At 36.1% G+C, this 72089-nt stretch overlaps 5 protein-coding genes across 7 annotated transcripts in view; all 5 read right to left on the bottom strand.

The window, feature by feature from the left end:
* Nucleotides 1-2389: 2389 nt before the first annotated feature.
* Nucleotides 2390-16745, bottom strand: LOC132160700 (helicase with zinc finger domain 2-like). The gene is made up of 21 exons (XM_059570352.1): nucleotides 16539-16745; nucleotides 15346-15947; nucleotides 15078-15261; nucleotides 14697-14807; nucleotides 14034-14154; nucleotides 13517-13907; nucleotides 12783-13424; nucleotides 11212-12001; nucleotides 11015-11090; nucleotides 7447-10906; nucleotides 7278-7366; nucleotides 6993-7136; nucleotides 6756-6896; nucleotides 6156-6300; nucleotides 5938-6054; nucleotides 5658-5850; nucleotides 5288-5422; nucleotides 4880-5089; nucleotides 3836-3989; nucleotides 3369-3536; nucleotides 2390-2992 (listed from the first exon to the last, which is right to left on the bottom strand). Exons 2-21 carry the CDS (start codon nucleotides 15924-15926, stop codon nucleotides 2844-2846), a joined length of 8001 nt encoding a protein of 2666 aa, XP_059426335.1. The 5' UTR covers nucleotides 15927-15947; nucleotides 16539-16745; the 3' UTR covers nucleotides 2390-2843.
* Nucleotides 16746-22483: 5738 nt separating this feature from the next.
* On the bottom strand, nucleotides 22484-46114 carry LOC132091014 (helicase with zinc finger domain 2-like). The gene is given in 22 exon segments (XM_059497801.1): nucleotides 22484-22770; nucleotides 23111-23278; nucleotides 23579-23732; nucleotides 24467-24676; nucleotides 24926-25060; nucleotides 25205-25397; nucleotides 25518-25634; nucleotides 25707-25851; nucleotides 25988-26125; nucleotides 26223-26366; nucleotides 26512-26600; nucleotides 26748-30204; nucleotides 30323-30398; nucleotides 31419-32208; nucleotides 33172-33690; nucleotides 34918-35129; nucleotides 35131-35309; nucleotides 35447-35567; nucleotides 36301-36411; nucleotides 36662-36845; nucleotides 36928-37338; nucleotides 46016-46114. Coding segments are annotated over 21 exon segments (7497 nt in total). The 5' UTR covers nucleotides 37134-37338; nucleotides 46016-46114; the 3' UTR covers nucleotides 22484-22621.
* A 4429-nt stretch (nucleotides 46115-50543) lies between these two features.
* LOC132160702 (stathmin-3-like) lies at nucleotides 50544-54917 on the bottom strand. Its single transcript, XM_059570355.1, has 5 exons — nucleotides 54655-54917; nucleotides 53275-53370; nucleotides 52993-53171; nucleotides 51963-52154; nucleotides 50544-51120 (listed from the first exon to the last, which is right to left on the bottom strand). The coding sequence occupies exons 1-5, from the start codon at nucleotides 54671-54673 to the stop codon at nucleotides 51061-51063; spliced, it is 546 nt and encodes a 181-aa protein (XP_059426338.1). The 5' UTR covers nucleotides 54674-54917; the 3' UTR covers nucleotides 50544-51060.
* Nucleotides 54918-56488: 1571 nt separating this feature from the next.
* Nucleotides 56489-59833, bottom strand: LOC132160701 (ADP-ribosylation factor-related protein 1-like). 2 transcript variants are annotated; one of them, XM_059570354.1, is made up of 7 exons: nucleotides 59561-59833; nucleotides 59112-59199; nucleotides 58946-59028; nucleotides 58773-58854; nucleotides 57970-58040; nucleotides 57736-57836; nucleotides 56489-56890 (listed from the first exon to the last, which is right to left on the bottom strand). In XM_059570354.1, exons 1-7 carry the CDS (start codon nucleotides 59651-59653, stop codon nucleotides 56803-56805), a joined length of 606 nt encoding a protein of 201 aa, XP_059426337.1. In that variant the 5' UTR covers nucleotides 59654-59833; the 3' UTR covers nucleotides 56489-56802. The 2 variants fall into 2 exon arrangements, with proteins under 2 accessions (XP_059426337.1, XP_059426336.1); XM_059570353.1 differs by having other exon boundaries at nucleotides 57736-57902.
* Nucleotides 59834-71707: 11874 nt separating this feature from the next.
* The window catches only part of LOC132160704 (potassium voltage-gated channel subfamily KQT member 2-like), a 60627-nt gene continuing 60245 nt past the window's right edge, over nucleotides 71708-72089 (bottom strand). For both annotated transcript variants that reach the window (XM_059570357.1, XM_059570356.1), the window contains one exon: nucleotides 71708-72089. This exon is cut by the window's right edge and continues 852 nt beyond it. The gene's annotated coding sequence lies outside the window, so the exon portion shown is untranslated.

Here is a 72089-nt window from a genome sequence, read left to right on the forward strand (position 1 = left end):
CAACGGTGGCGACCGGAGAATCACACATGTATGTATGCACGCAAAAACACGCACGACACAGGACGTCTAGTCATAAATTGTCACTAAGCTACGCAGTCAGGTGAATTTATTTCATATTTATTGAATACACACAGAGTGACTCAGTGTTATAACGGGATGATGCGTTTGCTTTGTGTGAACGGATTTAGAAGCATATAATTATCACATTTACAAAATAGAGCTTCTGAGTAATAATAACATGTGACTGTTTGGCCTGCAACTCTCTCATGTCTTGTGATGACTTGCTGTACTCTATCTGAAACAAGCATTTTATTATATTATTGTAAAATCATTATGCAGGGATTTTTTGGAGCTCATTGTAATTGAGCTTACATGGACCTTTTGATACTATACATCTTTATTGTTACTGTTGACTTTGGTTTGCTTTGGGTTTAAAAAAGACCCACTGAAACCTTTGGATGAAAATAAAACTTGAGCATAATTTAAACTTAGTTTGATCTTAGAATTGGTCTAATATTGGATGAAGTTTGCATCGTTGATTCTGTTATTTATTTTGTAAAATACTGTGAAGCTGCTTTGAAAGAATCTGTATTAAAGCACTATAAATGTGACTTGACTTTACTATAGACCTCTGTGATCCTAGCAAAGTCACATAAAAAACTGGTGGGAAACAATCAATACATACATACATAAATAAATAAATACAATTTTTAATTTTGTTATTTTTTGCTTAAAACAAGAAAAACAATATCTGCCAAGTAAGAACCCCCATTAAAAAATAAAAAAAACAATTAATTTCAATAATTTTTATTAAAAAACTAAACAAGTCATTATGCTTCTCAAGTAATTGTATCTTGATAAAATTTTTTTTGATTTTTAATGGAAAATAAGACAAAGCACAAGATAAATACTATTCAAATCATTTTTGTGGTGTATCAATAATATCATGAACTATTCAAATTACTTTACTAAGAAAACATCTGCCAAAAACTAAACATAAATGATATAATAACTGTACTTATCAAGAAATGGACCATAAAAAGTGTGAACAGAACAAGCAAGAGACCATAATGTCCTGAATTTCATCATCATGCATTAGAGAGAGAGAGATCCGCCCCCCTTCCCTATATATCGCTCCTACTTTTCATCCCACATCTTTTCCCTCCATTCTCCACTTCATCTCTCTCCGTCTCATCTGGCGCTGATTGAACCCCATCAAAGGCTGCGGTGAGAGTAGACGGCCTGCTGCAGCTCCAGCCTCTCGCATCCTAATGAGAGACACACACACACACACACACACACACACACACACACACACACACACACAAGCATGCATGCAATTCCAGAAAAGACATGCATCACACTCATGCAGCACACAAGCACATACTCACAGCTTCTTGATGCATATCTTTTATAAAATCCACTACAAGAAAAATCTTTCTCATAATCACTTTTGTCTTGTTTTATAGTAAATTATCATTAAACAAGATGCATTTACATTTGAATCAATAATTCCAATATATTAAAACTTCTTGTTCTTTTAAATGTATTTTTCTCACAAATATGCAATGCACATGCAATACTGAGATGTTCTCTCAAAACAAATTTTCATATTTTATAAAATTGTGCTTCTCAAGTAGTCTTTTCTTCATCTATCCACTCTCATCAGTGGTTTCTCTCTCTCTTCTTGCCATGTCTCGTCACACTCCCGCAAAACCACAGCTCTCTTCAGAGTCTTTTCCAAACCAGCCTGGCGTCTGTCTCCCCTTACTAACACCCCTTTTTGTGTGTGTGTTCTTACATATCACAAAAATCAAAAACCAAAAAGCATTTAGACACTAATTTCATACACAAAAAAAGTTTTCAAGTCTTTACATGAGATACAAAGTATCAAAGCAAAAAGAAACTCAAACACAAGCAAAACATTCAATGGAAGTGTGTTGGGTTTGAAATGGTAGGCCTAGATGTAGTGTTGAAGATGAAGACAGTCAGTATTGTGTTAGTTTATGTGATTCTTTAAGCCTTTATTACTTCAAAACCACCTGATTCAAACACATTGAGTTGAACAGCGACATTAGTGAAGAGAAAAGCATTTGAGACACGCAGATACAGATCCAATCAATCAGATTTTTATTTGTGACTTCGGTTTTCCAAATACATTCTGCAGCTCCTGTATCGACTGTTGTGAAAAATATGTAATGAGCTGCACAGTAAACATAATTTATGAAATATATTACATTAACAGACACATCTGTATACATGCAAACAAACAAATACAGAACATTCAGGTTCTTGCATTACAATTATATACTCATAGACACAACAGAATACAACCGAATACAAATAATTCATCAACATCTAAAAATATGTCCTATACACAGTTACTAAATAGGATTTACATTGTATGCTATCACAGCACCTCTAGGTGGTCAAACATTTACATTGCAATGGTCACAGTCTAGTGGGGCTGTTGTGGTAAAACTGATTTGAAGATGGAGGATACAAAATTTAAATTTGTTTTAATAAATGAAATGCAAAAATGTTTTTCTTGAAACTTGCGAACTTGAAATTTCACAAAATGCTGAAATTAAAACCGATAAATACAATCTAATTTCCAAGACTAAAACAGACTCAAAAATGAAAGATATTTCATATTTAATTAAAAGTTAATGTAGACTAAATTGCCATTCAAGAGTAATTATTTTATGATTATATTAATGTATAAAACCAGTCTGATGATGCAATATTCCCTGGTGTCAATAAAAATAAATAAATATATATATATAAAAATATATAAGTGCACATTTAACACAGCTACAAAAATAAAACTGCATTGAAGCCCATCATCTTCTAGCAGTTTTCTTCATTCCCAGACTTCTGTTGGGGTTTTGAACCTGGATGTGCCGGGCCGGATTCACTACACATCCTTTCTCCTTATAATGATCCAGAAGTCTTCTCCACAACACACTGCACCGCAGCAAGTTCTCATTACCTGACAAAATAGCAGAATTACAGCACTGCAAACCAAGCATCACATATAAAACGGTTGATAATGATAAAATGCATAAAAAGGAGGTTTATTGTTATTTTAATATTAATAAACCTGTTAATTTACAGTTATTTTGTAAAAAACTGATTAACTGTTAAAAAATTGTTAATTAACATAAACTGTACACTACACACACAAAAAAGGTGAAGATAAATGATATCCATATCATTAAAAAATGTTTATACCCTTATAAAACTGAATAATATTCATGCTTAAGAGATCAAAATTATTTTGCATAATAAAAATATATATGTATATTATTATATTAAAAACTGTATATTATTTGTTATTAAAGAAAATGTCACAGATGATAACTAACCAATGATGCACAGGCCTTCTTGTGCTCTGGTAATGCCCACGTTCACTTGGTTTGGGTCCATGATGAATCCAAGTTGTTTCATAAACCAGGACTTGGTTGGTCGTTTTTGTATTTCAGATTCGGGACAAGAGCGCACAGTTGACATGATGACATATTTCCATTCACTTCCTGTGGCCAACAAATTAGAAAAGATCATAAATAATAAGTTGTATTGACGTCAACAGCCTACAGTCGAAACAATCAACTAAGTACGAATCCCTTGAATGTCTTTAGTTGTGTCTTATAAAAACATAAAACCATGGAATTCCTTTATAGGTTTATAGATTCATTTTTCTAATTTCTAAAAGAGAGCAAAATAATGGTTAGTTTTAATGTACTGCCATGGGTTCTGACAGGTTAATGCTTGGGTTAACTCTGCCTTTAGCAGACTCATTGATGTGAAAGGGCATTTGTGACAATGTTTTTACCTTGACTCCTCATGATGGTGTTGACTGTGATATCACGTATACCCTTAACAAACAGGAACTCATTAATACTTGCCACTTGAGCATTATATGGCGTTAGAATGGCAATGTCCTTTGTGTTTATCCCAGCCTCAGTCAAAAGAATGGCGATCCGCACCTGTTGAACGTTTATTATAATTATCACATATGATACTACTACTACTACTACTACTACTAATAATAATAATATACAAATACATTTTTGTGACGGCGCGGTCACGTGATACCTCTTTTTGTTTTTTATTTTTATTTATAATGCATTCAAACATTGATTTAATATACATTTCGTTGATTAAACGGTACTTCATATTATATAAATATCTCCAATAATTTCCATTCGTGACAAAAACGTATTAAAAATTTGAATGTTACGAGCGAGAGCGCGCGGCTGGGAGGAGTCTTCGGCGTTACGTCTCCTAGGAAACTTTTAACCGCCAACATTTGCCGCCCAGCGCCATTGACCAATGAGAAGCTGGGAGAAGAACGTTAATCTAATATTATGCGCATCAGATGGGGTTATTTGGTAAGTTTATTAATATCAATGTTTTGTGAAAATAACAGAATTTACTCTGTATTTGTTCCAAATATTTTTGTATTTGTTCCATTATTTGGCGTATATGTTAAAGATGAATAACCCGTGGTGTCAGGTTACAATGACTGTAGACCGTTTTGTAGTCATTGAGCGTTCTGAATCGCAAGATGGCGCCAATTAGCTTTTCTTGGTCGTTTTGTGATGAAAATTTAGAAACCGTGGAGTGAGAGACAATAGTAATAGCAGGAGCATGTGAAATATCCACATAAGTGATCATCAGGAGCGCTTCTATGGTCCATATTTGGGGCTTAGCAGAACTCTATGGATGTACATGGAAAACAGAGGCATCCTTCAATTAAATATCAGAATAATATGCTATGTGTGCAGGAGTTTTGTGTGCAACATAATAAGTTATACATTTTAATTTTCACTATAGCCCAAAATCCACTTTAATTAATCTACTAAAGTGCTCTTACCACTTCTTCTGCCTCTTCCACATTTGCCTTTGAGTTTTCATTCCCCCGTTCAGTCGATACCACCAGACCTTTCTCCTCTCCTTCAACATGACCAAAGACAATGCACGTTTGCCTTGATTTACTAAGGAACAGACTTGGTTTGGGTGATATTCCAGTTTTTAACTTTCCTTTATAGAACTCCTCAGATGGAAATGCACAAATGTCTTCTTGCTGTAAGAGACAAGATATTTAACTGATACATTTGAATTGTAATTAATGTGAATTTTAAAAATATAGTTAATATAGTTATAATAAATACTACTGCTGATTATACGTTTACATAAAAAACACAGCAGTGATCTAAAGAACAGTAACTGGCATAAATGTTTAGAAACAAATACAGTAAAGCTAGAATGTGATATTTATTACCATTCTGTACTGAGTGTCAAGCAAGAGTGCTTTCTCCGTGTAACGTTCAAAAAGAGATTTGCTCATTCCCAATCGCTCCACCACATCACAGTGGACTACAGGTTGCAGCTGCTTATGATCTCCCAGAAGAACAATCTACAACATCAAATTAGTAGGATAAGAAACTACAAGTAGATTCAGAATTAATGCAAGTTGTGGTTAATGCAATTATAATTTAAATAGAACACTTTTTGTTTTACCTATAATGATGTGAATGGTAAACTAAAGCCTCCAGTAACCTTAATTATGTGTTAAACAACCAATCCATGCTGCTACTGTGCAGGTTTAAGTATTTGTCTAAAACAAAAATTGTTTTGGAATCGTACAGTACCTGCTCAGGCTTATGAGCCACTAGTGGAATAAAGGCTTCAGGTTCAGTTGCCATGGCACATTCATCAATGATGATCTGTTTGAAGTCGAGGGCATCAGCTAAGGCAGGGTGTGAGGCTGCTGTGCAAGTGCACAAGATGACATCATGCCGCAGTAATTCATGTTTTCGAGCCTTTTTGAGGGTTTCACTGAAGCTTTAAAACAACAGTTTTTTTTTTGCAACTTTTGTGACCTTTAAATTAGTTTTCATTTCTATGAAGTTGTGTCCAAACAACACTTACAGTTTCTTTTCTTCATTAGTGAGTTCATCTCCTCTTGCAATTTTCATATCAAAAGCTAGTATTTGTGTGGAGAATGGGTTGCCATCTTTTCGAATCAGGTGGTGAAGTGCAATGGAGCTAATAAAATGACAGCAATACATGTCATGCATACACACTACATTCTTAGTTATAGCATCTAAACTCAAATAAGTGATAGATGGACAGTATTTGGCAAATACCTGAGCTCTGTGTTGGGTTTTTCACCTCTTTTAGAATTGCGTGACAGCTTCAGATTGCAGCCTGGGTAAGGAAATTCCAACATCTCCATCTGATTACTGTAGACTCTGAGAGGTCTAAGTTGATTTCGAAGTTTTAGGAGATTACCTGCAAGACATTTGTTAAAGTGTAGTAATGTTGGTGATGTGATGTTATTTAAATCTGAATTGTGTTACTGCTGCTTTACTAGTGGCACATACTAGCATAGCATGGCATGCTAGATATTAAGACATTCTTACTAATTCTGCAATATTTACTATGCTTACTAAATGTAAAATTCAAGTATAATATCTGGATAATCTACTACTTTTGCCCAAAAAAGATGTATGGACTATATAATATAGATAAAACACAAAATATTATTATGACAGGTGCCATTTATTGAATTAAACATGCAATTGTGATAAGGTTATGTGACAACAATGTAGCTGACTTCATAAACAGTTTTGTTGTGTAAAGCATTGTTTCACTTGTTTTCTAAAAACAAAACACAACTAAATATTAGGCAAGTATTGCATTCCATTCATAGAATAAAAGCAAAAAGAAATAAACAGCAAATTTACCTGCTACAACATCCACAGATTTATTTGAAGGCCCACAGTAAAGAACAGCTCTCTTCTTCTGTGAATTGTGGACAGGATGTTTTTGAATATCCTTGAGCAACCAGTACACAATATGGACACCAACAACAGTTTTTCCTGTGCCTGTGAAAATGCACAACAGTAATTTAAAACGAAAGGACTGAAAATCAAGAACAAATGGCCTTATGATACCAAAAAAAGTCTCAAAATATCTCTCACCTGGTGGGCCTTGGATAAGAGTGAACTTGTTGGCCAGTGCCTCTCTTATAGCTTTACACTGACTGTTGTTTAGATTGGAAAACCCAGAAGAGAGATAATTATCAATCTCAAACCTGGCTGGCATCTGCTTCAAAATTGTAGGTCCTTTGAGGAGAGTGTAGATTTAGTTAAACTACATTTGAAGAGATCATTTAAAAATCATGGCTAGGAAATCACTAGATCTGACAGTAGAGTGTGAAATACAGATGTACAAGATGTTATAAGGAGGCAGTCAATCTTTAATACCTCCTTCAGAGTTGATTCTTCCACCAATGGCTATAGTTCTTACAAGCTGGTTAGCTTTGGTGAGACTAATAATTGCATTTTCTTTGCGGCTGCAAAAGAAATGAAACAAAGTTAAAATTAATAAAGGACACAATTAGTATGCTATAATATCTATAATTTATAGTCTTACACATCTGGGAGAAGCTTTGGAATCAGCTCCAGAGTAAATTTTGTCTTCTCACCAAATATTTCTTCTGGAATTTTTGTCATGGGCATTTGGTTAATCTGAAAATCAATTCGCAAATTCTTCAGTTGTTTTGATTCTGTTTCTTCAACTTTTGTAATTATGCCATGAGCCATCCAAGTGAGCGAGAAAATATCCATGAGAGCTGTGCACTGAGACGGACTACTCTGACTTTGATGAATCTTAGTTCGAATGCAGAGAAAACTGTTCTTGAGGTCACATTCAATGGACCACTGAGATTTTTTGTCAAGTGGGAGGAGAAAAAAACCGTGAAGCTTCTTTTCATGAGAGTTTTTCCATTTCAGTGCTGCATCTTCAATAAGAATGCTCTCATTTTCAGCAACAGCATTGGAGGCCGACTCCATTTCACACATGGGTTTCCATATTCCCTGATAGTCCATGTATGTCTTGTATGAGTTCCGTGATGAGTGGAAAGCATATTTTGAAAAGCACTTGATTGGATCTTTCACATGCTCCAAACAAATCTCAAATTTTGGATGTACAACAAACAGCTGAATTGCTGGTGTCATTAGTCCTCTTGTCGTGGCTGTACCTAACTGTACCTCAACTGCCTCACCTGGCTTTATTCTTAGTGACAGTTCAGCGTAATGCTCAGTGTGCATGGGATCAGATTTTTCTGAACTCGTAGCATTTCTCGGTCTTTCATTGAATTGTCTTGCATGGATTCTTGAGCTAAAGTCAAGCTCCTCGATCAGGGGAAACAATCTTTCCCAATTGTCCTCTCTAAGAGCAGCTAATAGGCCTTTCCAGGTCTTTGTAGAGACATAGGCCATCTTTGAGTTTGGATTTTGCTGTTTCACTTCAGCAATGATGTGAGGATTGGAGAATGAATATATCCTTCGCACCCATTTCAAGATCATGCAGTTGTTGGTTTCATCAAACTGTGGTTGATCTGCCAACTGAAGATCCCTGTACATAATGTCTAAGTTTTCTGATATAGAGGTTCTGTTAAGTGGGAAGGATAATCTGAAGTTTGCCCCTGATGCATTGAGTTCCACTATGTATGCCACCTTCCTTTTGCTTTGGGTCGACAGTTCTATTGCAAAATGTAGAGCATTAGATTTCCTCTCATATGCTGACTGTTGGTCATTTTTCCTGGAAAATTCCATACAAGACAGGTCAATGTCACGAGCTGTGTACCTAACATTGATGTTGTCATTTACAGAATGAAGAAGGCGCTGGACAATGACATCTATATATCGGCGGATTGGAGATGAGGCCCATGTATAGCTGTCAAGATCTAAATCATAGTGGCCAATTCTTGATACATGTGTTGAGTTTGAGCGCAGAATACATGATTTGTGAAACAGTCTCCTAAATGCAACAGCAAAAGGGAGAAGTTGGGGATGAATCTCATCAGATGCAATAAAGTCAATTATTTTGTAGATATTTTTCTCTTCTGCTGCTGTCTTCAAGCATCTCAAAACAGATTTTAATATGGGGAAGGTTTCAGAATCAGAAATGCCAGCCTGAGGGTTTGGCATGGCTCTGGGGTGGATCAAACCTTGGTTATTCAGTTCATGAGACACATGTTCATACTCATGAACTTTACTTGAGAAGTGGACAGAAAGTGGAATCAAGGAGGTATTTTTGTCAAAAAGGTCAGCAAGCTTTTCACTGTTTGGCCTGTCCTGGCATCTAAGTGGAGTTATGCTCCTTGTTGTTTCATCAAACAGAAGACGTTCTGCAACCGTGTGGTTAAACATGATCATCATCTCTTCTACCATCAGGTGAGATTGTCTTCTTCCCAAAGTCATGTCTTCATCTGGCTGTTTGTAGCACCAGTCATCCTGTTTCCTCAATCTCCTGTGGACCTCAGCAAAGGTCCATGCTTTCACAAGGCAGATTTCAAGGTGGTCAAAAGTCTGATGATTTTCAATGATGTCCTCAGCTTCATCATAGGAAAATTTTTTCTTGGAGCAAATGACAGACTTCCAAAATGATCTTTCCTTTATGCAGTGTGTCTTAGTATCTACTTCAATTATCAAGGAGATTGCTCGTCTGTCATGGTTAGGGATTAAACTAAAGAAATTGGTACTCAGTTCTTTAGGGAACATATGTATTGGTTCTTTCCCACTTGGATAGAATGTAGAACACTGCTGTCTTGCATATTTGTCCAGTTCACTGTCTTTAGCCACAAAACTTGCAACATCAGAAATGTGAACTCCTATTTCATAGCACTCACCTAAATCCCGTACACTGATTGCATCATCAAGGTCTTGTGAATCAGCAGGATCAATGGTGAATGTTGGGAGCATGCGAAAATCTCTTCGTCCCTTATCAAATAAATTGAGACCTTGAATGTCTTTCATCTGACTGCTCAAAGATGATGAAAGTGTTCTCCTCAACTGATACTCAATGTCGAGTATATTCAGTCCGTTATTTAAAGTTGTGATTTCGGGAAGCACTTCCACAACTGTCCCCAAGGGGAAACTGCCAGTCTTTCTCCACATAAGGACTCTGACAACGAAGAGATATTTTCTACGTACTTCATCATTTATTTTGATGAAACGCTTTACTTTGCGGTTCTCTGGATTTCTTACAGCAACATGGTCTGGTTTGTCCTTTGAAAATGGTGTGAAAATTTTGGTGATGCATTTGTTGATAGGCATCATCACCTGATTGTCATATCTGTCAATGGTGCAGACAAATTCTTTGACAGTATCTGCACTTTCAAGGATGTTGATCACTCTTCCCATGGGAGGATTTGATCTCTCACTCAGAATCTCCACTGTTACCTTGTCTCCAGGGAATGCCTGTCCGATATTCTTTCTACCCTTGATATCAATTCTCTGAGTGGGCTTGTCAAGTGGTCTTGCATAGCCACGGTCATGAAACTCTTTGATCAGCTCACAGTGTTTGCGAATGTTAGAGTTAGTCAATGACTGCTCTTCATCCATTTCTGTAATTTGGTTGTTCATACTACTGACAACTTGTTCATTTTGAAAAACTGGAAACAAGCCTTCCTCTGTCAATGCAACATTGATGTCTTTGCTTTCATCAAGAAGTTCTTGAAGTATTGGGTCTTCTGTGTCTGGTATTTCAGATGTAGTTGATTCACTATCACTGCTCTCTTCATCCTCACTTCTGCAGAGCTCAGACATCTCAAGGAGATCTTGTTTTAAAGAATCCAAGTTAAAGTTATGGGCACTTCCCTTGTTGACACAGTCTTCTATGTATGATCTCCATAATCTCCAGCATGTACCCAATTGTTGGCAAGAAAGGGCAGCTGCATCTCCAACAACAAATATTTGAGACTGGGCTCTTGTCATAACTGTGTTCAGCACTCGTATGTCATTGAAAAACTCAAGACAGGTCCGATCAGTCTCCAATAAGCTGTCCTTGGTGTGCACAGTGGAAATCACTATTACTCTGAACTGTTTTCCTGAAATATATGGGAAAAAGCAGTATGCTCTGTAAATTACATGCATTAAAAGTGCGTATGAACATAATCATGGCATAGTATTACATTTGAGTAATGCATCATCTTTACCTTGCACATTTTCAGCATTTTCCACAGTGAAACGGGGCAGTCTAAGCTGACGCAGTCTTTGCCTAATTTCCAACACCTGAAACACAAAAGAGGCACAAACATCTGGTATAAACACACTTAGATGAATCTTGATAAAATAGCAGGACGCCGTTAATAAAACCATAATATAAAATGGTAACTAGCAATAGGTTTGATACCTGTCTGCCTTGAGAAAGGACACAGACTGATTCTGGATCTTTATCACCCCACTCTTTAGGCCAGCCCTTCATTATTCCTTGCACAATGTTAATAATGCTTAAAATCTGTTCTGCATTGAACCAGGACATGCTTGTTGGGTCGAAACGGCATTCTCCTCTTACATGATGAAACTGCAAGGCATGTTGTTGTGGATGAGGAGGCACACTTCCTCTAGCTTTGATCACATCACTCCTTCCTACATAAAAATGTGTTGATACAAAATCCACAATGTCCTTTGTGGAACGGAAGTTTTCATTGAAAATGATTCGGCTTTGTTTGGCGCCATCACTGTTTTCAGCTTGGTAGTGATAGAAGAGGCGATTGAGCAGAGTATTTTCTGAACATTTGTCTTGTTTCACAGAGAAGAGCTTGGGTCCCATCTGCATGTGATCTCCTGCTAAAACAACACATGTATTTTTACCTGCTAAGCCCAGGGCCATAAGAGCCTCACACTCCAACATCTGAGAAGCTTCATCAATCAGAATGTGGCTGAAGTAGTTTTCAGGGAGGTTCATGTCATGGAAGAAACGAGCCACAGCAGTTGTTGTTATGATGATTCTTGCAGAATCTAAAACAGCTTTATCAGGAAACTCAAACTGATTGCTATCTCTGGATAAATGGCAGTACTGTAGAGTGATGGTATCAGTAGCTCTTGGATTGCTTTCCTTTGCCTTGATTCTCAATGGTTTGGCTTCATGATGAAGAGTTGCATATTCATGAAAATGACCTTTTACATAAAGATCAGCAGAACTGTATCAAGAAAAAAGAGACATAACTATAGCTTACAATGACTGCAATAAACAAATATATTTGCAGACACTCTTGTTCCAAAATGATGGTGCCTTCAAGGTATGCATTTGATTTGTTTATGCATTCCTTGGGAATCAATTCCATGACCTGGCCATTGCTTGCACCTTGCTCTACTGTTTGAGCTTGAAAAATGCAATTTAAAAAAATGTTATATAAAAAGGTTGAAAAGACTCTGATGTTGGTGTGTCAGTGTTGCCACAATAATTTTAACTGTGCTAGGCCAGAAACAAACAAGCACTAAGCAGCATAGAAATTTATATTATTCTGAGCTCAAGGATGACCTACTCCTGTGGAGTAATACTCTGAAGTGCCACTGAATTCACTCTTTGTTAGGAGTTTGATTGACAAGCAATCTGACCAATCCTAATGCCAAATCCACCATTATGAGTGTTAATAAATGTATGTAGGTGGACATTCATGGTTATTTCATGCTATAACTAGTAGTAAGGTGTGATTGGTGCTTCCAACAGAGGCACTACAGTGATCTGTCACGACACATTAGAAAGGCACAAAAGGGTAGACTATAGTTTGAATTTCTTAAAAAAAAAAAAAGATATAATTTGAACGCTGAAAAAAACTGTCTTGTTTTTCAGTATGTTGTCAGTGTCATTTTACTGTTTAAGAACATGATGTGTGGTGTGAGAGTGCCAAGGCTAGTTGGACGTAGTAACAGTAACCAAAGGGGACAGGTTTTTTTTAAGGGTCAATTGTGATTCCTTACCTGTTTGTGTGTGTGCAAATCAGGATTTTGTTCTGTGGTTGCTGCACAAGAGCTTGGGTCATCTTTGCAAGGGTTCGAGTTTTCCCTGTTCCAAAAGGTCCATAAATCAACAAAGGTGGGATGCAGCATTTGTTGTCTGTTACGCCCAGAACAAAGTTCATTGCTGCTTGCTGCTTCTCATTTAACTCTCCTGAATCTGACTGGGAAGAAATACAGAATTTGCTGTTTTTCAGATCCGGCAAAACTTTGTCTAAGTTGGGGAGATCATCAACGGCCTTGTGCATCTCACAGAACCAGAGGCGATTTAGCTGGAACTGGACTTCCATCTCACACTGCTGTCCATTCTGCAGGTTCAAATCAGTGCAGCACTGTCTGGAAAGCTGCAAAAGTACTTGTGTCTCTGTGGCAGCGTCTTTTAGAAATTCAGCCTCATAAATAGGTCCAAGATATTTGTTGTTTTTCACGACACGAACAAGAGATCTGATAGCATGTCTTTTCACTAAGAAACCTTGAGGAGCATCAGGAGTGAGTGTGTGAGACAGAGGCACAGCAGCAAGAAGTGTCCCGGGATAAGCACATTTCAAACCAAACCTTTCATCTGACAGGCAATTTTGCAAATGCGCAGTCCCTCGTAGATTTAGTCTGGAAATATATTGGGATAGGAAGAGAACATTAGAATTGTTATCAATTGTAAAGTATTGGATTTACACCATGAAATATATTTATGTATATACCTGGTAAGCAGTTCACCTTCGACCTTTTCCTCCTGATATAAAAAATTGTGCATCCTGTGTTTGTAGTTGTCAGGGTTAATCACACTGTTCACCTCATCTATCATGATTAGCTTGTATCTGTTAAGCAGCTTTCTCTCTGCCTCTTCTCTTTCAACAAACGGAATGATTTCCATGCTTTCCTCATTCCAGGGCTCAAGATTCCTGTCAGACTCTTGTTTTTCTATGGGAACGTCAGGTGTTGGACATGTGACTGGTGATCCCTTGCACTCTTCCTCTCCAACTCTGACCTTGATTTTTTGTCGTAGTACAGGTCTCGTGTTGAAGTCAAACACTACCCACTGCTCATACAAGCCTGGATGGTCAGTTTTGAAGAACACTGTGACTTCATAATCTGCAGAAACAAATCATAATTTAGGTGAAAGTAATTTGTGATTGGGCGTTTAACCATTAATAGGTACTAGTAAAAGCTTGTCATAAGTTTTCTTTAAGGGTTTTGTAAGAAATAGTCAATCTTTACCTGTTTGGCTCTTTTTAAAACAAGAACCAGTGGAATATGTCCGTTCCTCATGGGGGTCTTTGCTGAGGCTGAATTTTGTTCCCAGAACCCTTCTGAGTAAAGCAATAACTTCTAAAGGTTCCTGGAGGGATTTAAGTGAGTTTGAACATGTAGATCAATGTCATTTGCAGAGGCTATCCGACAACACTGACACACACTTTCAGCATTTCAGGGTTTCCCATACATTGATTTATTGGAGGCTCGCCAAAATATACACACTGACCGCCACAAATATGCTTTGACTTCGTGCCACAAGCATGAGCTCTAGAAGCTCCACACTCTTCTGAGAATGGAGCAGAGTTGCCAGGTTTTTGCACCAAAACCCTGCCGTGAACCCATAGAAGCAACCAGTGGCAAAAGTGTTAAAGTAACCCAATTTCAACGGGAAAACATTGGACTTGGCAATGCTGGAATGGAGGCGGGAGCACCAGCTCATTTTCATTTAAAGGGGACATACACATAAACAGAGTGTTTGGTTCATACCCTTAAAAATTATTTGTGGGGTATTTTGAGAAAAAACTTTGCATACACACTCTAGGGACATCAGAGAACAATTTAAAATATTGTATCAATGCATTATGTGGCACCTTTAAGACAAACTTTGTATATGTGTTAAATACAAACCTTAGAAGTTATGGTAAAATTCCATGTACACTCTATTCCCTTTTTCCTCACATACAGACTGTCTATATCTTGGTCACAGCTGATAGAAACATCAGGAAGGGTGTCGCTGACCTGCAGGAATATTGATTCAATCAATGTTTATGACATTGTGAAAAGCAATTGTAAAAATCCACAATTATATTCAAGCTTTGGTTGTAAATATATAATAAAAATTGCATGAGTTAATAAAATGTATTTGTTAGCATATATAAATGTAGGTCCTAATTAACTACAAGTAGCAATGCAAAGTGTCAGAGGTACATCTGTCAACATTTGGGATACTGTCCAAGAGCGTTAATCACTAATGACATTATACTGTTTATTACTGAATAGCCCACTTACAATCATTTTCTTGTCATTGCTATGTCTGTATTCCTCCAAAAGCTTGTCCTGATAGGACAGGAGACCCTTCTCGGCTGCATCCCTGACCCTTTTTCGCGTAGCCTTGATTCGTTTTTCCCATTCACGAAGTTCCTCTTGACTGTGTGCCATTGTGCAATTATCACCATACTCGCATATCAGGGATCTATAGGAAAACATTTTATATGCTGCTTTATCTTACTTCGACTCAATCAAACATCTAATGCCACGTCACACTTAATATAAATACCTTTCACACAATTTCAGGTCTTTGTATGTTGACGGCGGATCACGGTACTTCCAAGACTGAGAGGTATCTTCAAAGATAAGTCTCCTGTGCTTCACAGTGAAACAGTGGTTCATCAGTTTCTCAGCTGTCGGGAAGTGGACTTGACATAATGTGCAGGCAAACTGTTCTGCTTTCCTTCCAGACTTTGACTGTGATGTCCTTTGATTATGTTTTGTCATATTCACAATCTGAGGAATTGTCAAGTTTTCTTTTTTCATGACGTTCCATAGTGCTGCTTCCTCTGAACATCTAGCAAAGGTACATCTACTTCCATGCCTCTTGCATCCAGTTTCTTTAGTGTAGTACCGACAAACAACATATTTGTTAGGTCTGGGACGGCCTGGCCGGGGGGCAACAGGCCTCCACACTGAATTTTTACGTTTCCGCTTGATCAGCAAGATGTCTTCGGAACAGTCATGGATGACCTGGTTAAGTGAGTATGAAATCTCATCGTGTTTTTTACAGCATTTATCACATCTGAAACACAGACTGAACCGCTGTTTTAACGTTTGAAGAAAATGATGATTTCCTGCAAGAGCCATGCTTTAGAAAACACGAAAGCCCTGTGAAAAGAAATCATTTCCAATTAGAATAAAATTTCATAATATCCATTTACAACTTATTTTTTTGTTATTGTAATTATGTCATTCTAATTTTGATCAGTTAACATTTACAACTTTCAGACTTAATGAACATTAGCTTTAAGAAACATCTTCACATACAGCAATTCACGTTTTTAATAAAACGGATGGTAATTAAAAGTGATTAGCCTGCCAACACAACGTTTACATTTAGATGAATATAAATGAAAAACAAATACTTTGCAAGTCGTGTTATGACACAATTAGCACAATCACACAATTATGTGTATTTGACATAAACTGCTATTTAACAATAACTTCATGACACCGTCTCTTAAGGAACAGTTCGCCCAAATGGGATTAAGTAAAACTTTAGTCACTCAGTCATCCTGGGTATGGCTTTCTTTCAGCTGTGTAACACAAAAAGTGGATGTTGATTAGAATTAAGACTTTTAGTGTATGGAAAAAAGAACCAATTAGAGTAAACGGTGACTGAAAATAGATAAGAATTAAAATGTTTAAATAATGCACAAATGAATCTGGCAACATGAATTAGCAATAGAATCATCTTACCTTTATATTTTACTTGCCGACCTAATGGTTTTCTCGTATGTCATGATCTTCCTGTAATACTGGATAGTTCGGCCACTCCCAGTGTCATGTCCTCGAGGTGTTTAAACAATATATAGAGAAGCTGCTGATGTTTAGTGGCTAGATAAGTCACTCCCTTCTTAATTAAAGATTAATTTTCCTTATCAGCACAGTGGCTTGTACTGAACAGTGCAAACACAGCTTTAGTTTTCAGTTTCAATACTGATGAAATGCACAGGAAGCGAAACAGACAGAGCTTAAGCCCTGCCTATTTATCTACAAACTGACTTTTAATGTAAGTTGCTTCCTATTAGACTTTTTACTCAGAGATACAAAACTTGGACATTACCACATTTTACTATTATACTTATGATTAATCCTTGCAACCACATTTTTTCATTCAAAAACTTCCCTTGCACAGTGCTTTAAGTAAGACTTTAGGTTTATTGCACATGATTTTATCTGTGGAAAAGACAGGAATGGTACACAAATGATTAAACAAATAAGGTGAATAAAACTGCTTTAATGGTACCTTGAGGACTGACATCACGTGTATTTGAAGTGTAAATATTTAATAATCTACCATCTGTCCACTCCCTTTCAGTGCTATGTTAATGTTAATTCAGATCCGCCTACCTAAAAGAACCTAGGAGATAAACACACACTGTTTTGGAGATTCCCAATTTTGAGATGGGGTCACCTAGTCACAATATTCCCAATTGTGTCTCACTGGGTGACTGTGATAATGAACCAGGTAAAATAGAGATTGATTTTGATGATTTACTTGTTGAAGGCCTCCAGAGAGACTGGAGCAAGAAGGTCAAACGACAAAAGAAGAAAGACAAGCGTCGAGAAAAACAGAAGAGGAGATCAACCGACGGACCAGCAGAAAATTGTTTCTAAGATAAGAAGAATAATTCGACTGATGCGAAGACAAGAAGTCATGAATAAAAAGATAATAAAAATGATGAAACCATTACCTGGATTGAGTTGGTTAATGTTAATTTGGAGTTGCAGTCTCTTGCAAATGATATCTAGGCCTTGAGATTGCAAACCTCTGTTGCAAAACCAGAAAAACCTTAAAAGGTAACAATGAGATATACATGTAAATGTATGATGTTAACATTTGCTCAACAGTTGAGACTGTCAAGTATGCTTGCTTTTTGCTAATATAATAATGCGTGTACAAGGAAATGCATTTTGCAATAAGAATTGCAGGATGGACTTTCTTACTAAAAAATTTTATTGTAATGTGTTTTATCTGATCAACACAGGGAGGAGGATGCTGTGCAGTTTAGCAATAGCTATTTACTTAGCCTACGCTTTAAGATTTTGTAACAGCTTAGAGAAAGATTAATTTGCTTTAATCGAAAGAAAATAAAGCAGCAATTACTGAATGTATGTGTGCTGAAGAGGGGTTGCCAAAAAAGGAAATGTCATACTTCCTGTATCCATAGCAACCTGACTGTGAGTGTGTGTATGCAGATGTGTTAATGTTTTTCACCAAAAAAGGCATCCGGAAGAAATTATGTATTGTTTTTGGGACTATATAATGTTATGGTCTGGACACATCCCCGACCGCATCTCGGGGTGAAGACTTACGCTTTTACTTTTTGTTATTATTTTGCTTATGAGTTATTGTTTAAAATAAAGCGAAACCATGTACAATGGCGATGTGTTTAAAACTTTTAAACAAGTCTCTGAGTAATTTATTATGAGTAAAGTTATTATTTTAGTTTGTTCCTGATCCTGTATTACGAAGCTCTGCAGAGGCAAGAACTCAACTGAGCTGATCTGGTTCTGTTGGGAGGAAGTGCAGAACTCTATTGCCACAGAGAAGACATCAAAGGTGAGAACAATGGGTTAAATTACCTTTGCTGGTTGGAAACAAAGATGTACTGAGAGAGTATCTGTATATTTCCTTAGTCAGATAAAATTTACACAACAACACACACACAAAAAACAAATGTTTTTGCTGCAATGTGTCCTTAGCTTGTCTCGCTTATCTAAACAAACAAAACAGCTTAAGTTTCATTTTTCTGTAATTTCTGTCAAACTTTGGCCAGTTTTTTTTGCAAGGCCGTTCACATTTCCAATTACATGCGACCTTTTGTGATCTCCTGTGTGAACGTGAAATGAACTAGAAGTGATCCGCATGCGCAGAAGAGTACTCAACGGCCAATGACGTCACTCGTTGTTTGCGGAAGTAGCTAAACATCGATGTCAACAACAGTGTAGTCCACAGCGGACCTCATTTAGCAATATTAAAGTTATTTAAGCAGCATCGTCCGACATGGTTGTTGTTTATCTTCTCATTCCCGCCTACTTCAACGCAGAATTATGACGTTTGTAGCGTATCAATGACGTACGGGTCGGATACATGTGACCTGGCCGTTCAGACGGAGGTCGCATTTCAAAAGATCGGATACGTATCGGATTTAGGACCACATACCCAAGTGGCCTGGGTCGCATTTGAAAAGATCGGATCTGTGTCGTTCAGACTGTCATGAAAAGATCAGATACAGGGTCGCATAGGGGCAAAAAAATCGGAATTGGGTCGTTTCAGCCTGCAGTGTGAACGTAGACACACAATGACATGAATGCAAATACACCAATTTACTGAGCTTTTATGATTGCTATAGTAGTAACTGAGAGTATAATCCATAGCAATACTAGTCCTAATGGTTTAGAAACTATATTCAGAAAATACTGGGTCAAGAATTTCTATATTCAACACCTAATTAGACACTTAGTCATAGACAATCAAAAAAACTTGCCAGAGACAGAAACTTCACAGATTCTATATTGCTTTAAACAACAGCAAATAATGTTAATCTAAAAAAGCCTGAAGTGTTGCGTTCTTAGTTGCAAAAATGATAGACACCTTATTACAAATGTATGCTTTATTCTTATTTTAAATGGTTTTCAGTAATCAGTTATCAGCATGTTGACATTTCTCTTTCAGGTCACTGAAAAACAAACCCAGAAATCTGAGTCAGTGGCCTGAAACTAAACTACCAACGTCAATGAATCATATCCTTTAAAGTTCAGTGTAAATGTTGATACAGCCATGGTTTTTGGTTTTGAGATTCAGCCCTGCAAGATAACAACCAAGACAAGACTAAATGACCAGTTCATGCCATTTCTGGTTACGAGGCATGTTTTGAGAGTTTCATGCTGGTTTTAGCTCAACCACTGGTCTAGCTCTAACAGCAATCATCTTAACTAGCTCATGTCAGTAACTTACCAGCAATGCCAATCTAAAACAAGTTCATCTTGGAATTTTTTTTTCAAGCAAGCAGATAAATTTCAGGGCCAAAAGTATGTGGACACCTCTTACTAATACATGCATTTGACTAGTCAAATAATTACAAATCTTAGTGTTACTCCATACAATTACATCCTCGAGAATTATTCAACAGTTTCAATCAAAGTTTCAGCATGACAAAGTCCTTGTGAACAAAGCTGATTCTGCCAAGTAGGCTATGTTCCTAGAACAAGATCAGCAAATCAGACTTTAGAAATAGGTAAAAGGGTTTGTTTAGGGTTTGGCTCAGGACTGGTGCTAGAACCAACATTCTTATCAACTACCCTCAGATTTTAGCCATAATGTTTGGTAAAGGTTGGATTTAGAGATAGGGAGAGGACTTCTTGTTTCGAGAATCAACCGATTGGGTTGAACATCACACACAAGTCCATTGAGAAATATGAAAGATCTTCACTGGTTTGCACAAATTCCAGACCTGAATACCTTTGGGTGTGCACATACTTTTGTCCATGTAGTGTATGTGGGATGCTGCTGACCCTGGACCACAAAACCAGTCTTAAGTGTCAATTTTTCAAAATAGAAATGTATAAATCATCTGAAGGCTGAAAAATAAGCTTTCCATTGATGTATGGTTTATGAAGAAATGACAATATAGATACATCTATCTGAAAGTCAGGAATCTGAGGATGCAAAAAAATCAAAATACTGAGAAAATGTCATCAAAGAGTGTCTTTAGCCAGAGGTCAGCGTGAAGTTCCCTACAAAGGAAACAGAGACAGCGTGGTAAATGTTCAACAAATTAAAACTGTTCTGTAGTAACTAGGAAGGAAAAAGAACTAGGTCTTCTATTTTACTGAAAATTAAGTATAGTTATAAGCCTGTTAAGGAAAACAACATGCGATAGAAACTGTGGTGAGATAAAAGCACACATTTCTTCATTATACAAACATGTCAAAATAAAAAGATATTCCCAGCCCATTTTATTTTTATTTATTTATATATAATTTTTACATATTGGTGCGTTTCAAACAAAAACTCAAACAGTACAGGCGCCAGCAAAGCCAAGGTCATTAGTTTGAGGTAATAATAAGATGCTTTTGGTAAAATCTTTTTAAAATAATGGTTACAAAAGTTTTCAAACAATGCCATAGAAAAGGGGTCGCCAACTGGTCGCGAATACTTTTGACATAATCACCCCTTTCACACAGTAATACCAGCAAATTGGCATAAAATTACCAAATGACTTTATCGGTAAATAAAAAAATGCACAGGCAATGACGTCTTTTTTCCTGCAAAAACACCATACACATTGTTTTCAAATTGCCAAGAAATGATAATTATTACAATAGGATTGGACCTGAGTAGACGTCTTACGTCAGAACGTTCTAAATTCGTACATGGCATGCTCATACCGGTAATCTTCTTTATGGGTTTACATACAGCATCATTCCAGCAATTTACTAGTAATCTTGCAACTTCTCATATTGGTAAATTACCAGAATTAATTAGTTTTTAAAAAGATCCTATACACACGATCTCTTTATAGCAATTTACCGTTAATTTTCCAGTAAAGTCTGTATGTGTGAAAGGGGCTATTGAAATCAATAAATGCCAAATGCTATTTGTCTCCCCTTATGAACACCCCTCTGTGTGTGTGTGTGTGTGTGTTCTTGCACATAAAAAAATAGACCTACAGTCGCCCCAAAAAGCATTTGGACACTAATCTCACACTTTTTAACTAAGCAAAAAGAAACTCAAACACAAGCAAAACATTCAATGGAAGTGTGTTGGGTTTGAAATGGTAGGCCTAGATGTAGTGTTGAAGATGAAGACAGTCAGTATTGTGTTAGTTTATGTGATTCTTTAAGCCTTTATTACTTCAAAACCACCTGATTCACACACATTGAGTTGAACAGCGACATTAGTGAAGAGAAAAGCATTTGAGACACGCAGATACAGATCCAATCAATCAGATTTTTATTTGTGACTTCGGTTTTCCAAATACATTCTGCAGCTCCTGTATCGACTGTTGTATACATTATCTAATGAGCTGCACAGTAAACATAATTTATGAAATATATTACATTAACAGACACATCTTTATACATGCAAACAAACAAATATGGAACATTCAGGTTCATGCATTACAACTATTTACTCATAGACAGAACAGAAAACGAATACAATTTAATACAAATAATTCAACAACATCTAAAATATGTAAAACTATAACAAAGCATATACAGTTAAAAATTGCAATTTGCCTTAGGTTTTGCGTTATATGGTATCAGAGCACCTCTAAGTGGTCAAACACTAACATTGCAATAGTTAAAGTCTAGTGGTGCTGTTTTGGTAAAACCGATTTAAAAATTGAGGTGAATAAAAATGTCCTTCGTTTCTATATTATGCGATTACACGGACAGAAATGTCACTTAACCTTTGTCTTTTTTTTTTTTTGCATCTATATATACAAAATTAAGATTTGATGTAACACAATGCAAAAATGTTTTTATTTTATTAATTTATGGTTGAGTAATGCAAACTTCACAAAAAGGCAGACATTAAAACAGATAAATACAATTTAATTTCCAAGACTAATACTGACTTAAAAATTAAATATATTTAATATTTTAATAAAAAGTTAATATATACTAAAGTGCAATGTTCCCTGGTGTGCATATTATTTTTAAACAATCACAAATTAATCTATAAATGAGTAAATGTAGATTATATAAGTGCACATTTAACACCGCTATAAAGCAAATGCAGTTACAAAAATAAAACTGCATGAAGCCCATCATCTTCTAGCATTTTTCTTCATTCCCAGACTTCTGTTGGGGTTTTGAACCTGGATGTGCCGGGCCGGATTCACTACACATCCTTTCTCCTTATAATGATCCAGAAGTCTTCTCCACAACACACTGCACCGCAGCAAGTTCTCATTACCTGACAAAATAGCAGAATTACAGCACTGCAAACCAAGCATCACATGTAAAACTGTTGATAATTATAAATTAATTAATGTAGACATATTAAAAGGAGGTTTAGTTTTATTTTAATAGCATTTGACATAGTACGACAAAAAAAGAAAAATGATATCATATAATTTTGAAATTATTATAGGACCAAGTAATACTTAAAATACTTGACAAAAATGTGATGAGTGCATTTTTCCGCATTATTCAAATAACTTTCCGGGTGTTATCTATCAAATCATTCACACATTATTGATTCACACAAGCCTAGACTGTTTTTCATCATATTCAGAATAGATGGCATTACTAACCAATGATGCACAGGCCTTCTTGTGCCCTGGTAATGCCCACGTTGACTTGGTGTGGGTCCATGATGAATCCAAATCGCTTCATAATCCAGGATTGGGTTAGTTGTGTCTCTATATCAGTTTTGGGACAAGAGCGCACAGTTGATATGATGACATATTTCCATTCACTTCCTGTGGCCAGAGAAACAAAAGGGAAAAGACCAGAAATAATTAATTCAGAAAAAAAAAAAATCTACATGCCATTGTCAAAACATGCAACTAAAAACTTTTTTTTTTCCAATTAGGGTATGTACTCTATATGCATTAAAAACAAAAAATAATAAAAAATACTTAATTTTTTTTTTTTTTTTTAGCAAAATAATGGTAATTGTAATGTTCTGTCATGGGTCAAGTTACATTGTTAAAAGTTTTAGTAACATAATATGTTTATTGTGTCGCTTGTAAAATGGCTTTTGTTAAAATTGTTATTACCTTGACTTTTCATGATGGTGTTGTACGTGATGTCACTCATACCCTTATTGCGCAGGTATTTCTAAATATTTGACACTTGAGCATTATATGGTGTAAGAATGGCAATGTCCTTTTTCTGTATCCCAACCTCAGTCAAAAGAATGGCGATCCGCACCTGTAGGAAGATTATCACAATTAGAAATAAATTGAAATATAATTTTATAATATATCCTTAGGGGGCATTTTGAATTCACAACAATAAAGCCTTTGTGGCAAAATTGGGTGGGGCTTCGACATTTAAATTATTTATTTATTTATGCACCTAAGACTTTTAACGCATCTTCATGTACTGTATTCATGTAAAAATTTTAGTAATTAATATAACTTTTTAAAATTAAAAAGGTACTTTTATTATACCTCCAGTAGTTTGAAATTTGAATGTTACGAAAAGGAGCGCGAATCTGGGAGGATTCATTCTAAACTTAACTGCCAATTTTGTCGAATCACGGCCAACGGCATCGACTGAGGAGAAACTGAAGAAGAGCGTAAATCTAACACTCTCTGCATCATTTGGAGTTATTAGGTAAGTAAACAACAAAATGTACACAGCATTTGTCCATTATTTAGAAACAGCTTGTTTTAAGTTTTGACAGATGTGTAAATATGGACGAAGAAATGCCAGGTTATTTTATATTTCCTTTGAGTCTTTATTTTAACCGTTTTGTTAGTCATAGTTGCCGTTTTGAGTCTCAAGATGGCGCCAATTAGCCATAGCTCGCGTTGTTGTGAAAGTAAAGATGGGAGTCAAATGACGTATGAAGTATTATGACTCATCATCAGGAGCGATCCTACAAGCTTAATATTGATAAAGTCTAATTGACAATTTAATCTACTACATTTTTCTCTTACCACTTCTTCTGCCTCCTCCAAATTTCCCTTTGAGTTTTCATTCCCCCGTTCAGTCCGGACCACCAGACTTTTCTCCTTTCCTTCAACATGACCAAAAACTATGCGTGTGTGCCTTGAATTAGCAAGGAAAAGACTTGGTTTGGGTGATGTTCCAGTTATTAACTTTCCTTCATAGAACTGCTTTGATGGAAAAGCACAAATGTCTTTTTGCTGAAAGAAAAAAGATATGCAATGGAGTGAAACTACTGCTGTTTAACTTTTTTAGATCATTGTTAAATATCACTAGATAAAAATACTATTAAATGAATAGAAACAATATATACGTTTAAAATAAAAATTTAACAGCAGTTTAAAGACCACTTCCAAAAACAAATAACAGCACCAGGCAGAAATGTTTTAATATAAATTTAGTATTAAAGTTATTTATTTTATTTAAATAGCTATTTATTAATTTATTACCATTCTGTACTGAGTGTCAAGCAAGAGTGCTTTCTCCGTGTAACGTTCAAAAAGAGATTTGCTCATTCCCAATCGCTCCACCACATCACAGTGGACTACAGGTTGCAGCTGCTTATGATCTCCCAGAAGAACAATCTACAACATCAAATTAGTAGGATATTAATAACCTAAAAGTGGATTTAAATATGTTGCATCTTTGCTCAGTGCAAACACAATGAAATGAAAGTGCTAATATTTAAATCAGGGTTTGCCTAAAAAGAACATTGCTTTGGAGCTCACCTGCTCAGGCTTATGAGCCACTAGTGGAATAAAGGCTTCGGGTTCAGTTGCCATGGCACATTCATCAATGATGATCTGTTTGAAGTCGAGGGCATCAGCTAAGGCAGGGTGTGAGGCTGCTGTGCAAGTGCACAAGATGACATCATGCCGCAGTAATTCATGTTTTCGAGCCTCTTGGAGGGTTTCTCTGTAGCTTTAAAATAAAAAATATATATAGTTTTTAGTTTAAACTTTTCAATAAAATTGTTTCCAAACTATTTGTACCAAACAATAACAATAAAAAAGAGATTTGTAGTTAATGAGCCATACATACAGTTTTTTTTCTTCATCCGTGAATTGATCTCCTCTTTTAATTTTCCTATCAAAAGCTAATATTTGTGTGGAATGTGGGTTGCCAACTTTTCGAATCAGGTGGTGAAGTGCAATGGAACTAATAATACAACAACACACATCTGTTAGTGGAAAGCAAATAAGTGATAGATGGATAGTATTTGGCAAATACCTGAGCTCTGTGTTGGGTTTTTCGCCTCGTTTAGAATTACGTGACAGCTTTAGATTGCAGCCTGGGTAAGGAAATTCCAACATTTCTGTCTGATCGCTGTAGACTCTGAGAGGTCTAAGTTCCTTTTGAAGTTTAAGGAGATGACCTGCAACACATTCATATAAAAAAATTAAGGTTGTGATCTTTGGTCAGGTAATCTTCTTTGAAAGTGAATTGCATAATTCTTGCTTCACCAGTGACTAAAATATAAAAACTGATAATTGACTGTACAGAAAATGTACCTGCGACAACATCGACAGACTTATTTGAGGGGCCACAGTACAGAACAGCTCTCTTCTTCTGTGAATTGGTGGTAGGAAGTTGGATGTTCTTGAGCAACCAATACACAATATGGACACCAACAACAGTTTTTCCAGTCCCTGTGAAAACGCTCAACAGTAATATAATAGGGAAAGCATGGAAATTACAATAGCCTAAGGCCAAAGAAACCAAAGACGGTCCAGAAATATCTCTCACCTGGTGGTCCTTGGATAAGAGTGAATGGGTTAGTCAATGCTTCTCTTATAGCTTTGCACTGACTGTTGTTTAGATGGGAAAACCCAGAAGGGAGATAACTATCAATCTCAAATCTGGCTGGAATCTGCTTCGAATTGTTGCATCCTTTGAGGAAATACAGTGTTAAACAAAATGAAACTACATTTGAATGGATAATTGTTTAAAAGATGGCTAGTAAATCATTAGTTTTGATAGTAGGGTTTGAAATATAGATATGCAAAACATTATAATAACTGTCAAACTGTTGCACCTCCTTCATAGTTGATTTTCCTGCCTATGGCGATATTTTTGACAAGGTTGTTGGCTTTGGTTAGAGTGTTAATTGCATCCTCTTTGCGTCTGAATGTTAAATAAATCATAACAATAAAGAAGAATATAAATATTGTTTGAAGATGTTATCATAATTTAAGCATATGTATAAAACAATACAGTGTACATAAATACAAAATTTTAATAAGCTGTAGTGTCTATAATTTATAGTCTTACACATCTGGCAGAAGCTTTGGAATCAGCTCCAGAGTAAATCTGGTCCTCTCACAAAATATGGCTTCCGGAATGTTTGTCATAGGCATGTGGTTAATCTGAAAATCAATTTGTAAATTCTTTGGTTCTTTGGATTCCATTACTTCAACTTCCGTAATTATGCCATGAGCCACCCACGTGACAGAAGGAATATCCATAAGAGTTGTGCACTGAGAGTTTTCCTGAAAGGGACTACTCTGGTTAATCCTAGTTTGAATGCAGAGGAAACTGTTCTTGAGGTCACATTCAATGGACCACTGAGATTTTTTGTCAAGTGGGAGGAGAAAAAAACCCTGATGCGTCTTTGGAGGAGAGGTTTTCCATTTCAAAGCTGCATCTTCAATAAGAATACTTTCATTTTCAGCAACAGCATTGGAGCCTGACTCCATTTCACATAAAGGTTTCCATATTTTCTGATAATCCATGTATGTGTTGTATGAGTTCCGCGATGAGTTGGAAGCATATTTTGAAAAACACTTGATTGGATCTTTCACATGCTCCAAACAAATCTCAAATTTTGGATGCACAACAAACAGCTGAATTGCTGGTGTCATTAGTCCTTGTGCAGTGGCTGAACATAGTTGTACCTCGACCACCTCACCTGGCTTTATTCTCATTGACAGTTCAGCATAATGCTCAGTGTGCATGGGATCAGATTTTCCTGAACTTGTAGCATTTCTCGGTCTTTCATTGAATTGTTTTATTGAGCTAACGTCAAGCTCCTCGATCAGGGGAAACAATCTGTCCCAATTTTCCTCTCTAAGAGCAGCTGCTAGGCCTTTCCAGGTCTTTGTAGAGACATAGGCCATGATTGAGTTTGGAGTTTGCTGTTTCACTTCAGCAACGATGTGAGGATTGGAGAATGAATATATCCTTCGCACCCATTTCAAGATCACGCAGTTGTTGGTTTCATCAAACTGCGGTTGATCTGCCAACTGAAGATCCCTGTACATAATGTCTAAGTTTTCTGATATAGAGGTTCTGTTAAGTGGGAAGGATAATCTAAAATTTGTCCCTGATGGACTGAGTTCCACAATGTATGCCACCTTCCTTTCACTTTGGGTTGACAGTTCTATTGCAAAATGTAGAGCATTTGTTTTCCTCTCATATGCTGACTGTTGGTCATTTTTTCTGGAAAATTCCATACAAGATAAGTCAATGTCACGAGCTGTGTACCTAACATTTGTCTTGTCAATCACAGAATGAAGAAGACGCTGCGCAATGACATCTATATATCGGCGGATTGGAGATGATGCCCATACATAGCTGTCAAGATCCAAATCATAGTGCCCAATTCTTGATACATGTGTTGAGTTTGAACGCAGAATACATGCTTTGTGAAACAGTCCCCTAATTGCGATTGCAAAAGGGAGAAGTTGGGGGTGAATCTCATCAGTTGCAATAAAGTCAATTACTTTGTAGATATTTTTCTGCTCAGCTGCTGTCTTCAGGCATCTTAAAACAGATTTTAATATGGGGAAGGTTTCACAATCAGAAATGCCAGCCTGAGGGTTTGGCATGGCTCTGCGGTGGATCAAACCTTGGTTATCCAGTTCATGAGACAGATGATCACACTCATGAACTTTACTTGAGAAGTGAACTGATAGTGGAATCAGGGAGGCATTTTTGTCAAAAAGGTAAGCAAGCTTTTTACTTTGTGGCCTGTCCTGGCATCTCAGTGGAGTTATGCTCCTTGTTGTTTCATCAAACAGAAGACGTTCAGCAACCGTGTGGTTAAACATGATCATCATCTCTTCTACCATTAGGTGAGATCGCCTTCTTCCAAGAGTCACATCCTCGTCTGGCATTTTGTAGCACCAGTCGTCCTGTTTTCTGTATCTCCTGTGAACCTCAGCAAAGTTCCATGCTTTCACAAGGCACATTTGAAGCGGGTCAGATTGCTGATGATTATTTTCAAAGATATCTTCAACTTCATCATAAGAAAATTTCCTCTTGGAGTGAATGACAGACTTGCAAATTAATCTTTTCTTTATGCTGTTTTTTTTGGTATCCACTTGTATTATTAAGGAGATGGCTCGTCTGTCTTGGTTAGGAATCAAACTGAAGAAATCAGCACTCAGTTCTTTGGGGAACATGTGTTTAGGCTCCTTTCCACATGGATAGAATGAAGTACACAGCAGTTTTGCATATTTGTCCAGTTCACTGTCTTTAGCCACAAAACTTGCAACATCAGAAATGTGAACTCCTATTTCATAGCACTCACCTAAATCCCGTACACTGATTGCATCATCAAGGTCTTGTGAATTGGCAGGATCAATGGTGAATGTTGGGAGCATGCGAAAATCTTTTCGCCCATCTTCAAATAAATTAATACTTTGAAAGTCACTCATCTGTCTTTCCAAAGATGAAGAAAGTGTTCTCGTCAACTGGAATTCTATGTCAAGAACCTTTAGTCCATCTTCTAAAGTTGTTACTTTTGGAAACTGTCCCACAACAATCCCCAAAGGGTATTTGAAAACATTTCTCCACTTAAGCACTTTGACAACGAAGAGATATTTTCTGTGTGCTTCATTGATTTTGATGAACCTATCTACGGTGAGGTTCTCAGGATTTCTTACAGCAATGTGGTTTGGTTTGTCTTTCCAAAATGGTGTGTAGATTTTGGAGATGCATTTGTTTATAGGTGTCATCACTTGACTATCGTGTCTTTCAAGGGTGCAGACAAATTCTTTGACAGTATCTGCACTTTCAAGGATGTTGATCACTCTTCCAATGGGAGGATTTGATCTCTCACTCAGAATCTCCACTGTTACCTTGTCTCCAGGGAATGCCTGTCCGATATTCTTTCTACCCTTGATATCAATTCTCTGAGTGGGCTCGTCAAGTGGTCTTGCATAGCCACGGTCATAAAACTCTTTGATCAGCTCACAGTGTTTGCGAATGTTAAAGTTAGTCAGCAATTGCTCTTCATCATCTTCTGTAATTTGGTTGTTCATACTACTGACACCCTGCTTATGTTGAAAAACTGGAAACAAGCCTTCCTCTGTCAATGCAACATTGATGTCTTTGCTCTCATCAAGAAGCTCTTGAAGTATTGGGTCTTCTATGTCTGGTATTTCAGATGTAGTTGATTCACTATCACTGCTCTCTTCATCCTCACTTCTGCAGAGCTCAGACATCTCAAGAAGATCTTGTTTCAGAGAATCCAAGGTAAAATCATGGGCACTTCCCTTGTTGATGCAATCCTCTATGTATGATCTCCATAATCTCCAGCATGTACCGAACTGATGGCAGCAAAGTGCAGCTGCATCTCCAACAACAAATATTTGAGACTGGGCTCTTGTCATAACTGTGTTCAGCACTCGTATGTCATTGAAAAACTCAAGACAGGTCCGATCAGTCTACAATAAGCTGTCCTTGGTGTGCACAGTGGAAATCACTATTACTGTGAACTGTTTTCCTGAAAAATATGGGAAAAGGCGGTATGCTCTGTAAATTACATGCATTAAAAGTGTGTATGAACATAATCATGGCATAGTATTACATTTGAGTAATGCAAATTGAGTAATCATCTTTACCTTGCACATTTTCAGCATTCTCCACAGTGAAACGGGGCAGTCTAAGCTGACGCAGTCTTTGCCTGATTTCCAACACCTGAAACACAAAAGAGGCACAAACATCTGGTATAAAAGCACTTACTGTATATGCATCTTACACAAAAGCAGGATGCTGTTAATAGGGCTGTGACGGTGGCTGATTTTTACCACCGCGGTAGTCATGGACTAACAACTGCCGGTGGCGCGGTGTTGAAAAAAAAAAAAAAAAAAAAAAATTATATATATTAGTGTCAAAATCGCGCCTGCAAAACACTAAAATAAATATCAAAGAAATAATGCAGTTAAACAAGAAAGTAGCCACTCTAACGGACGCGAGCGACGCAGCGTGACAAAATACTCATTATAATCAGTGATGCTACACTGGAAGCTGCACGACAAGACATGATAAATCCCCGTCCGGTCTGTGAGGTACTGACACAGAGTTCAAATGTCCTGTATAGACACTAGACAGACCTGTCGCAACGCGGTTGTGTTGCGTCCGGTTTATTTTTCCGCCACCAAGCAAGCTCAGTGACTCCACATCTGCATGTGCTCTCTTTGAAATAGGAATCGTTGCCATATTTCTTTTGTACCATCTTTTATTTATCGCTGTCTCGTTTGTATTTGGCCAGTTTGGAGAAAGCCTCACCAAACCTGACCAGCCAGCATTTGCGATCATGAGAACTTGTGCAAATGCTGATTGGTGACATGAATGCAGATGACTCCAGATCGGCGATGTGGTATTTGCTTTCCCAACAAGATCCATCGCCCAACACTAAATTAATTTGCTTAATGCATAAACAGTTTTTTCCTGCGCTCAAATCTGCCAATCTAAAGGAAACGCTGTGTTTGAGGTAATTTGTTTATAGACTTAGAATTTTGCAACTATTACAGTTATTACACTTATATACAAAACTTTGTATTATGCTTGTGACGTCACGTGCACTACCGCCGGTGGCAGTAGACAACCGCGGTAGCAACCGACCACCATGGTGACACGGTCATCACGGCAACCGTCACAGCCCTAGCTGTTAATAAAATCATAATATAAATTGCCAGCTAGCAATAGGTTTGATACCTGTCTGCCTTGAGAAAGGACACAGACTGATTCTGGATCTTTATCACCCCACTCTTTAGGCCAGCCCTTCATTATTCCTTGCACAGTGTTAATAATGCTTAAAATCTGTTCTGCATTGAACCAGGACATGCTTGTTGGGTCGAAACAGCATTCTCCTCTTACATGATGGAACTGCAAGGCATGTTGTTGTGGATGAGGAGGCACACTTCCTCTAGCTTTGATCACATCACTCCTTCCTACATAAAAATGTGTTGATACAAAATCCACAATGTCCTTTGTGGAACGGAAGTTTTCATTGAAAATAATTCGGCTTTGTTTGGCGCCATCACTGTTTTCAGCTTGGTAGTGATAGAAGAGGCGATTGAGCAGAGTATGTTCTGAGCATTTGTCTTGTTTCACAGAGAAGAGCTTGGGTCCCATCTGCATGTGATCTCCTGCTAAAACAACACGTGTATTTTTACCTGCTAAGCCCAGGGCCATAAGAACCTCACTCTCCAACATCTGAGAAGCTTCATCAATCAGAATGTGGCTGAAGTAGTTTTCAGGGAGGTTCATGTCATGGAAGAAACGAGCCACAGCAGTTGTTGTTATGATGATTCTTGCAGAATCTAAAACAGCTTTATCAGGAAACTCAAACTGATTGCTATCTCTGGATAAATGGCAGTACTGTAGAGTGATGGTATCAGTAGCTCTTGGATTGCTTTCCTTTGCCTTGATTCTCAATGGTTTGGCTTCATGATGAAGAGTTGCATATTCATGAAAATGACCTTTTACATAAAGATCAGCAGAACTGTATAAAAAAAGAGAAATAACTTTAGCTTACAATGACTGGATTAAATTATTACATTTTCAGACAGTTTCAAAATGACACTGGCTTCAAGGTATGCATTTTTATGAGTTTATGCATTCCACGGAAACCAATTCCAAGACTTTGCCCTTAATTGCACCATGCTTTACTGTTTAAACTAGAGAAACAGAATAAAAAACAATAATGCAATTTCCCTGATGAAATTACCAGTATGTATTTTAGATGTTGGTGTGCCAGTGTCGTCACAAGACTCTACTCTGTTAAGCCAGGACAAACAAGCATTAAGCATTAACCATGTGTCTGTTTCGGAGTGTAGAAGCTGAACGGTTTCACGCTCACTTCATGACAGACGAAGGCACTGGTGCAGTCACTTTTTTAAAATCCATTCCATAAAAATACTCCATTATTTTTGGTCATACAGATTAAAGTAATACATCTTCTGAAACTGTACGGATTCTGCATTTATTTGTGTGCACTCAGAATAACAATAAAACATTGCGCTTTTGTATAATAATTCAAACTAACAGGATGTTCTCCCGTTTGGTCTCTGTGAACTTGAGCGCACTACTTTGAATATCTGTGTATACTTGCATTACACACATGATAAATATATCAATAGAGAGTGAAATCTCTTCTTTTTTGAATGAACGAAATCTATCCAGTTAGTTAACGATTTTCTTGTGTTGATTAACATTAATGATTACTGTTACTGATTACTACACTGTTCTCTGTTCTTGCGCTTCAGATGTGTGCGCTGCACGCAAACAGTGCAATTCTTTTCCCTTCCTGTGCTTAAATAGTTTCAAAATCACATTAAAATGTGAACGCAGGAATCATTTAGCGGAACCAAAAAGCACGTATCTTATCGAATACCCGGTTATTGGAAATTTGGAAACGGTTCCCAATACCCAACCATAAAAGTGCCACTGCATTGTGATGTCTTACCTGTTTGTGTGTGTGCAAATCAGGATTTTGTTCTGTGGTTGCTGCACAAGAGCTTGGGTCATCTTTGCAAGGGTTAGAGTTTTCCCTGTTCCAAAAGGTCCATAAATCAACAAAGGTGGGATGCAGCATTTGTTGTCTGTTACGCCCAGAACAAAGTTCATTGCTGCTTGCTGTTTCTCATTTAACTCTCCTGAATCTGACTGGGAAGAAATACAGAACTTGCTGTTTTTCAGATCGGGCAAAACTTTGTCTAAGTTGGGGAGATCATCAATGGCCTTGTGCATCTCACAGAACCAGAGGCGATTTAGCTGGAACTGGACTTCCATCTCACACTGCTGTCCATTCTGCAGGTTCAAATCAGTGCAGCACTGTCTGGAAAGCTGCAAAAGTACTTGTGTTTCTGTGGCAGCGTCTTTTAGAAATTCAGCCTCATAAATAGGCCCAATATAATCATTGTTTTCCACGACACGAACAAGAGATCTGATAGCATGTCTTTTCACTAAGAAACCTTGAGGAGCTCTTGAGGATTGACCACAAGTTCTCAATGGGATTAAGATCTGGGGAGTTGTCAACAATGTCAACATTCTGGTCCCCGAGCCACTTAGTTATCACTTTTGCCTTATAGCACGGTGCTCCATCGTGCTGGAAAATGCATTGTTCTTCACCAAACTGTTGTTGGATTGTTGGAAGAAGTTGCTGTTGGAGGGTTTTGGTACCATTCTTTATTCATGGCTGTGTTTTTGGGCAGAATTGTGAGTGAGCCCACTCCCTTGGATGAGAAGCAACCCCACACATGAATGGTGTCAGGATGCTTTACTGTTGGCATGACACAGGACTGATGGTAGCGCTCACCTTTTCTTCTCCGGACAAGCCTTTTTCCAGATGCCCCAAACAATCGGAAAGGGGCTTCATCGGAGAATATGACTTTGCCCCAGTCCTCAGCAGTCCATTCACTATACTTTCTTCAGAAGATCAATCTGTCCCTGATGTTTTTTTTTGGAGAGAAGTGGCTTCTGTGCTGCCCTTCTTGACACCAGGCCATCTTCCAAAAGTCTTGGCCTCACTGTGCGTGCAGATGCGCTCACACCTGCCTGCTGCCATTCCTGAGCAAGCTCTGCACTGGTGGCACTCCGATCCCGCAGCTGAATCCTCTTTAGGAGACGATCCTGGCGCTTGCTGGACTTTCTTGGACGTCCTGAAGCCTTCTTTACAAGAATTGAACCTCTTTCCTTGAAGTTCTTGATGATCCTATACATTTTTGATTTAGGTGCAATCTTAGTAGCCACAATATCCTTGCCTGTGAAGCCATTTTTATGCAACGCAATGATGGCTGCACGCGTTTCTTTGCAGGTCAGCATGGTTAACAATGGAAGAACAATGATTTCAAGCATCACCCTCCTTTTAACATGTCAAGTCTGCCATTCTAACCCAATCAGCCTGACATAATGATCTCCAGCCTTGTACTCGTCAACATTCTCACCTGAGTTAACAAGACGATTACTGAAATGATCTCAGCAGGTCCTTTAATGACAGCAATGAAATGCAGTGGAATGTTTTTTTTGGGATTAAGTTAATTTTCATGGCAAAGAAGGACTATGCAATTCATCTGATCACTCTTTATAACATTCTGGAGTATATGCAAATTGCTATTATAAAAACTTAAGCAGCAACTTTTCCAATTTCCAATATTTATGTAATTCTCAAAACTTTTGGCCACGACTGTACTTACACATTATACATACATACCTTTTAAGCAGTTTACTTTCCTCTCTTTCCTCTCGATATAAAAAATTGTGCATGTTGTGTTTGTAATTGTCACAGTTAATCACACTGTTCATCTTATCTATCATGATTAGCTTGTATCTGTTTATCAGCTCTCTCTCTGCCTCTTCTCTTTCAAAGAAAGGAATGATTTCCATGCTTTCCTCATTCCAGGGCTCAAGATTCCGGTCAGACTCTTGTTTTTTTTTTGGGAACCTCAAGTGTTGGACATGTGACTGGTGTTCCCTTACACTCATCCTCTCCAACTCTGACCTTGATTTTTTGTCGTAGTACAGGTCTCGTGTTGAAGTCAAACACTACCCACTGCTCATACTTGCCTGGTTGGTCAGATTTGAAGGACACTGGGATTTCATACTCTGCAGAAACAAATGACAATAATTCAGGCGGAAATAATTTGTAAACAAGGGACTTCAATTAATTAACAAATTAATCAATTAGTAATAGTAAAAACATGCCATACAGTTTCTTGCTGGGTTTTGTAAGAAATATTCACCTGTTTGGTTCTTTTTAAACCAATCGCTACTGGAATATGTCCGTTCCTCATTGGGGTCTTTGCCGAGGCTGAATTTTACCCCCAGTTCCCGTTTCAATAAAGCAATAATCTCTAGAGGTTCCTGGAGGGATTTAAGTCAGTTTGGAATTACATTAAGATCAGTGTCATTGCAGAGGCTATCCTACACTACTTTCTCACACTTACAGCAGTCTAAACATGTTTAGAAAAACAACATGGGTACTTGGCAGATGACAGACCTCAAAAACTGGATCTCACCATAGACACAACATATCCATTTGGGAATAAAAACTTTATATTAGGTGGCTTTAACTACTACTTACATCTAAAAATAAGTACAATGTACTTATTGTGTACATATTATATTGCAAAACACTTTTGCTGCTATTGAGGTGGGCTACATGTAAGGTTAGGGACAGGTTTGGTGGTATGGGTAGGTTTAAGAGTGGGTTAAGGTGTAAGGGATTGGTCAACAGTGTAATTACAGATGCAATTACATGTAGGTATTTTTACAAAGTGCTTGCAAGTACATAGTTGTTAAGGCCACCTAAAAAAGTGGGACCGACAATTTTAATGAGAGCTTGTTAAATTCTGCAAAGATGCTTTGAGTATCTTACTTGTGGACATAAGGATAAGGAGTTCCTTAAGGTTTGTTATCAAAATTATGAGCTGAACCCCATAATTCTTACATTAAGAGCAAATGTAGTGCTATCATTAGTAAGTGGTATTACTCTATTGTAGCAAACCTGGTCAAATGTTACAATGACTATCTTTTTTTATACCCATTAATTTGAAATGTAAAGACAAATGTTATACATGTTATGTAATGTACAGACCTTGGATTTAATGGTAAAATTCCATGTACACTGTATTCCCTTTTTCCTTACATACAGACTGTCTATATTTGGGTCACAGCTGATAGAAACATCAGGAAGGGTGTCGCTGACCTGCAGGAATATTGATTCAATCACTGTTTATGATATTGTAAAAAGCTATTTCAAAAAGTTGTGTTGTAAATATATAATAAAAAAATTGCATGGATCAATAAAAAGTATTTCTTAGCACACATAACACAAGGTTCAAATTAAATGCATGTACATTAACAATGGAAAAGGGTCAAAGAGAGGTCAGAGATACACCTGTCAACATGTCATATAATGACATCATACATTGTTCATTACTAAATGCCCCACTTACAATAATTGTCTTTTCATTGCAGTGTCTGTATTCCTCCAAAATGTTGTCCTGATAGGACAGTAGACCCATCTCGGCAGCATCTCTGGCTCTTTTTCTTGAAGTCTTGATTCTCTTTTGCCATTCACAAAGTTCTTCTTGACTGTGTGCCTCTGGGCAGTCAACACCATACTCGCATATCAGGGATCTAAGAGAATGTTTTATAGGAAGCTTAAACTTACTTGGATAAAAGCAAACATCTAATGGCACGTCACACTTCATATAAATACCTTTCACAAAGTTTCAGGTCCTTGTATGTTGGTGGTGGATTTCTGTACTTCCAAGACTGAGAGGTACCTGTATCTTCAAAGATCAGTCTCCTGTGATTCACAGTGAAACAGTGGTTCTTCAGTTCCTCATCTGTTGGGAAGTAGATGTGGCAGAATGTGCAGTCGAACTGTCCTCCTTGTAGTGTCCTTTGGTTTTGTTTTATCATTTTCACAGGCTTGGCCGGGAGGCAACAACCCTCCACAATGAATTGTCACCTTTCCTCTTGATCAGTAAGATGTCTTCTGAGCAGTTATGGATGATCTCCTTATAGCAACATGAAATCTCATTGTGTTTTTACAGTGCTTTTTTACAACTGATACACAGCGTGTGTGAATCTAGTAATGCTTTAAGATTTTATGCGAGAGCCTTGACTGTAAAAAGAAAACGTTTGCAATTAGAATGAGATTTTACAACTTATTGTTTTTGTTCCCTTGATATTTTGCTATGGGTATTTATCATGTGGTTTTTCAAAATATGAATAAAACAAGGTTTGTGTGATAACTATAAATGTATAATACTTTGTTGTTTTACTCTGAAAACATGAATTTTTAAGCAGTTACGTTTATTTTTTTAAACACATTTGTACATAGGAACCAGGGGTTTCTAGCCAATTTTACACACTAGGCAAAATCCTTATTGTCACTCCCCCATGTTATATATATATACATATACAGACCCGGAAGAGAAGACAATGCTGAATAGATGTAATTTTTGTTATTTTGGACCAAAATGTATTTTCGATGCTTTAACAAATTCTAACTGACCCTATGATGTCACATGGACTACTTTTAAGATGTTTTTCTTACCTTTCTGGACATGGACAGTATACCGTACATACATTTTCAATGGAGGGATAGAAAGCTCTCGGACTAAATCTAAAATATCTTGAACCGTGTTCTGAAGATAAACGGAGGTCATTTTTGGGTGAACTAACCCTTTAATGTTATGTTTGTCGTTGTCTCATATTAGATACGCTGTTTTTTGTAAATGCTACTGCTTCTGTTAACTTTCAATATATGGTTTTATTATGATTAAAGCTTTAATACAGCACAGCAACCGTACGCATATCCATGTATAATGCTTCTCACTGCTTTGTGAAAATAAGTGTATAAATAGAACAGTTTGTTGGAGCTGATCTGACGATTTGAATGATAGAGAGAGAGAGAGAGAGAGAGAGAGAGAGATGCAGAGCAGTATTGCTCGCCTAGGCTTCCGGCTTTGCTACCGTTCGGACGTTCTAGCTTACTGCTCTGCGCTTTGCTTCTTATTTCTGTACTTTTCTCTGATTTTTCTAAGATTTTTCTAAGATTTCTACATCAGCAGATCAGCACAGTGCTTTTAAAAAAACAGATTTTTTTGGCACAAACGCTAAAACTAAAAACTCTTTGGGACTGGAATAATACTACAAAAAGGAAACTTTGCCTCCCACTGCCAGCAGCTTACATTCCAGAGAGGGGAAAACAACTGCCTACATTCAAACAGAAGAGAGAGAAAATGCCTCCTGTTGGATCTACTTGTTGCATGAACTGCTGCAAACTTCTACAAAGGATTGTGATTCTTGAAACAAAGTTACTTGCTGGACTTCCAAAACAGACGGAACACTTAGCAGATCGTCGTCATGGACCTTCTCAGCATACAGCCGGTGAGTCCCATGAATCTTCTGAATCTCAACAGTTTATACCAAGTGTAGAGGAACAAGCCGAAACTGATCGCCACACTAATCGATGGCACAAACAGGGAGCGAGACCCAAAGGAAAACGAAATATCAGATTGTCACGAGTTTCTCGCATTGCTGCCGTAGCTTCCTCTACCCCAGATTCGACTATGACAAGGCTTGTGAATACTGGCATTCAACCACCCCCTATACATCTTGAGAACAGATTTGAAGCATTAATGAATGTGGGTGAGGAATCCCCAAATGTATTTAAACATGGATCTGATCAGCCAGCAGCTAACATCGCTACTAACAGGCGCTCAAGGACGAGCTGAAAGCAGACATCGGCTTTCAGCTCAGAGCGCAGCCGAGCCAAGGACTCTGATAGTGGGTGACTCTGTTATCAGAAACATCCGTAGCAGGACTACAACAACATGCTGCCTTCCTCAAGCAACGGTCTCTGATGTGAACAAGGAACTTCAGAACATTCTGATGAAGCACAAGACTGCAAATCGAATCATCATCCATGTGGGGAAGAATGATATTCGGAAAGAGCAGTCAGAACTCCTTAAGAAGGACTTCAGTGAACTCTTTGAAACACTTCGAAGACTCAAAGTTCAGTCGTTCATCAGTTAACCACTCCCAGCAAGGGGAACAAATATGTTTTCAGGGTTGCTTGGGCTGAACACATGGCTACAAAGATCTTGTAATATAAAAGGAGTGAATTTCATCGACAACTTCAATCTTTTCTGGGGCCATAGACAATTGTTTAAACCGGATGGCCTCCACCCAAACAAACTTGGTGCTAGAGTGTTTAAGGACAATATCTACTTTTCCCTCCGTCATCCTTCAGCAGAGTGTGTCAATCCATTCAGCACACACACACCGGGTCCGAGTCATCATGTGGTTGATATATCCCACCAGGACACTGATATCACCACACAGCCAAAACAAGCACTGCTCATGGACACTATCCCGACTGAGCCCTGCCCACAGAGCTCCTCACAGACTGACTGTGATGTATCAAAACAGCTACAAGATTCAGCAACCAGGGATTACTTTCTGGAAAACAGCCAGGGAAGCCAGGACAACATATCACAGCCACCGGAAACACCAGAGACACAGCCCATCTCACCAGACACATTATCACTTTCTCCAGCATCTCCACTTCTGTGCTTCTCACAGAAAATGGAGGAATTGGTGTATGCTGGGACTAAACTCTCTCACTCATTTGCTGCAAGCCCGCAGATATCACAAAAAAAACGGCAGGCCCAAAACCACCAAAGCCTGTGGTCCCTGCTCCTGCGAAAGCTCTTCGACCACTGCCACAACGCCAGGGCCCAAACCCTCTATCTGCTGAAGGTGAACCAAAAACAACTGATAGCAGCTCTCAGTGATATGTGTTGGGTCCCCGCTATAATAACAGCAACATTCACAAATGCCTACTGAACAAGCGGGAACCCAGTGTGCCTGTAGCTTTCTCTATTTCAGTTTTATCACGTGATAGAAAGTCTAAGGCCATCTCAAGCCGAAGGGCAAACTCATCTAATCTGCGGCCTATTATGCATCAAACTAAGATTGATATAAAGACACAAAGCACAGCCATCAAGTTAGCATCTTTAAACATTTGCTCACTAAAAAATAAATCATTTCTAATAAATGACTTTATAACCACAAACAATCTGGATTTTATGTTTCTAAACGAAACATGGCTTGAAGACAGCTGCAATGCAACAGTCCTTAATGAAGCAGCCCCTCCTAACTTCACTTACATGAGTGTCTGCAGGACTGTTAGGAGAGGTGGGGGTGTAGCTGCAATTTTTAAAGATGTCTATCAATGCAAGCAAGTGTCATTTGGTCAGTACTTGTCTTTTGAATATCTAGGGATTGTGCTGAAAGGTGCTCCATGCATTCTGTTTATTATTATTTACAGGCCTCCAAAATACTCTCCAGCCTTTGTTGAAGAGGTCACAGAAATGTTATCAATGATTTCCTCAGAGTTTGACTGTTTTGCTATTGCAGGGGATTTTAATATTCACATAGATAATTCAGAAAACAAAACTACAAAAGAAATGATAACGGTTCTAAACACTTTTGACTTGACTCAGCTTGTGCATGGACCCACACACAAAGGTGGACACACTCTAGACTTAATCATCAGTAGGGGTCTAAACATTTCATCCATTGTTATTAAGGACATAGCACTATCTGATCATTTCTGTATTTTCTTTGAAATTTTGTTGTCTGCTACAACTGAATCTAGATCGGTCTCTGTCAGAAGGAGATGTATTAACGAGAACACAAGTGTACTATTTATGGAAGCTATATCTTTAACACCAAGCATTTCTGCAGACTCTGTTGATACTCTCCTTGATTCATTCAACTCAAAAGTTAAGAATGTTATTGATGATATTGCTCCAATAATAATCAGAAAGAAAACAAACAGACAGAAATCAGTTTGGAGAAGATCAACAGCAGTTCAGACTATGAAAAGACAATGCAGAAAAGCAGAGCGGATGTGGCGGAAGACAAAACTTGAAATTCACTATAGCATCTACAAAGACAGCCTTCATGCTTTTAATGTGAATTTCTTCTCAAACCTTATAAACAGGAACTTAAATAACACTCGTACTCTTTTTGCCACTGTTGAGAGACTGACAAACCCCCCAAGTCAGATTCCCAGTGAAATGCTCTCAGACAGCAAATGCAATGAGTTTGCATCCTTCTTTTCTGATAAGATCATCAATATCAGGAAGGCGATTAGCACATCCTCAAGGAATGCAGAGGTCAGACAGATTAGGCCACAATATAAAAAAGATACTATGTCGATTTTTGAAGCAATTGATAGCAAAATTCTGGAAGACATAGTGCAGCACCTAAAATCGTCAACCTGCTATCTTGACACACTTCCCACATCTTTTTTCAAAAATGTGTTTAACTGCTTAGAAGCAGATCTTTTAGAAGTGGTGAACGCTTCACTTCTTTCTGGGACATTTCCAAACTCCTTAAAAAATGCAGTTGTTAAGCCCCTCCTGAAAAAGAGCAATCTTGATAACACCATTTTGAGCAATTTTAGACCAATATCTAATCTTCCTTTTATAGGTAAAATTATAGAAAGGGTAGTTTTTAATCAGCTGAACAAATACTTACACTCAAATGGATACCTGGACAATTTTCAATCTGGTTTTCTACCGCATCACAGCACAAAGACAGCACTCATTAAGATAATAAATGATATTCGCTTAAATTGTGACTCTGGCAAAATATCGGTGCTGGTATTGCTAGATCTCAGTGCTGCGTTTGACACTGTCGATCATAACATACTACTAGAGAGACTGGAAAACTGGGTCGGGCTTTCTGGGATGGTACTCAAATGGTTCAGGTCATACTTAGAAGGGAGAGGTTATTATGTGAGTCTAGGAGAGCATAAGTCTAAGTGGACGTCCATGACATGCGGAGTCCCACAAGGGTCAATTCTTGCACCGCTCTTGTTTAGCCTGTATATGCTTCCCCTAAGTCAAATAATGAGAAAGAATCAAATTGCCTATCACAGCTATGCTGATGATACCCAGATTTACCTAGCCTTATCTCCAAATGACTACAGCCCAATTGACTCCCTCTGCCAATGCATTGGTGAAATTAATAGTTGGATGTGCCAGAACTTTCTTCAGTTAAACAAGGAAAAAACTGAAGTCATTGCATTTGGAAACAAAGATGAAGTGTTCAAGGTGAATGCATACCTTAACTCTAGGGGTCAAACAACTAAAAATCAAGTCAGGAATCTTGGTGTGATTCTGGAGACAGACCTTAGTTTCAATAGTCATGTCAAAGCAGTAACTAAATCAGCATACTATCATTTAAAAAACATTGCAAGAATTAGATCTTTTGTTTCCAGCCAAGACTTGGAGAAACTTGTTCATGCCTTCATCACCAGCAGGGTGGACTATTGTAATGGGCTCCTCACCGGCCTTCCCAAAAAGACCATTAGACAGCTGCAGCTCATCCAGAACGCTGCTGCCAGGATTATGACTAGAACCAGAAAATATGAGCATATCACACCAGTCCTCAGGTCCTTACACTGGCTTCCAGTTACATTTAGGATTGATTTTAAAGTACTTTTACTCGTATATAAGTCACTAAATGACCTAGGACCGAAATATATTGCAGATATGCTCACTGAATATAAACCTAACAGAGCACTCAGATCATTAGGATCGAGTCAGTTAGAAATACCAAGGGTTCACACAAAACAAGGGGAGTCCTCCTTTTAGTTACTATGCCGCCCGCAGTTGGAATCAGCTTCCAGAAGAGATCAGATGTGCTAAAACACTGGTCACATTTAAATCTAGACTTAAAACTCATCTGTTTAGCTGTGCATTTATTGAATGAGCACTGTGCAATGTCCGAACTGATTGCAATATATATTTTCACTGTTTTTTTTAATTTTATGTAAAATCATTTTCTTACTGTTTTAAATTAATTTTAAATAAGTACAGTTTAATAATTTTAAAAGTTTTAAAATTGCTTGTTTTATTCTTGTTATTATTTTTCTTCATTACTATTTTACTTTCTTTTATGTAAAGCACTTTGAATTACCATTGTGTACGAAATGTGCTATATAAATAAACTTGCCTTGCCTATTGAGAACCGCTTCTTTAGAACATTGGTTTTGAAACTTAGGAATTCATTAGAATCGTTAGAAGACAGAATCGCAATTCATACATGAACAGATTTTTACGTGCACCACTAGTTTTCAATTCCTCTTCTCTAAAGCAGCAGAAAATGGCCTCGCCTCTTTGTTGCGTGTTGCCAGGGGGCGGGGTTTATCTGGGTTTGTGATGTAATGGACCCAGGAAGAAGCTTGCTTTAGTCCCTTACCAGCTGTTTTTGTAGGCATTAAACTGCCAGAATTTTAAAAAGATGATATTTCCATTTACATAGAATTTTCAGTGCTGTAACTTTTGCAGATATTGTTTATTCTCAAACAGCAACACTAACTAACGTTAAAAAAGTGAAATCGCAATCAACCATCCCTTTAATTGTATTACATTTGGATTTGGATAGAAATTTCCCCTGCGGTTATTATGGGTGGCTCAATAGCGCGATATGCGGTATTACCGCTGTTTTTTTTTTTTTTACATACCTTATTTATCCTGATTTTGCTGCACACAAAGCTCTATCGTTGAGTTATGTAGCATATATTGTTGCTTTTTTAACTGACAGAGAGACACGTTTTAAAACATTTTTGTTTATTGTTAAATGCCAAACAGCAACAAGAACATGCATTTTCCAAAAAATTTTTTTTTGAAGAAATCAAAGAGTTCTAACATGTCTTACACATATTTGCGCGCGACTTTGGACAGCAGCGGAAATCTAGACTGATTATCGTGTCACCACTGGCCCACCAGGACAGTGGATTCGCGTTGGAGTCGATGCATTCCTCAAGCAGATACAGCGTGTGTTAGCTCGTTATCTGCTCACGCTCTCTTGGGTATGGGCACTGACGCGGAGGTTGTCCTTTCACGGCTGTATTTTACAGATTTCGCAAAGGCATCAGCTACTCCTAACTGTCGACCGGTACTGGTCTCAGCTGTTCTTTTTGATGTTGCTCCGTGACCTGATGCTTGAGGGGGCAGCTGCGCTGGATGACAGGGGACACTCTAAAACGCTTACCGTCAAAAACGCTTAACATGGCTAAATGTACTAAGACAGTGATATTAACAGACCAAACTCACTAAAAATCATGCTAATAAAGTATACCATCTATAATAAATCAGATGAGCCCTGAATATGAATGAAACTCTAATAACACGTTAAGCCTTTTCCTCCCATAGAAAACCGTTATAAGAAAACGATTAATGTGGCTTAATGTACTAAGACTGTGATTTTTAAAAACCAAACTCACTAAACATTATACTAATAAAGTATACGATGTACAAAAAAAAAAAAAAGATGATCCCTGAATATGAATGCAAGTCGTTTAATAACACGTTAAGCCTTATGATGGTTTTCTATGGGAGGAAAAGGCTTAACGTTTTATTAAACGCGTTGAATTTATTTTCAGGGATCATCTGATTTTTTGTAGATAGTATACTTTATAAATATGATGTTTAGTGAGTTTGGTCTGTTAATATCACTGTATTAGTACATTAAACCACGTTAAGCGTTTTTCACGTTAAGCGTTTTAGAATGTCCCGATGACCTCAAATTAGATGTATTGCCGCGTCACAGGAACCTTTTTGAAGCAAATTTTGCATATCAGCTCATCTATATTCGCTGTCTCGCCCTTTTCATTGGGTTGAAAGCCAAAATGTTCCCAAACTGGCGACGTGACATTGGGTTGGGATGAGATCGAGCGCCTCCCATCATTTCAGCCGGCCTATTCAAAACAAACGAAGCACCATAAAGCTACAACGGCTCGCGAGAAAATTACAGTCCTAACCATATTGTATCATTAATTTATTTAACATTAAATGCACAGTGACAAATTGAAAAAACAAGAAGGCCACAGGCTCATAAAAAAAACAACAACAACTGAACACTGCGGTTGCCGCGGTTTCTGCGGTTGCTATCTTTCCTCTGCGGTTTGCATGTCAATAGCGCGGTATTACAATATTGCGGTTATCGCGACAGCCCTACTTTTTATATTTATCTGTTTTTTTGTTCAATTGTTTTGTTGTTGTTGCTTGAAACATTGATTTAAAGTGTCAGTTATTGCATTATTATTTCAGTCAACCCTATTACCTCAAACTATATAAAAGCTTGATCAGTGGCATAATGCAGCTACTTAATCCTTTGTTACTCATAAACACGTGAACTCATGATATCTATCAGATATTTCTTTGAGTTTGCCCCTCTTCAATCCCTCCTCTCTTCTTACTCGCTCCCTTCCACAGATGTTTCCTATTATTGTTTGAGTGTGAGTGATCTCATCTTCTCTCTTACTCCTGCCCTCCCTTTCATTCCCCTTGTTTTTCTCCCTCCTCCCAACACTTCCCGACGTTTATATGGAATACATGACACACTGATCATGTAATACACATGTAATACTGACACACTGACACACAAGTGCAGTTATGACACAATAAGTACAATGCACGTAACTATTTTAGTTAGGAATTAGTTATAATTAATTATAATTTAGTTAGAGATGATTTACTTTCATGCTCAGTATGACTACTTTCATCGTGTAACAAAATGCAATGCTTTCAGAATGAGAAACCTTTTACTAAATGGAAAGCTGTAAACTAAGCAGTGACTGAATTCCACGGATGATTACAAAATGTAATGATTTTTTATTTTTTTTATGAAGATTCATTAACTTCTTTCTGTTAAATAAACTGTTCACAAAAGAATCAAGTAACATGAATTAGTAATGCACAGCGTTATCGTACCTTCATATTTTCCTTCCCATCCTAACGGTTTTCTGATGTGTCATGATCTTCCTGTAACACTGGATGATTCAGCCGCTCTCAGTGTCATGTGCATCAAGAGTGTGCTTGTACAGCTTTCAGTTTCAATACTGATGAAAATCACAGAAGGCAAACGTAAGGGGTTTAAGCCCATCCTTTTACTAAATCAGAAAAAACAACAACCCTTAAAGGGTTAGTTCACCCAAAAATTAAAATTAGTCTGCGTTTTACTCTCCTCAGAAGCATCCTAGGGTGAACTAGCCCTTTAATTTTCCAATTAGACTTTGTATATCTACACCAATTTAAGCATACATCAGTTATGTATTTGCTACATGTTTTCACTATCACAAGAAAACACTATGTTTGCATACAACATGCATTTTCTTTTAAACCAATACTGAACAAATTAGTAATGTTTGCCACATTGCACAAGCTTAACTTTTTATCCTGAAATAATTAAGAATGGAACTTATACTGAACATTCTTTATCCTGTATTATAATGTTTCTTTTAACAAGATATTTACAATCTTATAAGGAAAATAAAACGGATGCACTCTTATTAAATGAGACATTGTTATGAGGAGATTACCCGTTTAATTTTTAACGTGGAATCGCTGATCAATGATAACATTTAAATGAAAAAAATATTGTTTCCAATGTTGGGGTCCTTTAAAAGGATACTCAGTAACACTGGCATAAGATGTGATGGATGTGCCAACATATAATGTAATGTTGATTGGCAACGTTTTAGAATTTTGAGAAATAAATGTACCTTAGCTATTCGGGCCTCTAAATCAAATTATTATCTTAATGCAACTACTGATAACTTTAACAATTCTTCTAAATTCTGGAAAACAATTAAATTATTGCAGAACAAAAAAGTTTCAGACTTTCCCCAGAAATTGATCATTTGAAATGTAACCATCACAGATAAAAGTGACATTTTAAATGCCTTTAATGCACACTTTTAGAAGGCAGATCATCTATTTGATCAACAGTTTCCATCAATTTCAAGTGATGCTTCAACACATTTTTTGCCACCTAGTACATTTTCTATCTCTGATTTGTCATTTGATTTTGAAGCCCTACAAGTTCAAGATGTTATGAAATTATTAAATTCTATAGACCCTAAAAAGGCACCTGGACCTGATGGTCTGGATCCCTTTTTGTTAAAGGTGGCTGCACCGGTTATAGCTGAGCCTATTACTCATATTTTTAATATGTCATTAAGTTTTAATCAGATCCCAGCTATCTGGAAACAAGCTTACATTACTCCCCTATTCAAGTCTGGTGATCAATTTAACATGAATAAGTTTAGACCCATCTCTAATCTTCCTGTTCTTTCTAAAATATTGGAATCTTTAGTTGCTACCAAACTTAAATCATATTTGCGCTCACATAATATTTTAAATAAAATGCAATCCGGGTTCCGGTCGGGGCACAGTACAATATCTGCCACTTTAAAAGTCATGGATGACATCAAAGAGGCCATGGACAGTAAACTTAGCTGTGTTTCTCTGTTCATAGACCTCACAAAGGCGTTTGATACTGTGGACCATCCATTATTGGTTAATACCCTGCTGAGAGCTGGCATTGGATGTAACGCGGTCAAATGGTTCCATAGCTATTTGACCAATCGTTCACAAATGGTCAAATATGGCAATGATTTGTCAAACCCAGTCCTTGTAACTAAGGGTGTTCCACAGGGTTCTGTTTTGGGTCCCTTGCTTTTCCTAGTTTATATTAATAATGTTTGTGATAATCTTAATTTTTGTAAATATCACCTTTATGCAGATGATACAATTCTGTAATCCTGTGCCCCCACAGCTAAATTAGCTTTTTCAAATCTACAGGCAGATTTCAATACCCTGCAACATGCCCTACTAGATTTGAAGCTGTTGTTAAATCCGCATAAAACTAAAGTTATGGTTTTTCAAACTGGGCGAACAAAGCTATCATGGAATTTGCATCCAGTCTGTAGATAATTACAAATATCTGGGATTTTGGATGGATAAAAATCTAAACTTTAAATATCATGTTGATTTTCTTGCAAAGAAATTAAAATTCACATTGGGTTTTCTGTATAGACTAAAGTCCTGTTTTTCCTTGGCTTCAAGAAAACGTTTAGTTGTTAGCCTTTTTCTGTCACAGATTGATTATTGGGATACTATTTACAGATTTGCCTCTCTGTCAACCTTGTCCAAACTTGACCCCCTTTATCACTCTGCTCTCAGATTCATCACAAATTCTAGTTTTAGGACACATCATTGTTTACTTTACAGTTTGGTAGGATGGTCATCTCTGCATTTGCGCAGGCTTGAACATTGGTATATTTTAATTAACAAAGTTATTTTAGGGAAACTTCCAAAGTATTTATATAGGAAATTTTTATCATTTCAAAGCTCCTACAATCTCAGGTCATATAACTGGTTACAGTTTAAAGTGCCGGCTATTAGAACAGAGGTTAGAAAGCTAAGCCTGTTCTATTATGGCCCCTGGTCCTGGAATGAAGTGCAGAATAAACTTAAACTACAATCCCTCATCTCTTTAGGTGATTTTAAACATAGAATAAAAAAATTGGTCATTGCTAAGTGCAGATGTTTTGATAATCCCACTTCCACTTAAATTTATTATTAATATGATTTTATTAATGTTGTTTCTGTGAACAGTATTATATAGGGTATTAGGTAATACCAAATTGTTTATGCTGCTGTATTCTTTGTTGTATTTATTGATGATGTTGGTTTTGTCTGTGGTTTGTTATCTGTTTAATCCTGCTATCTGACCCTGTCTTGACTAGGTCTCACTTGTAAAAGAGGTTTTAACCTCAATGTGACTTTCCTAGTTAAATAAAAGTTAATAACATATACTTGCCATTAATCCTAACAACCAAATTTGAAATTAATTTCAATTCAACAAATGCACAATACCATTATATTGACACTAACTTGGATTTTATATTGGTTGGTAAATAAAACTATAACACTAGAAGATACATTTAGATCAATGCTGGGCATTAAGAAAACAAAAAGGTTTATTACACATGAAACCCAAACATGCCTGAGGTGACCACAGACTGGAATGGTACACAAACTATTAAACAAATCAGGTGAATGAAACTACTTTAATTGTACCTTGAGGACAGACATCACGAGTATATGAAGTGTAAATATTTATTCTACCACCTGACCACTCCCTTTCCGTGCAATTTTATGCAAAGTTTGGACAAACAAAACAGGTTTACATCATGGCTAAATGTGCCATTGTCCTGCCTCTGACTTTAGGAACCAGAATAGTCGTAATTGTGAGTACTTTTAAATATTTTGTAAATCTACAAGAACCCTTGTGATACACACACATAATAGCAGCAATATGTGAGCAAACAAAACAGCTTCAGTTTCATTTATCTCACATGGCCAGAGTTAGTCAAAAACACGATGACATGAACACAAAAACACTTATTTAATGCCGCTTCATTGACTTATTAAGCAGTACTTGATTGTATGAGTCTTATCTGCAGTAAACAGTCATAGTGGTTAAGAAACTATACTCCGAAACTACTGCGTCAGTCATTTCCATATTCAATACCTAATCAGAAACTTAGTCATGGACAACGAAAAAACTAGCAAGAGACAGAAACTTCACAGATCCTCACGAGACACTAAATTGCTATAAATATTGATAAACAACTTAGAAAATCTGATGTGCTGCCAACATAAATTATCTCTTGCATGCGTTCTTAGTTTCCCTCTATTGCAAAAATGACAGAGACCCTTTCTTACGAACTTGTAATGCTTTAATCTTATTTTAAATGGTTTTCAGTAATACGTTAGCAGCATATAGCTTAGACATTTGTCTTTCAGGTCACTGAAAAACAAACCCACAAATTTGAGTCAGTGGCCCTTGAAATGAATCTAAACACTCAACGTGAATGAATCTTATCCTATAAAGTGCAGTGTGAATGTGGATACAGCCATGGTTTTTGTTAGATTTGCCAAGTTTGTGAGATTCAGACCTGCTAAATAAAAGCCTAGACCAGACTAAATGACCAGATTGTACCATTGCTGGTTACAAATAAGGTATGTTTTGACAGTTTCATGCTGGTTTTAGCTTAACCACTCAGCTAGCTGGTCTATTGGCAACAATAACCCTTTTAATCAGCTTGTGTTGAGTAACATACCCCTAATACCAATCTATAAACAAGTCTTTAAACTGGTCCAAGTTGTTGTTTTTTTCAGCAGGCAGATACATTTCATGATCAAAAGTATGTGAACCCCTTTTTACAATAAATGCGTTTGGCTAGTCAGATAACTCCAAATCTTAATGCTACTCCATACAATGACAGTCTAGAGATTGTTCAACAGCTTTGGACGATGCTTTTCAGTTTCAGAAATTCTAAGTCCTTGTGCACAAAGCAGGTGACTGTGATTCAGCCCAGTAGGGCATGTTCCTTATTAGATCAACATCAGCTAATCAGATTTTAGAAATAGGTAAAAGAACGTTTAGGGTTTGGCTCAGGACTGGAGCCTAAGCAACATTCCAACTTCTCTCAGGTTTTAGCCATACTTTTTGATAAAAATTGGTTTTAGGGATAGGGAAAAGACTTCTTGTTCTAGGATCAACAGAAGATGTTGATCCAGGAACACCACGCAAGTCAAAGTCCATCAAGAAATGTGAACAATTTTGACTGGCCTTCACAAAGTCCAGACCTGAATACCTTTGGGATGAACTGGAATAATGACTCCCAGAAGAACTAGACATTTTATGAAGAACAAACTGCCTGTTAATGCCCATGCATTGGAAATTAAACAATCAGCAAGCATGTGTGGGTGTGGTGTTTGGGTGCTCACATACTTTTGTCCACACAGTGTATGTGGGATGCTGTTATATGCTCATACATTTATTGGAAAGGGAGGCTGATAAGGTAAGTATGATATGACCTCTTAAAACTGTGGCCAGAGAATGAGATATTATCCAAATGCAGCCGTGATTGGACGTCTCACAGCTCTGGCGTTAAAGAGTGTCCTTAGCCAGAGAGCTCAGTGTAAAGTTCCTTATTCTTACGAACTTCTGCAGCATGAAGCTCCTAACAAAGAAAAGAGACACAGCAATAAATTTACAATAAAATACAGTGTTGTAAGCCAGAAAAACAGCATGCAATAGGAACGGTGGAAAGTTAAAAGCTTGTACTTCATTATGCAAACATGTAAAAATAAAACTGCATTCCCAGCCCATTTTATACTTTCTTGATTTTTTGGGACTTGGGAACATAAAAAGTCTGTTTAAAACAAAAGCCATTCCCATAGCTCAAACAGTAAGAGGCATCATGATGCTATGATAATTTGTTTGATTCCTAGGTAATGCATGAACTGATAAGATATATACTTTATATGCAAATGTCAAACATAAACACCTTTGGTCTATGACATACTGTACTATTATTTTAGACACCAGTTATTACTTAGCATACTATTTAGGACAGTGTGCAGTTTGGAGAGTCAAAGAATGTTTATATTTTATATTATTTGTTTATGAAGTAAATGCATCTTGATTTAAGAATCTTTTAGACATTTGCATGGGAAAACAAAGACAAGAAACTGAGGAGGATGTCACTTTTTTTTAGTGTGTTCCTTTTGTTTTTGAAAAAATGATTTAAAAAGTCAAACAGTAAGAGGCACCATGGTGCTATGGTAATTGGTTTGATTCCTAGGTAATGCATGAACTGATAAGATATATACTTTATATGGAATGTCAGTTGCCTGGGATTAAAGCATCAGCGAAACGCAAACAATGTAAAATGGATTTAGATCTGAATGAGAACTTCAAAAATTTTGAGGAGGCACCTTAAATGGAATGTTGGAGGCTGAGAGTCATATTCTTTATAAAATAGCATACACTGATTCATTAATAACAACCAGACAGACTCACCTTCTCTCTCAGACGCTGTTTGAGAGCATTAAGACGGGCCATGCGGTTTTCTTGAATCAGCTCCATTTTGTGGTGGAGTTTCTCCTCGGTCATCTTGCTGTAGTTGTTGTTGACCTCCTGGGCCTTGGTGAGCACCTCCTTTTCACGCTCCCGTTTATCCGCCAACTGCTTCAGCACCTGCTTCTCCTGAGACTACAGAAAGAGATGCAGAAAGGTGTGACGGTGAACTTCTCTGACAATTAAACAGTGCAGAGAAGCCAGAAACTGAGAAGTCATAAAAACAGCAATGGACATATAAAATGAGGACAGTGTTCCTATCAAACGGAGTACCACAATGGTACTAACTGATTACCATATTCATATCCAATGGTATCCACATGCTTCATGATAAAATCTTTTAAAAATAAAGGTTCCATAGAGACACAATTTTGGGTTCCTCAAACAACCTTTCAGTGAATTTCCTAAAAAAAAAAAAAAAAAACTTTTCTCTTAGTTTGAAGGACACTATCTAATACTCCAAAGAACCTTCTTCCACTCCCAAGAACCTTTAATGCATTGAAATGGTTCTACACTCTTAAAAATAATGGTTCCAAAAGAACCTTTTCATAAAGATGCCATCTTTGCTTCCCCAAAGAACCATTTTAATGACAGTTATTGAAAGAACCATATTTATCAGTGAGCACAACATTTGAACAATCTAAATAACCTTTTCCCCCATTATAAATAATGTTTTGTGCAATGGAAACCATTGATGCCAAAAAATAACCTTTATTTTTAGAGTGTTAAGATTCTCAATTACTCATGTGCTTTTCATGAATGCGTCTCAAAAGATAAATGCATCCGCAAACAATTAAATATTATTCAAGTATGCTGGATGTGTTGCTCAAGAAACATCCTGTTGACGAATTCTACTAGAAATAGAAGCAAGCGTCCAAGAAACATGGTAAATCTGGATGCTTATGTGCTGTGCTCCACAGAAAGAACTTAACATATGAAATAAAGCAGTATTTAAATGGCGTCATCATCGTACCTTCCGTCTCTCCTTGGCAGCCTCCAGCCTCTTCTGTAGTTCCCCCAGGGAAGGCTCCTTCTTCTGGGGAGGCAGTGCCAGAGTCTGGGGTCTCTCTGGAGACAGCTCAGTTGGACTCTTCAAGATGACCTCAAATGCTTGGCCAGAAGCTCGCTTATCCAGTGACTTCACCTCCATATCTGTGGAGGAATGATGATGAGGACAAAGACTTTGAGATGCATAAACTTTAACCTAAATATTCTGGCAATAGGGCCTTCAATCATTGGCTGTTGAAGCTCCTACCTTCAAACTGACCGAAGGTGTTGGGATGTGGCTGGGAATACAAACAGGAGCACAGGAGAGACAACACTGACATCTCTCTCAGCTTCTCAGAGTAGGCTGCCAGAAACAGAGAGAAATATTGTTTGAATACAGTAAAAATGGCAATAAATCAGTGATGCATATGCATGCGGTTGCAGATTGGTTGCAAGTTTTGCTAATGCAACTTATTTTCAAAAAATCTGCAGAAACCCTGTAACAGTTCAGTAGATGTTTCAAAATGTCTACTGAAAACAACTACAAAATACATTAATTATTGGAAATTTGCTGTTACTGGTATATAGGAAGGGAGTTTGTATTACAGCAATATCTTACAGAATCAGATGTAGAGGCGTTTCCCTGAACTGACCAGTATTGCTTCATGAAATAGTTTATAAGGAATGCATGAATGCAAGCATGTTACTGGGCTGCATTTGGCATCAAACCCCACCCAAAATCTGGTTGATGCATTATTTATCCAGTTAACACAGCACAAGACATGTCAGCCAAATAATGCACTGTGTGACCTTGTGTGAATCTGAGTGAAGTGTCATGATGATCACGTAGTAAAGCAACATCATACCACTCCTTAATAAGATGCATGATTATATTGAGGAATCACAAATCACCAACACAAAGCAAATGCATGCATGCAAAAGGGACAGATTTAAATGTTAGTGTTCATGAAAGGAGCTAATGGTGTTTTTGTGCAGCGGAGCACATTTATTTATGACCCATGAGCTCCAAAAAAACGGTGACAATGATAACTCAAATATTGCTTTGTCTGCTGAACATTAAAGCAAAGCACACGATATAATGTGCACAACTTACAGTTGTTATTTTTTTAGAAGATTTACAACTATTTCAGATGCAAACTAATTTCACCAATGATGCAGAGCAGTTCTGCTCATTGGCTGCTCAAGGTTCTTTACAAGGTCTTGTCAATATGAGATGATCAGACTATAGTGGATGACTGATTCCTGACTGTATGTGTTTGAATGGGATCCAGACAGTCACATCTACAATATTGCATCATATTTTGCAGCACTGCTACCCTCCAAATGAAACGTGTTTTTTTTATAGCCCAACATCTGCAGTGTTGAGCATCAGCACACTCCAATGCACAATAACAGTCCTGTTCAGACAGAAACTCCCTGTATTGAAAGGATCTATTCAATAATGACAATAATATCCCTTAGATAGCATAGAGCATGCATGCTTGACAAAGGACATGTTCACCAGTACCAATGTCACGCTAAAAGACGTGATTCTGCAGCAGGTCATTCAACCTCATGCAATAACTCGTACTAAAATCTCCCTAGTGTCTCAGCTTAATTTCTAAAGACAGATTATTCTGGGTCTTACCTGAAACTGTGTTGTCCATGGTGCTGGTGGAGGAGGACGGATGGATGGATGGATGCTGAGCGAGCGGAGAGATGAACGGAGTGAAGCACTGAAGGAGTGACGCAGTCAGTGGTCTGTATTATCAGGGGAGGAATGATGGAAGGGAGGCGGAGGAGAGATGAAGAAAAATGGCATCCCTGACAAAACCAGCAATTTTGTCGAATCAAAGAATCAAAAAATACAATAAAGTGATACAGTGCTGTCGTCTTGGAAACTAGAGCTATTTTTATTGCTCACACAACCAGTTTATAAGTCATTTGGGCTGAGAAAAAGTTCTTGCAGCTTGCATTTGTTTGCTTGCTTTGATAGTTTGTTTTGTAATATATTCGAATCTAGTGCTTGTACATTTTGGGCTGCTGTATCTGGTAAATATTTCTAGATATTGTTGTGTATTTAAAAAAGTATTGTACATTTTTGGGCCAGTCTGATAAGAAACATTGATAAGACCAAAGATGTATTGGGTTCAGTTGTATGACTTTTGATCGCTTTTTTAATCAGCTATTGATCAGAAACGGACACTTAAATACATCAGACTGCTGGGAGGAATGTAAGGGATCAAGATTAATTTAAGATGAAATATAGAAAATCGTCACATGCAACAAATAATGATCAAATCTTGAGATCTTTTTTTGTTATTGGTGTGCAGTAACTAGGGTGTTCAGAGTGCATTTTTGCATGTTTCTATGCAGTTGCTTACTAGTCCAAATTAGGCACTCGTCAGTGTAACAAAAAATTACATAAAAGACAAAACACTTCAAAGTCTGGGACATATATCTGACAAAAAAAAATGTCATCAAAAAGATATTTTTCATCTGGCAAAGATATACTTCAAAAAATAAATAATAAATTCAAAGTGGGACGCTTTCATCTTGCAAAAATAAATCAAGAAAATAGAAAAATAAAATAAAAAAACGTAAGTAGTGGGTTTCATCTGACAAAGATAAATCAACAAACTTAAAAATAAGAAAAAATAATATGTTAAAAAGAGAAGAAAAGTAATTGTAAAAATATTTTCATCAGGCAAATAAATTATAAAAAATTTCCAAAAAAAAATAATAATAATGCATTGGGGTGAAAAGCAATAACAAATTAGTTCAAGATAAATATTCTAAAATTAAATTTTAAATGTATCTTGATTTTTTCAGTAAAAATATGTAACATTCAAAACGACAAAAAGTAATCCCTAAAGTGCCAGAGCCATTATTCCGGTTCCTTTCCAGATTCACTGATGTACTATTACGTAAGTCTTACATTATTCATGCTTCTGCTGAAGGCTTGCGTGTGAAGAAAGGCTCGATTGAGTCTGCTGTCCTAAAACAACACCACAGGGGAGCAGCTGCTTTAAGCTTGTTTAGATCCTCTCTCAAACACTCGTATATCACGCGCTGAACGCTAAGACAGTGTTAGAGATCTGGACAAATAAAAATGCCCAATAGTAATAGTGACTTCAGCCTTAAACACCACAGAACAGTTGATTAAACACACAACATTGTGTCTCTAAACTAGGAATGTTTGGTCCTAAAGATGTGCATTCAGAGTAGAGATGGCACGTTGATCATTATATTGATTATCTTTGACACACACATACACGTATAATATTCTGCAGGTTGATAGTGTCTGAGGTCAATAACATTCATTACATGAGCAGCGCTTATTGATTCACTGCTGCCGTCATGCAAAAGGCATTCAGCTTAGGCAAAGGTAAATCAATAAATCCCCGTCCGGACAAGATAAGACTGGATTTGTAATAGTTGAGAAAACATATGTTGTGCAAGTTAAACTGAGACACAAGGGCTTTCTTTTCCATCTCTGCTCTTTATTATAGAATTGGTGAGTGATTAAGAAACCGGGTTTTGATTTGTTGGGTCTTAAAAACAACGTTTCTCGAAATGCCATCTTCATTCCGTCTAGAAATGATTGATTTAATCTGAAACTGATTTTAGCAAAACTTATTAGGAAACAAAACTAGTGTCAGTTTAGCATATATTTACAATGTCTGCAGCATCACCCAAATATTATATCATAACTTACATGTGGTATGATAACTGCATCCACTCTCTGAATTTACAGAAAGCACACACACACACACACACACACACACAAGCTGCTCTATGTGATGTCTTTCTGTCTGGGATGCCGGTGAATGTTCCGGATCACACATTTGACCATCCATTCAATGCCGTCATTCACTCCCTGCCTGTAAAACACAACCACGCAGGAAACACTCAGCATATTTAGTATTAAACACCAGCAATATTTACCAAAATATACACTTATGGCCAAAAGCTTAAAACTCTCTTCTGCTCACCAATGCTGCATTTGTTAGATTGAAAACTACAGTAAAAATTGTGAAATATTATTAGAATGTAAAACAGCTGTTTTCTATGTGAATATCTGTTAAAATATAATTTATTTCTGTGATGCTCCGCTGTATTTCCAGCATCATTCCTCCAGTCTTCAGTGTCACATGATCTTCAGAAATCAGAATAATATGATGATTTACTGCTCAAGAAACATTTCTGATTATTATCAAAGTTGAAAACTGTTAATATTTTCATGGAAATACTTTATCCAACTAAATATCACATAAACAAGTTTAAATACATACATACATATATATATATATAACAATCGTAAACACTTTACTTAAAACCTTTATATATAATGCATTATAAAAGCAGCTTTAATGCATTAGTTATGTCTTGCAATGCTTATTAGCTCATGCACAAGAATGATTGTAACCACAGTTAAAATGCATTATAATACACTCTTACATCTTTAGAAATTATATAATGCATTAAAATCATGACACGCCTTTTATTTAAATGCTATTGTCATGCATTTCATCTTTGGTTACATCTATTAATGAAATGATATGATGCATTACAAGGTTAATTATGAATAGCTTTATAATGCATTATACATAGAGTGCCACCAAACACACACAGTTGTTGTCTGTGCATTTCTCAACTTCCCCGTCAGGTTTTTTTGGGAGTGCTCGAGCGCACTGAATAATACACGAGTGAAACGAGGCAGACGTACCCTGATAAAGCACTGCAGGGCTGCACCAGACAGTCTCTTTTACCGATTCTGGGAGCACAGTCGCTGAAAACCGTCTTGATATCAGGCACAGACAGACAGTTCTGACGAACAAGACAAGCAGCGCAGTCATTACAACTCAATGTGGAAATGAAGGAGCACAGCGCCACCTACAGACCACCGGGAGATCACAGAGGATGGATTGAGCTTCTGAGATCTGTACGTTTTAGTTCTTACCTCGACGTCCTGTTTGTTGGCCAGCACGAGAAGAGGAACTCCTTCCAAAACTTCACTGCTAATCATCTTCTCTGTACGATGGGAGCATAAAGTTATTTCATTAGCCACTGATTCAAGCCTGATCAATGCTACAATCCATTTTATTTTCCACTTCAGGTCTTCTGAAGGTAAATTTAATACTTTAAGGCCAAGCTGAGAAAATGTAAAGAATAAACTGAAGGAAACATAATGCTTTAAATGTCTAAAGAGAGCATCAGAATACGAAAATACAACTTCCAGCAGATGTCAAGAACTTTTGTATTTATTGCACAAAATACAGCTTTGATAGATCTGCTTACAAATGCTGGAATACGGGGAAAAAATGAACTCTTCCTCAATATTTTCTCTTATTTTCCAGCATTAAACGGTTTAGCAAGTTGCATTCCCCACTGAAAGACATTCGCTTCATTTGTATTTGTTTTTTGCTCAAGTTTAGATGACTGTGTCCTAAAACAAGACAATATTAAGGAATTTATTTGATATATTTTCCAGTGCATGCAACATTTAATACCACTCGAAAACTGTTGGCTCTGATTTAAGGCCTTTATGTGTGGAACGACAAATTAGGACTTTTATATAATATCATGCAGTCTTATTAAAACAAGCCTGCTTTTCGTATCATTTCGTCGTTTGTATACATTATAACAGTGTTTATATTCTTTCCTTAAATAGTTACATACTTAAACGTCCTTATTCTAGAGCACCACTTATCAAAAGGGTGATTTTACAGAATTGCATTGATCCCTCGTTGCAGAAAGACTCACCGAAAGCGTTCTTTGACTCGCTCAGTCGCTCCTCATCGGTGGAGTCGATCACGTAGATGACACCATGAGATTCTGCATAGTACTGAAACCAATATAAGATCACAAACAAGATGCAATGACCATTCAATGTGCCAAACGCAAACCAAACCCAGATCCCAATGACAGCAGGTCACCTTATCCCATAAAGACTGGAGTTCTTCTTGTCCTCCAAGATCCCAAAACATCAGACAAGCTTTTCCCAAATCAATGGTGCCGACTGAAACAGAAACGAGACGCATGGATTAAACCACTCTCACACTTCTATTAATGTAATTCAGTTTTACAGCATGCATCACTCACTGTTCAGACCGACTGTAGTCGTGATCTTCGAAAGGTTCATGCCCTTGTAGTTTCTGCTGAATTTGGTTTTTGTTTGTTCCAGAAATGTCTGCAATATTGAATATAAATAATAAAGCACACACACACACACACACAAGTCACACATAAGTCAAATGGGAAACTAGTGAGATATCAACATAAAAACCTCACTTTATGCATTATATTTAGTGTAGAATATAAATGAGCTGCATTCACACACTGAAACAGAAACAGAAGTCAAACCGAGTATAACCTTATCGAACTAGTGAGCAGCCTACCTAGACAAGATTTTTGAGCATCATAAACCTAAAAAAAGATACTAACTCAGTAAGCCTTTTATTGAATAATTTTATCAACAGTTTAACTAAAGTAAATCCGAAGGAGGCGTTAACTATTTATTACGGTTTTTTTTTTTTATTATGGTAACTTACGGTTTTTCCCGCGTTGTCCAGACCCAGGATCAGGATGCAGTACTCGTCCTTTTGAAATACATATTTGTAGAGACCCGATAATAAAGTGTACATCCTCAAAATCAGACTATTGAGCAGTTCATATCACAAACACAACACTGTGTACAGTTAGCTTAACTTAGCTTAGCTTCAGAGTTCTGAACAAATGTAAACAGTCGTGAGCTCTTGAGGAAATTACGATAATAACACGTTGGTTTATAAAACAACACTTAAGTCAGTAATCAGATGTGATTCTCGAGACTCTGGTTTGCTAAATCCAGTGTTGATAGCGTGAATAAAAAAATTGTAATAATAACCCCGCATCCCCGGAAAGTTGTTTTGGTGCATTGTGGGAAATGTAGTTCATTATCTGTTCGGCGGCAAAGTAAAACATGATTTTTTTTATTATTGTGAATTTTACACTGTTCAGGTTTTCTTCTTTAATACAAGAAACAATATTTTAAAAATGTTATACACATTTTTGTTTTCTGAGTTTAAGTCTAATATTAATATGTGACGTCTGTTTCTTAAAAAAATAATAATTAAAAGACCTGAAAAATGTTATTTATTTTAAAAATGAAAAAGTTGAGGAATGCCAGACACGTTGCGATGATTATTATAACTATAGCATTTAATGCACATTTAATTTCCCCCCAATAGATAATAAAATATTAACAACATTTACACTATATTAACAAAATATTAACAACGCAAGAAAAAAATATTTTAAATTGAACATTTTAGAGAACATTATCTTTAATGTCATTCTTAAATTTTTCCATATTATAAGTATCATGATATTTGAGTATGGAAGTAAAATAATGACTTATGTCTTTGAAACAAAAAAGCATGCTGAATAGCACTAACTGAAAAAATAATGCCTTGTATTTCCAGGGCTTGCATCTTTAGGTCCTGAAATTTAATATAGTTGTTCGTTTAAGCTGTGAATATTTCAATTAAAAATATTTCACACACTTTTTCATAATTAAAAAATCAATAATTCATATTCACGTTCCAGAATTCACTTCCAAAATATTAAATCGGTTAAAAATACGATATATAATATTCGATAGGCAAATTTCGGTCCATTTTATTTCACTTTCCAAATTCCCTTCCACAAATTCAGTGGTTAAAATTCGGCAGATAATTGGCCCTTTCACATCCGGGAGCTGCAGGAATAGCAGTACAGCACAGAGGCATGATCTCTATCTGCTGTCAGTCGCTCACCAGCAGGTGGTGCAAGCGGCTTCTGATGAAGACCAAAGCAACAGGTGGATTAAGTAATACAGTTACAAAAACTGATCTGCAGAAATTAAGCAAGCGCTTGGTAGAAGTTTTGATTATCGGGGCATGTTGAAAAGCTGATTGTGCGTATGTTTATTTCAACCTCTTTGCTGTTACCAAGTAACAGCATTCAAATGAGATTATAATGGTGTTTTACCCAACGCTGAATTACAGAACTAACATTACATCTAAGGAAGACACATATTGCTTTCGGTTGTTTAGTTTCCGTAACTTTGTGTCATGGCTTGTGCGTCGCTGTGCTGTAATACTGGGGATCCCCTCACGTCACACTCCAGGATTCCCCGATGACGAGTAACGCTTCTCAATCGATTAATACTGTGATATAAACAAAATACGCATTTGAAATAAACATACGCACAATCAGCTTTTCCACATACCCCGATAATCAAAACTTCTACTTAGCGCTTGCTTAATTTCTGCAGATCAGTTTTTGTAACTGTATTACTTAATCCACCTGTTGCTTTGGCCTTATTTAACAGCCGCTTGCACCACCTGCTGGTGAGCGACTGACAGCAGATGGAGATTATGCCTCTGTGCTCTACTGCTATTCCTGCAGCTCCCGGATGTGAAAGGGCAAATTATCTGCCGAATTTTAACCACTGAATTTGTGGAAGCGAATTTGGAAAGTGAAATAAAATGGACCGAAATTTGCCTGTTGAATATTATATATCGTATTTTTTAACCGATTTAATATTTTGGAAGTGAATTCTGGAACATGAATATGAATTATTGATTTTTTAATTATGAAAAGGTGTGTGAAATATTTTCAATTGAAATATTCACAGCTTAAATGAACAACTATATAAAATTTCAGGACCTAACAATGCAAGCCCTGGAAATTCAAGGCATTAAAATGCAAGTACTGTTAATTCAATGCATTATTTTTCAGTTAGTGCTATTCAGCATGCTTTTTTGTTTCAAAGACATAAGTCATTATTTTACTTCCATATTTGAGAGCTCTAGATCTATTATAATGTATGTACAACAAAAACAGCTTTCGTATTTTAGATAAACAATATGTTAAAAGTTGTAATGCATAGTGTATGTGTTTGTATCACTATTTATTTTTAATTGATATTCGTCCTGCAATAATTAAAATTAATTATTAAAAACATTGTTAAAACATGGATATATGTAGATCAACATTTTGTTCTTAAAATACTTTTGAATACATAATGTAAACACACACACACACACACACACACACACACACATTAGATGCACATGTAAAAAGCCTATATAAAGTCATCATTTCATTAAATTATTTTTGGCATGCAATAATTAAAAATCTAAAAAAGACAAAAGCATTTTTTCTTTTAGATCATAATTTAAATTAGTGAATGTTGTGTGTGTGTGTGTGTATTTTAAATTAAGCCTATAAATTAAAACAATTATTAACTGTTGATCCAAAATAAGAAACATCCATGTTTTAGTAGTTTTTAATAATACATTTTTAATTATTGCATGACAAAAAATTAAAAAAGGCAACACACACACACACACGTTTCTTTTTGTGAAAAGTGTGTTCATCCCATAGGTGTAATGGTTTTTATACTGTACAAACTGTATATTCTATGGCCCTACACCAACCCTAACCCTCACAGGAAACTTTGTGCATTTTTACTTTCTAAAAAAAACTCATTCTGTATGATTTATAAGCGTTTTGAAAAATGGGGACATGGGTTATGTCCTCATAAGTCACCCTCTCCTTGTAATACCTGTGTCATACCCATGTCATTATACAGAGTTGTGTCCTGATATGACACAAAAACAAGAGCACACACACACACACACACACACACACACACATGTCATGCAATAATTAAAAATACAATAACATAGATGTTTTTTATTGAACATTGTTTTTTTTTTCATAAAATTGCTTCTTTTTTTGTAGTTGACTTAGTCTTGCAGTTGGACAAATGAATGGTAACACGACTCATATCCAAATCAAAAGTAAATATGATGTCAAGGAACGTTCTAAAAATCAAGCAAGTTTAAGCTACTCAAAAGTAAATCCCTGAAAAAGACGTGTGACTCGCCGTGTCCAGCACTCAGCCGTGTAGAGATCTTCAGATTAGAAAAAGCCAAGAAAGAGATGATTCTTTGACTGAATGGTTCTTTGTGGAACCAAAAAAGGGTTTTTCTATGGCATAGCTGCGAAAAGCCTTTTAATCTTTATTTTTAAGAGTGTTGAACACAATGTTTTGAAGCACAAGGTTTGAAGAATGTCAACATTACATTGAAAGTGATGGTGGTTTGTAATGTCTTCCTGATGAATGTCTCTCAAACACTTCTAAATAGGGCCTGTCATATCCACATTTTTTTAAAGAAACTTTTAAAAGAAAACAAAATAAAAAAAAAAAAACAAGAAAAATGAACTGAAATAAAAAATGTGCTTAAAAATGTTCAGTAAATACCCGTGTTATTTGATAATCATCGATATACTATTATAGTATAATGCCGTGATGGTTAGTAAATGCCAAAATACAAATTCAACCCTATTGATCCAACATGCAGTTTTGATTCTAATAGTTATAGTAGAATTAATTCCAAGAGAAAAAAACATCACGCTGATTTTACATAGCATACTTTTTCATGGTTTTAGTTTAACTATAAGAACTCTTCCTTTTTGGAACAATTTTGTTTTGTATAATAATAATACTAAATAGTAAAATAATAAAAATAAAAACTATTAAATAAATAGAGCATGAAACAAATGAAATCATAAAAAACAATTATTATTTTTGCATTGTTTATAAATTAATTAATTAAATTTAATAATTTAATTTTAGTTAAAGTTTTAGTAATTTGTTTGTGTTATTATTTTTATTTTTTTATTATTATTTTTTGTCATTATTATTATTATTATTATTATTATAATTCGAATTTTAAAATATGTCTGTACAGATGATACTGAAATCAAATTTTTTTTTTGTTTATATTTTATTGTGTTTCAGTTTACTTTACATCCCATGAATATTTTTTTATGATTTTAGTTTGAGTTAATTATAATAAAATTCTCACTTTGAATTCTGTGCTCTTGTGAAAAGTCTATTTATTGTATAACAATGTAAAAATAGATACATTTTATAATTCTTAACAAATATTAGAATAAGATAAGAAATAGAATAAGAAATAATAAAAAAATAATAATTGTTCTATAAATAGATTTAATTTGTTTAAAGCATAAACAAATTAAATATATTTATAGAACAATTAATTTTTCTTTTTGCATTGTGACATTTTCATTATATTTCATGATTTCAAGATTGTTTCTTTTTCTTAAAAGAAATAAATTAGGCTACATTTTCTTTAGAAATTAATAAAAATGCAATAAAAAAGTCCATAAAAATACAGCACCATGTACCTTGTTATTATGAAGGAATTTTCTGTATTGATTTTTCATAGGACTTTTATCTGTATTTTCGATCATGTATCTCATTGTTTTATGTTTAATGGTTGATGGAAATGTCTGATGCTTAATGGAAAAGTCTCTGGTAATTTTCTACCAAAACTGTATCAGTTTTCTACTGATTTGTCCTTCACAGTGAATATATTACTACATAATTTCATTTTGTTTCTTCTCCTAGATTCTGGAAAGGAATATGACCCAGATTTTTCATGAAATGCATTCAAATAGTTTTCAACATGAATGCATTCCTATCTCTGAATATGCAGTGCTTTACCTCGAGGAGGATAAACAGCAGAAAGACCAAAAGATGAAGACAGCGAGACATGATCAAGCATCTTCAGAGGATCTTCAGTGTCCTTGATCTGTTTTTTTTTGTCCTGAAAACCTCCAAAAGCCCTTTTTCAGCTCGTTCTGTCCCTCGAGACTCAAAACAATCAGAAATCCAATAAAAAACAGAATCACAAAGAATGGAAATGTCTCCACACTTTTAGTGAAGAGCTCAGATGCATCTACTTTAATTTTGCATGCATTTCAAGAAAAACACATTTCTGTGAAAGAATAATCTCATTTCTTCAAAATCAATAAAAAAAAAACTATGAAAAACACATTAAACAATGCAGAGCACATCAGTTCATCTGCATTCACAGTCTTCATCAGTTTCACACATCACGCTTTACATGACACGATGCCCTGCCCACATCTGATCCTGACATTGTAGGTCATGCTAAATGTGATGCAGAAGCAATGCAAATGAACAAGAAAAGATTTACTGTATGTATTCAAAGATGGCAGACATGGGCAAAATCTGGGATCTTTTTAACTTTTTGTGCTGTTAGTTTGGTTCTTTTAAGCCAAGACACTTCAGGCAAAACCAATGTGTTTTAATGCCAAATCAGTGTTGAGATTTTGCTTCCATAACTTTGTATTTGTTCAGACAAGTAGAAAGAAAACATACAAAATACATTTGTTGATTTGCACCTGTTTTTCAATTTCCAATACATATTGAGTTTTTTTCTCCACTTCAGCAGCACTCATTACTATCTATATTCAAGAGTTTTTTTTTGTTCATACATCATTTGTCGGATTTATATAAAATATTATACCAAAAAAACTGAAAATGTATTTTCTTTCTGGCTGTTGACAGTATTTTCTGATTTATGCAGTGATAAAAAGTGCAAATGTTTTCACTTTTAGATTACTTTTGACCTACAGTAACTCATTTATCACATATAATTTAGAGAAATTATTGTGTAAAAGAAAAGAAACATTCTCGATGATCAGCATCATGAAATGTATTAAACATTAGCGCAGGGTTACCCAGACTTTATATTAGTGGTAGGTTCATTAAATAGAATTGTAGTGAATAAATAAGTTATTAATAATTTACTGCCATTGTGTAAATAATGTCATCATGTAATCCATAAAGTAATTATGAGCCTTTAAAAATCTAATATAATCTAATTATAAGTAGTTTATTTTTGGAAAATGATTATGTAAGTCATGTTATGTTACTAGCCAGCATCTCTATATTACATTATCAACAGATAATATAACAACTAATTAACTATAAAGCCTCTATTCCATTAGTAAGCCACTATTCCTTATATATTTGTTTCAATCTGTCAAATCTATATGATCTGTATTGTGAAAAGCATCATATTAACTCATTTGAACTGTTTGAAGCTCTTCGTTAGTTATATAATACATCATCACATGAACATGAACGACAACAGGATTTGAAATTTCTGATATACAAAGTTTATTGTACATTTTCCCATGAGCTCATGGATCTGAGTGACTATATGATGGATATGCTACGTAACAATCAAAAGCTATATAGATATGGCATTCAGCGGTTCAAGCATGCCAGCAAGCATTTATTTCTTCTGAGAAGAAAAATAAAAAGACAACAGTGCTCATCATTTGTGAAAAACAACAATCATGGATTTGATCCGAGACTGTCGCGTAAACATAAGTACAGTATGATGATAAAATGAGATTAGCTAAAGCCTTTATATGTGTGTGTTAGCTGTAAAACAACATTTCTGTCAATGTGAGTCAAATAAGTGTCACTTACCACACATAGACAAGAAACTTAAGGCTTGCAGGGTGTGTGACATGTGTGGGCTGTGTAGTATCACAAACTTCCCTTCTGTTGGATTAATGCAATCTTCTAGAGAAGGCCATTTCCACCACGGAAATAACAAACAAAAAGGTAAATGTGACTTTTTTACAGCACAGCTCTGAGAGGAACAGATCAATTTGTGAGATATAAACTCACAATTCTGAGAAAAAACTAAATCATGATATAAACTCAGAATTACAAGATAAACTCGGAATTATGAGATATAAACTCATAATCATGATGTGAACTTATAATTATGAGATATGAACTCAACTCAGAATTACAATACAAACTCAGAATTTTGATATAAACTTAGAATTATGAGCCAAACTCATAATTATGAGATATAAAAAATTGACTCAGAATGGTGAGATATAATCTCAGGATTATGAGATATAAACTAATAATTGATATAAACTCGAATTAAAAGATATAAACTTGATCAGAATTGTGAGATGAACATAGAATTATGATATAAAGTCAGAATTATGAGATATGTACTCAACTCAGAAGATATAAATTCATAATTATGATGTAACTTCGAATTACAAGATACAAACTCGATCAGAATTGCATGAAAAACTCAGAATTATGAGATATAAACTTAGAATAATGAGACCAATTAATAATTATGAGATACAAACTAATAATTGATTACAAGATAAATCGTAATTATGAGAGAAAGTCAACTCAGAATTGAGAGACATAAACTCATAATTAAGATATAAACTCGAATTACAAGATATAAACTTAATCAGAATTGATAAATTTAGAATTATGATATAAAGTCAGAATTCTGAGATATAAACTAATAATTGATATAAACTCAGAATTATAAGATTATTATAATTATGAGATATAAACTCACTCAACTCAGAATTGAGAGATAAACACATAATTATGATATAAATGTGGATTACAAGATATAAACTCAATCAGAATTGCAAGACAAATTTAGAGTTATGATATAAAGTCTGGATTATGAGATATAAACTCAGAATTATGAGTCAAACTCAGAATTATGAGATATAAACTCAGAATTATGAGTCAAACTCAGAATTATAAAATATAAAACTCAGAATTATGAGATATAAACTCAGAATTATGAGTCAAACTCAGAATTATAAAATATAAAACTCAGAATTATGAGTCAAACTCAGAATTATGAGATATGAACTGAGAATTATGAGTCAAAATCAGAATTACAAGATATAAAACTCAGAATTATGAGATATGAACTGAGAATTATGAGTCAAACTAAGAATTATAAGATATAAACTCAGAATTATGAGTCAAACTCAGAATTATGAGTCAAAATCAGAATTATAAGATATAAACTCAGAATTATGAGTCAAACTCAGAATTATAAGATATAAACTCAGAATTATGAGTCAAACTCAGAATTATAAGATATAAACTCAGAATTATGAGTCAAACTCAGAATTATAAGATATAAACTCAGAATTATGAGTCAAACTCAGAATTATAAGATATAAAACTCAGAATTATGAGTCAAACTCAGAATTATAAGATATAAACTCAGAATTATGAGTCAAACTCAGAATTATGAGATATGAACTGAGAATTATGAGTCAAAATCAGAATTATAAGATATAAAACTCAGAATTATGAGATATGAACTGAGAATTATGAGTCAAACTCAGAATTATAAGATATAAAACTCAGAATTATGAGATATGAACTGAGAATTATGAGTCAAACTCAGAATTATAAGATATAAGATATAAACTCTAAATTATGAGATATAAAATCCAAATGGCAAGTAACAAAAAGGTCAGAATTATGGTTAAAAAGTCACAATTACATTTCTTCTTTTATTCATGGCAAACATTCTCGGGCTTCCATAGATGACTAATAATGTGGTCAACCTGGTTTCTGAGAAGTGCCAAGCTAAGATTTCTTCCTTTTGGACATCTTGATAAAACTTTAGGTGTAAAAGCAAGACCAGAAACTTTTTTGTTAAAAGACCATGACTTTCCCAGCCAAGTGTTTGCGGGTTAGTGCTGGTCATTCTGGTGATGCTAACTGACCGCATGAGTCCTGCTGGTTAAACTAATTAAAAATCCTAGTGGTACAGAATCATATATACCACATATGCAGTCAACAAATGCATAGAAAGCAAAGATTTACTTGTTTACTCGTCCTTTCAGATATCTGAAACCTGCCTGACATTCTCGCGCCACAGAAGATGGTTGTGTAGATCTACAAAGTACGTGAAAGTTGTGAATCTGTACAGTGAAAACAAAATGACAGCATTTAGAAATACATTCACAAGCATTTCAGGACCAAACTGACCTCAAGTTAACATTTACACACAACAGGAACAAAACCGACAGCGTTATAAAAGATAACAAAGGCAATTTAGCAAAATACAGTAGATTCTTTGGAAAACAAAGTGAAATCAAGCAAGGCAGCTGTGACATATTCAACTCAAATCACTGGGACTGAATGTGCAGAACTCACCTGTCCCTTACAAACAAGTACTGTGGTGTTACCGTAGTACAGTTACAGCAGAGAGAACCATAGTCACGTAGCATGGTATTTACATGGTACACCAAGGTACTTCCAAGTATACCGTAGTAATTTTTGTAAGTGATTTTCAGCTTCGAAACTGAACTGAACCAATGACTTACATCTATACGTCTCTGTTCATCGATGGTCATTTACCACAGTATTCTGACTGTACATTATGTAATTATTGTATGCTATATTAATCCAGGAATTAATTCTGCTGCTTTCGCTGAATTTAAAGCATTTCGCATTCAAATCGGAGAGGCCGGGGCTAGTTGTCACATGGAAAAAAGGTTTTAAGTAAAAAGTGAAAATAGCCAATACCAATGATTTTCTCTAGCAATTTTTGTGTTTGTTGGTTTTTTTGCTGTGTTTTTTGTTTTTATTTAGATAGTATTACATATTTCAAACAAATGTATTTTTAGGAGGAGGTTCTCCTTTGTAGCAGTGTGACAACATGCCCCATATACACTGTAAAAATATCTCAAGTGCTGTTATTGGAGTATGTTTTACAAGAGAATACTATTTCAGTCTTTCTACTTCCAAATGTCTCATTTAATTCAATGCTACTTGCAAATTATTGTGAAGTTTACTCGCAATTTCTAAATGGTAAGTGATAAATTCTAAACCAGTTGGTTTCATAAGATTTTTCAGCAAATGCATGAACTGATAACATGTAAACCTTGCATGCAATGTAATTCTAATTGGAGGAAAGCATTTTACAAATGCATGAATGTAAATTAACAATTTTTCCTGAGCAACAGCATTTTGTAATCAAGACTTTTAGAAATTTGTCTGTAAATAAATCAGTCCACCATAAAAAAAAATTCACTGTGTGACAACTAGCCCCGCTCTCTGCCATCTGTCCAGCATTAAAGGGAGCGCTAGAGAAAGACTACGGCAACTGAGATGGAAGACAGATGATGTAAACGAGCTATCCTCTTTGGAGATGTGCTGTGTGAAGTGCTGTAAGACACATACGGATTATTTCTACAGGAAACATACGTTAAATCAGGTAGAATACAGATATTTTTCTTCAGCATGGTTTCAACTAATAAAACAACTATAGAAGGCAACAGAACATCAATTACATCAGAACAAGGCAAAACGACACGATGCATTTCTCATGTGCTCTCAGTAAATTAGTGCATTCAAAAGAGTGTTTTTCCCTGTTTCATGAGTGAGATTAAACTAACTAAATAATGAGTTCATGTTCAACTTTATACTACATCATGCCCTCAAGTTTTCTGATGGCATGTTTTAAAAAATGAGATGATTTTTTATGTATGCTGAATGATTGTGAAGCAGACATATTATATCATTAAACGGATACTTTTGTTCTTACAGAAATAGTTTTAGAAATTGTTTTGAAAGGTTTAGTATATTTGAAAAAAGAAAAATATTGGCAGAAAATAGCCTTTTTATCATTAGTTCAAGAAGCTGTTAATTTGCGGTATGAAATTAACTTTAAATATACAATCTTACTAAATATTCCTAATTAACTGACATGCAAATTATGAATTCAGGGAGTAATAAAAAACTGTAAACTTGAGAGAAAGTGATATTTTATATTTCATAATGTACTTGAAGTGAATTTCCTAACCATGGTAATTAATTAAGGGAATATTGTGATCAACATTAAGTGACCTGGTTTAAAGATGTTTTAAAATTCACCAGCTGTCGTGAAGTACATTCACAAGCGAACATAGACGACATGTTACAACAGAAGGGAAAGTTCACACTAAAATCTCATTTCTCTCATTATTTACTCGCCTTCATGTCATTTATCATCAAATAATGCTTATATTTCACTGATTTTATCATTTCAGAAGACTTGCATTATGGTACTAAGTCAAATAAACTACATTTCTATAAACAAGCCTTCCTGTAGCAATGCTTTACGTTGTAGCAAAGGTTTTGGGTTTGAATCCCTGTGAGAACCAGAAACTATACAACATGTATTGAATGTAGGGCTGCAATAATGAACTGTATTTTAATCGTAATGACGATTTCTGCTTCTCCTGATTTATTAAGCATAATCATTTGTGATATTTGTCTGCTGTTTATTTATCCAGAAAACATTTGATTTTAATTTGACATTTGTGCTTTCTTGCATTGATTGCATTGGTAATAAGATTGTGGTTGCCAGATCAAGATTTAAATCCACCAATCGATACATTTCCTGCCTGGTCATTAATTTAATCTTTATGTGTTTTTATTATTTTTATTATTATTCAGTATATAATTTTCTTCAAATGTTGATAATCTGCATGTGAATTGGTTGAAATTTCAGAGTACAATAATTTTGACGTAAACAGTAAATAAATAAAATGAAATTATTAATAATTGCAAAGCATCTGCCAAATACATAAATGTACCTTCATGATATTTTAATGGCGCTTTTGTGTAGTTTTGGTCCTTTTGGAGCCTGACAGATGCAAAAACTGTCCTTTTTAAAAAAATACTTCTTCTTTTGTGTTGCACAAAAGAAGGAAAGTCATACCATTTGGTGCGACATGAAGGTGAGTAAATAATGACAGGTTGTTTGCGAGATTTTTGAGTGAACAATCCCTTTAACCTGCTGACGATGTTACAGAGATGTTCTTATAAACGCAAACGCACCACATATGTGCCCTAGAGCAAAAGCCAGTCATAAGTAGCACATTTGTAGCAATAGCCAACCTTAAACTGTAAGGGATCAAAATTATAGATTTTTCTTTTATGCCAAAAATCATTGGATGTTCCATGAAGATATTTTGTAAATTTTCTAATGTAAATATATCAAAACTTAATTTTTTATTAGTAATATGCATTGCTAAGAACTTCATTTGGACAACTTTAAAGGCGATTTTCTCAATATTTTATTTGTTTTGCACCCTCAGATTCCAGATTTTCAAATAGTATCTCAGCCAAATATTGTCCTATCATAACAAACCATACATCAATGGAGAAATTATTTATCCTGCTTCCAGATGATGTATACATCTCAATTTTGAAAGTTGGACTGTTATGACTGGTTTTGTGGTCCTGGGTCACACATGAAATGCTAAAGACCCTCCCAGCGCCTCTCACGTTAAAATCCACCGTTCTCCAGACATAGGTCGATGGATAAGCAAGTGCTCGGCTTGCAGAAA

Source organism: Carassius carassius, chromosome 17 (assembly GCF_963082965.1).
Source record: "Carassius carassius chromosome 17, fCarCar2.1, whole genome shotgun sequence".
NCBI lineage: Eukaryota > Metazoa > Chordata > Actinopteri > Cypriniformes > Cyprinidae > Carassius > Carassius carassius.

What these genes read in the sequence shown, in the direction of transcription:
- LOC132160700 (XM_059570352.1), bottom strand. Translation starts at nt 15,926, where the DNA reads ATGGCTCTTGCAGGAAATCATCATTTTCTTCAAACGTTAAAACAGCGG. An exon ending in TCCTTTCTCAAGGCAGACAG is followed by an intron (nt 11,091 to 11,211) that starts GTATCAAACCTA and finishes TTTGTGTTTCAG; the next exon opens with GTGTTGGAAATTAGGCAAAG. An exon ending in AAATGCTGAAAATGTGCAAG is followed by an intron (nt 10,907 to 11,014) that starts GTAAAGATGATG and finishes CATATATTTCAG; the next exon opens with GAAAACAGTTCAGAGTAATA.
- LOC132160702 (XM_059570355.1), bottom strand. An exon ending in CTGCCAAGGAGAGACGGAAG is followed by an intron (nt 52,155 to 52,992) that starts GTACGATGATGA and finishes CTCTTTCTGTAG; the next exon opens with TCTCAGGAGAAGCAGGTGCT. An exon ending in AACAGCGTCTGAGAGAGAAG is followed by an intron (nt 51,121 to 51,962) that starts GTGAGTCTGTCT and finishes TTTCTTTGTTAG; the next exon opens with GAGCTTCATGCTGCAGAAGT.
- LOC132160701 (XM_059570353.1), bottom strand. Translation starts at nt 59,653, where the DNA reads ATGTACACTTTATTATCGGGTCTCTACAAATATGTATTTCAAAAGGAC. An exon ending in CGAGTCAAAGAACGCTTTCG is followed by an intron (nt 58,041 to 58,772) that starts GTGAGTCTTTCT and finishes CCCATCGTACAG; the next exon opens with AGAAGATGATTAGCAGTGAA. An exon ending in CCAACAAACAGGACGTCGAG is followed by an intron (nt 57,903 to 57,969) that starts GTAAGAACTAAA and finishes GGTGGTCTGTAG; the next exon opens with GTGGCGCTGTGCTCCTTCAT.